Source organism: Giraffa tippelskirchi, chromosome 8 (genome assembly GCF_054371585.1).
Source record: "Giraffa tippelskirchi isolate mGirTip1 chromosome 8, T2T-mGirTip1v1.2.pri, whole genome shotgun sequence".
Classification (NCBI taxonomy): Eukaryota; Metazoa; Chordata; class Mammalia; order Artiodactyla; family Giraffidae; genus Giraffa; species Giraffa tippelskirchi.
This window is the reverse complement of record NC_137282.1, coordinates 3,487,436-3,559,524: the sequence shown is the minus strand read 5'-3', so window position 1 is coordinate 3,559,524 and position 72,089 is coordinate 3,487,436. Positions and strand designations below refer to the sequence as shown.

The window sequence follows — 72,089 nt, the reverse complement described above, 5'->3', positions numbered from 1 at the left end:
ACAGCACGCCAGGCCTCCCTGTCCATCACCAACTCCCAAAGTTTACCAAATTCATGTCCATCAAGTCGGTGATGCCATCCAGCCATCTCATCCTCTGTTGTCCCCTTCTCCTCCTGCCCCCAATCCTTCCCACCATCATCTTTTCCAATGAGTCAACTCTTTGCATGAGGTGGCCAAAGTATTGGGTTTCAGCTTCAACATCAGTCCTTCCAATGAACACCCAGGACTGATCTCCTTTAGGATGGACTGGTTGGATCTCCTTGCAGTCCAAGGGACTCTCAAGAGTCTTCTCCAACACCACAGTTCAAAAGCATCAATTCTGCGGTGCTCAGATTTCTTCACCGTCCAACTCTCACATCCATACATGACTACTGGTAAAACCGTAGCCTTGACTAGACGGACCTTTGTTGACAAAGTAATGTCTCTGCTTTTTAATATGCTATATAGGTTGGTCATAACTTTCCTTCCAAGGAGTAAGCATCTTTTAACATCATGGCTGCAATCACCACCTGCGGTGACTTTGGAGCCCAAAAAAATAAAGTCTGACACTATTTCCACTGTTTCCCCATCTATTTGCCACGAAGTGATGGGACCGGATGCCATGATCTTTGTTTTCTGAATGTTGCCAACTTTTTCACTCTCCTCTTTCACTTTCATCAAGAGGCTTTTTATTTCCTCTTCACTTTCTGCCATAAGGGTGGTGTCATCTGCATATCTGAGGTTATTGATATTTCTCCCGGCAATCTTGATTCCAGCTTGTGTTTCTTCCAGCCCAGCGTTTCTCATAATGTACTCTGCATATAAGTTAAATAAGCAGGGTGACAATATACAGCCTTGACGTACTCCTTTTCCTATTTGGAACCAGTCTGTTGTTCCATGTCCAGTTCTAACTGTTGCTTCCTGACCTGCATACAGGTTTCTCAAGAGGCAGGTCAGGTGGTCTGTTATTCCCATCTCTTGAAGAATTTTCCGCAGTTTATTGTGATCCACACAGTCAAAGGCTTTGGCATAGTCAATAAAGCAGAAATAGATGTTTTTCTGGAACTCTCTTGCTTTTTCAATGATCCAGCGGATGTTGGCAATGTGATCTCTGGTTCCTCTGCCTTTTCAAAAACCAACTTGAACATCTAGAAGTTCATGGTTCATGTATTTCTGAAGCCTGGCTTGGAGAATTTTGAGTATTACTTTACTAGTGTGTGAGTTGAGTGCAATTGTGCGGTAGTTTGAGCATTCTTTGGCATTGCCTTTCTTTTAGGACCATTTTAGCAGTCAGTTTCTGAAACCCAGATGTACAGCGTCTATGACTCACACAGAGTCAGGGAACACCATCAAACTGACCGATTTTCATCTCAAAATTTTTATTCTCATTGACATAAGGAAGGATTTATTATCAGCTTCTGCAAGAAGCAGACAATGAGTCAGCCTTAGTGGTCTGAACTAGAAATGGATAAATATGGCCAGAGTCTGGGTTCATCTGATGTCAGGAGTGGTTGAGAGCTTTAAAATTCTTTTTAACTAATATTATACATTTTTTAAAAACCCGAACATATTTTCTTAGGAGTTTTCTCCTTTATTTCTAAATCCAAGTGCCTTATCAAGCAATATGGAACCCACATGCTGTTGAATGTATTTAAACCTGTTTGTTACAGGTATTGCATTATATGACACTGACATTCTCTTCTGTAGGAGTTATTTCAAGGCTCAAGTAATTCTGAGGCTCAAATGTTAGAGAACTTTCTTCTCCTGGTCCCTCAAAGAGTCCCAGAATTTGTAAACCATACTCTTGACTCCTTATTGCACACCAGGTTCTTTTATGATTGCTATAATTGAAATATAGTTGATTTACAATGTTGTGCTGATTTCCGCTGTACAGCAAAGTGATTCAGTTATACATATATATACATTCTTTGTTATATTATTTTCCTTCATGGTTATCCCACAACATTGAATATAGCTCCCTGTGCTATATAGTTGGACCTTGCTGTTTCTCATTCTATATATATTAATTTGCATCTGCTAATCCCAACTCTGGATCCACTCCTCCCCCAGATCCCTCCCCCTTGGCAACCACAAGGAACTTCCAGTTCTTAAATTTTTGTCCAAGTTTGATATTCATCTGATGGAAGGATTTCCCAATTAGTAAAACCAGTCCTTCCCCCTTCTTTTTTGTCCTTTGTCCTTGCTTCTAAGACAAAGATTATGTTAGTAAAACCAGTCCTTCCCCCTCTCTCCTTGTCCTTTGTCCTTGATTCTAGCTGCTTTGGATAGAGAATGAAATGGCTTATCTATGAGGCAGTAGAGAGTACAATCTTTCAACTCTCTCCGCTACTGAATGGAACACGATGACATTGGAGAATTCCATAGTAAGGAAAGAAAAGGCACCATGTGAGTGCAAGGTGCCACTGGACTCTTCACAAAGCCCCTTTCAAAATATTGCCTCCTATTATTACAGCTTCTTCAGAGGGCAGCTGGGGGACTGCTAATGGTACCACTGGAAACACCTGCCAATGTGCACCTCTGGCTTCCACAGCCTTCTCCGAGAAGGGACAGGCTGTGCCCCAAAAGGTGCTATGTAAGCATTATTCCACTTACTATTACGGCATCACAAAGTACTTCAAATGTCAACATATAAAACAATAATCATTTTATTTTGCTCCCAGCTTCCGTAGGTCAGGAATTCGAGCAGAGCTTGCCCGGGACATTTCTACTGGGGGTCCCACAAGAGGCTGCAGTCAGATACTGGCTGAAACTGCAGATATCTGCAGGTACAACAGGGATACACGGCCGAGGTGGTCCACCCACACGGCCAGCAGCTGACACTGACCGTCAGATCAGAGGGGCACTTAGAGGGGCACTCAGTGGGGACTGTTGACCGAAGAGCTTCCCCACAGCCCCTCCATCGCAGTGGCCCCAGGACAGCTGGGCTGCTTACATAGATCACCGCCCCAAGTGCAAGCACCCTCACAGCCAAGGTGGAGGCCGCATGGCTTTGGATGATGTAATCCTGGAAGTGACAGAGATTGTGACCGAGCAGGCCCTATGGGGACTTCCCAGAATAGATCCCTCTCTCCACCCATGTCCTCCACTTGCCTTTTGTCTGCAGGAAAGCTTCAGTCAAAGAATAATCAGAGAAGTGAGAAAATGCAGAAAGAAAGGCAAACAGTCAAACAAGACAAGTTAATACTTAGGGAGCTTCTCTGGTGGCTCAGATGGTAAAGAAACTGCCTGTGATTCAGGAGACCTGGGTTCGATCGCTGGATCAAGAAGATTCCCCTGGAGAGGGAAATGGCAACCCACTTCAGTATTCTTGCCTGGAAAACTCCTTGGACAGAGGAGCCTTGACGGGCTGCAGTCCACGGGGTCACAAAGAGTCAGACATGACTGGGTGACTAACACTAACGTTGAGGAGCTTTAGCTCTTCCCCAAGAACTACATAATATTCCGAGCCACGTCCTTTGAGCTGTTCTTTAGACACCCCAGGGGCAGCAGTTCACTGTGTGCTGCTCGCAAGCACAGAGACCCCAGACGGGTCGGAACCAGAAGGCTGATGCTGCTGACTCCCGAGGGCATCATCACCAGCCAATCAGAACAGCATCCACGAGATGACTACACCCTGCTCCTTGAATACCGTGACTCTCCACTACCCCCTCTAGGGTTGGGACGCTTAGTTTTGAGGGCGTTGGCCTACTGTGGCCCCCTCTGCCTGACAAAGCAATAAAGCTATTTCTTCCTACTTCACCCCAAACTGTTTCTATTTGGCACCGGTGAACAGAGGCCAAGTTTTGGCAACAAGTTCACTGACGAAAGCAGTCACGAGCCTGCCTGGATTCTGGGGAAAGAATTCAGGGATGCCAAGAATTTGCAAAGGAAACTAAAACCACCCCCAAGAACTCCGGATACCAATCTGTTCTGTGACTGAAAGTCACCCTGGAGGCCAACACTGATGCTGCTCTTCCCGCGGCCCCTTCCGGCTCCAGAGGGTAGGCGGATCGGGGGGTTGCTGGCCATGGCCCTCCGTGGGGGCTCAGGCCGCTCTGTCTCACAACCTGAGGGCTTTCCCTGGGGTGGGGGAAGGAGCTCTGTCCTACGGGGCAACCCCCTACCAACAGAGATGGCGTCAGGGGGTAAATCTCCACCTTCGGCCCCTTGAGGGGACAGCGCTATAGCTCTGTCAGGAGGTCCCGCCGTGACGCGTGGGGGCGGCAGCTCCTGAGCACAGCCTCTCCGGCTCTTCCTCGTCACTTCTGCTTCCTGACATCGCTTCCCAGCACCCAAAGTCCTGTCCTCAGCTTTTGGTCTAGTCTCTGAGTCCTGTCTAACTCTTACGTGACCCCATGGACTGTAGCCCTCCAGGCTCCTCTGTCCCTGGGATTTCCCAGGCAAGAATACTGGAGTGGGCTGCCATTTCCTCCTCCAGGCAATCCTCCCGACCCAGGGATTGAACCCATGTCTCCTGCATTGGCAGGCAGATTCTTTACCGCTGAGCTACCTGGGAAGCCCGTCCTCAGCTTTTAGAAGGATGCAAACTCAAACACCCACTGCACGTGTCCTGGCGAGAGAAAGCCCTGAGCACTGTTGCAGCAGGTGGTCTCAAAGCCCTTCCCCAGGCTGAGTTCCTGCTGTCCTCATCATTCATTTCATGAACGGGGCCAGCAGAGGAGGTCTGAGATCACCCTGCATTCTCAAAGAAATCACAGGTAAAGCCAAAATTTCCCCATTGCGGGGGGTGTCGGGGGGACAAGTCAAGGTTCCCTTAGTGGTTCCCACTTATCCCATGAAATTAAAAGCACTGCGTGCACCCTAAACCCCCTCCTCCCAGAAAGCAGCCATAAAAGTCAGCACTGAACAATGGTGTGAAGCCTGAAAAGAAATGAAGCCAGACTGACAGCCAAAACATCCCAGTAAAATCTAAACTCCCATAGCCAGCAACCCTCGGGCAACCACAATTTCTACAGAGAAGGGTGGGATTTAGGAATGGATGTTGTTTTATTCTTTCATTCTTCATCCTCCCCTCCTGGAATTCGCTAATCAGATGATTCAGTCTCCCCTTGGCTCTCAGGATCTCTTATAATTAGCTTTGTGATAACACATGTGACTGTGGGCAAAGCTCAGAAGAGTGAAAAATCTATTTAGAGCAGTTGCCAGAAGTCCCAGTGTTTTCTCAAGCCTAGCTGGCTAATTCCGTTTCCTGGCATAGCCGAGAATGGGTCCCTAGATCTACCAGGCTGGTCTGGCTCTCCTGAGTGTGAATATGTCTTGAGAACTCTTCTTTTGCTTCCCTGGATCCTTTTTTTATGTCCTACCTGAATGAAAGAAGTGTGGTCACAGAAGTAACAGTGTATCATGTGTCCAGCCTTGGACTGGGGCTGCAGTTTAATACATCCACGCCAGCCACCCCCAAAACTCCTTAGCTCCCACATAGTATCTACCAACAGAGGTAACAGACCTGCCTGGAGACAGCAAACTGGTTGTTTTCTTGAAAGAACTCCAAAGACCAAATTATACACTTTCTAACACTGGGCTGTTCAGGGGCCTGGGAAACACGGAAATCACAAGAGGGAAGGGAAGGGAAGGAGAGGCGGGCACAGGGCAGGACGGCTGCCCTGATCCCACATTCGCCCGGCTCTGCTCCGCTTTACGACAGTGTCCACTCTACGGAATAACACAAGTGTGCTGTCTGTGTCTTTTAGACACAGGCGGTTTGGGCAACGGATAGGTTACCATGGCAACCTATAATTTTGCTGTCGACTAAATGAAAAGCAACAACAGAAAATCCCTAGCAAATAAGTGTGCTACCTCTCAGCGACAGTTCTCTGTTTATTACCGACTGGCTTTGAGTGCTGAAAAATAAAAACATCTAGAATCCTTTGCCATGTGTGAATGAAGCAGGGCTATTTTTTTTTTCTTTTTTCTTTCAAAAGCTCTCAGAAAAGAAGAAAACACACAAGTTTTTGAGAGAGTTTAGATGTCACGCCTCTGTGATGGCCCCAGAAGAAGGCTCCCACTGTATACACACACATACTGCACAAAAGCGAGCGGGGTTAGGCAATTCAGAGACCCGTGTCCACAGGAAGAGGTCAGACCTCACCCAACGGGTGCCTTCAGGAGGAGACCTTGAAAAAAGTCTAAGACCCGACGAAGCTTCGACGTGTGTGCTCTGCACACCAAGAAGTGCTTTTTTAAGATTATAATCCCAATAAAACATCTAAAAGCTCCTCCACCAATAGTCAATCAATTTAAACAACCCTTATTTAAAGACTGTTGGGGCATTTTGTGAGACACTAGAGCTGTAAGAGGGCTTCCCTGGTGGCTCAGTTGGTAAAGAATCTGTCTGCCATGCAGGAGACCCCAGTTCAGTTCTTGGGTCGGGAGGGTCCCCTGGAGGAGGGAATGGCGACCCACTCCAGTTACTCTTGTCTGGAGAACCCCCAGGACAGAGGCACCTGGGGTGCTGCAGTCCGTGGGCTGCAGAGTCGGACGTGACTGAGTGACCAGGCACAGCACAGCTCAGAGCTGTAAGAACGGGAAGGGCTTCCCTGGCGGTCTGGTGGTTAACACGCTGCACTTCCACGGGACAGGATGTGGGTTTGATCCCCGGTTGGGGAACTAGGATCCTGTATATCACGTGGTAGGGCCAAAAAATAAAAACGCAAAAGACAAAGCCCGTCTCTGACCTCTATGAGCTATGCGTGTTTAGTTGCTCGGTCGTGTCCAACTCTTTGTGGCTCCCTGGACTGTAGCCCACCAGGCTTCTCTGTCCATGGAATTCTCCAGGCAAGAATACTGCAGGGGGCTGCCATTTCCTCCTCCAGGGGGTCTTTCAGACCCAGGGATCAAACCTGCATCTCTTGTGTCTTCTGCACTGGCAGGCAGGTTCTTTACCACTAGCACCACCTGGGAAGCCCTCTGACCTCTGCAAGCTCACATTTGGGGGATGGGGGGGTGGGGGTGGGGGGGATAGATACATAAATGATGTGACCAGGTTTCCCAAGTGCTGTGGGATGAATCATGTCCCCTGAAAAATCCATCTGTTAAGTCCTAATCCTCAGTACCTCTGAATGTAACCGTATTTGAAGATAGGATCCTTAAAGATGAAATGAAATGGAAGCAAAGTCATTAGGGTAGAGCCTAATCCAATCTGACTGGTATGTTTACATGAAGGAGAAACTTCAGACACAGCCAAGTACAGAGGGAAGCTGGCCTGAAGACACAGGGAGAGGACGGCCGTCCAGAGTCCTCAGGAGAGGCTGGTCAGGTCCTCCCCTCACGGCCCACGGAGGGAACCTAGCCTGCAGACACTTGGATCTTGGACTTGCCTCCTGAACCGTGGAAAGGAAACTTCTGTGGGTTTACCACCCAGTCTGTCAGGCTCGGTTTCAGCAGCCCTGCAAACTAATGCACCAGCCTGTGTTCTAGAGCTCTGTGCTATGTCATTTCAGTGGTGTCCGACTCTGTGTGACCCCAAGGACTGTAGCCCGCCAGGCTCCTCCGTCCGTGGGGTTCTCCAGGCAGGAAGACTGGAGTGAGCTGCCGAGCAGCAGCACTCAAACATCAACTGCTGCCGAGTCGCCCGGAGGATTTCTTAACGCAGACTGGCAGGCCCCAGCTAGAGTTTCTGGTCCAGGAGATCTAGGGGAGACTCTAGAACCTACCTTTCTTTTTTTCCTTTTTGGCTGTACTATGCCACCCTGCGGGATTTTAGTTCCCCAACCAGGGATGGAACCCGAGCCCTGGGCAGTGAACGTGCAGAGTCCTAGCCACTGGACTGCCAGGGAACTCCCTGGAACCTGAATTTCTAACACGTTCTCAGGTGATGCTGGTGCTGCCAGTTTGAGGGCTGCGTCCGAAGAACCACTGTCTTGGGGTACAAATTCAAGGTTAAGGCTATCTCTAGTCAGGCAGAATCATGATAGGAGGCCTCTTGCTCCCTCCCCCCGAGTCTAAAATAGGAAGTTTTCAAACCTGAGCTTCACTCGGGTGCAGTAACAGGAGGTGAGCTGCCTGGGTGTGCTCGTCCCAGGGGCGGTCACCGTCACAAAGTTTCAGCAGTCTCAATCCTGAGGACACGGGAGCCATGTCCATTACTACAACCCGGCCATGAATGAGTCTTGGTTCTGATTAGTTAGGACCAGCAGTCCTCCCTGCATTGACAAGGTCATCGGGAGGGTAGATGGGGGCTGAGCTCAGTCCTCCCCGTGTCACCGAACTCCAGTTCACGTGCCCAACACACAGCAAGGCCAAACTAACCAAAACGGCGGAGTTCAGAGCAGAGAAAGGTTTATCGCAGGAACGTGCAAGGAGACAGAGAGCTCAGGCCCCCCAAAATCCCGAACTCCCCAAAGGGGTTCAGCAAAGCATTTTTAAAAGCAAGGTGAGGATGGGGCATGGTTGGTTCCTACAAATTTCTTTGTGCAGGAATCCTTTGTTCTTACGGCTGTCCATGTAGGGCTGGCCACGATGTTCCTGTAAACCTCCAACAAGACAAGTGTTATTCTCCATTGTGAAATTTTTCATTGCTATACAAATGGAAAAGTGTTATCCCCTTAAAGGTCAGAGCCTTGAGAATGGGCTGTCCTGTCTATTTCAGGCTCTAGGCAACATTCTTAACCTAAAGCAAAAGCAATAGAATACAAAGGTTAGATGAGTGGATAAAGGTGTGGTGTACACACACACACACACACACACACAGAGGAATATTACTGAGCCATAAAAAGGGATGAAACTGTGCCACTTGTAGAGATGTGGATGGACCTCGAGTCTGTCATACAGAGTGATTTAAGTCAGAAACAGAAAAACAAATACTGTATATTAACACATGTATGTGGAATCTAGAAAAATGGTACAGATGAAGCTATTTTCAGGGCAGGAATAGAGTGTGGATGTAGAGAATGGATGTGTGGACACAGGGAGGGGGCAGAGGAATTGGGAGATTGGAAGTGACACATATACACAGCTATATGTAAGACAGACAGCTAGCGGGAACCTGCTGTAAAGCAGAGCAAGCTCAGCTCGGTGCCCAGTGATGACCTAGAGGGGTGGGTAGGGCGTGGAGGGGAGGCTCAAGAGGGAGGGGATATATGTGTACGTACAGCTGATTCACTTTGCTGTACAGCAGAAACTAACACAACATTGTAAAGCAATTATACTCCAATAACAAAGAGAGAAGCAGAGCTCATGTGGACTCAGAGTTGTTCCTTCCTATTATTACACCGGCTTGGGACGGTCATCAGGAGGTGTTGCCCCACCCAGCCAGAGACAGGGACTGGAGGGAGGGGACAGAAGGATCGCCCTCTCTTGACCTCCCTACAGCCCGGGCAACTCTGGGCCCTGCCCCCGAGTCACACTTCAGAAGGCCCAATCCTGTCCCTCCTCTGGCCCCTCACCCCTGCCAAGGGCGCCCACTTCTAGATCAGCTCCAGATCTGAGCCCCCTGCCCGAGTGGCCTGGACTGCTTCCAGGACCTGCACAAGCCTCTTTCCTTGCCTGTCACAGTCGAACCACAAGGCCAGGATCTAGAGCTCTGAGCAGTGCATTGCTACCTGGGGTGGAAGGAGCCCTAATCTGTATTACTGTATTACTGTAATACAGTAATTATTACAGTGTTACTGGTTTCCACAGTATCAACACTCCCGCTGGGACCAATTTCAAGACACCAGTGTGAAGTCAGCAGGGTAACAAAATTCCTTTTAAAAAAAATAGCTTCTCTTGCTATGGAATAAAGGCAGAGGTGCGGAAAACGAGGAACAGGCTAGCAGCCTTCATTTGAACTTTTGCCTCAGTCCTGTGTTTATTAGCAGTAAGCCAAGAGCACCATCCTAGACAGAGTATTGAAAAAGCAGAGACATCACTTTGCTGACAAAGGTCTGCCTAGTCAAAGCTACAGTTTTTCCAGTGGTCATGTATGGATATGAGAGTTGGACTATAAAGAAGGCTGAGTGCTGAAGAACTGATGCTTTTGAACTGTGGTGTTGGAGGAGACTCTTGAGAGTCCCTTGGAATGCAAGGAGATCCAACCAGTCCATCCTAAAGGAGATCAGTCCTGAATACTCATTGGAAGGACCGATGCTGAAGCTGAAGCTCCAATACTTTGGCCACCTGATGCGAAGAGCAGACGCATTGGAAAAGACCCTGATGCTGGGAAAGACTGAAGGCAAGGGGCAGCAGAGGATGAGATTGTTAGATAGCATCATTGACTCGATGGACATGAACCCGAGCAAACTCCAGGAGATAGTGAAGGACAGGAGAGCCTGGTGTGCTGCAGTCCATGAGGTCACAAAGAGTTGGACATGACTTAGCAACCGAACAACAACAACAAAAGAGCATGCTTTCTGCATCAACAGGGAGGCTGGTCTGGTCACGACCGGTCGTTGCTGTCATTGATGAGTTCACAAAGGAGGGCCTTCCGCCCTAATAGCCTCCATATTAACAGAAGACAATACCGTTGCTTTCCTACCTCACAGCCGTCCTCCAACCCCTGGTACCTTCCAGGAGAGCCTGATGCTCTCTACAGAGAGTTAAAGACAGTATATGTTTGTTTTCCAGGTTCTCTTGCCAAATGAGACCCAACTGGCCAGTGGCAGCTGAAACATGTAGTCTGTCAGAACCTCCTTCTGAAAAAAATGTCCCCAATACAGATGAGGAAGGTCTTTCCTCTTCTCCTCCAGACACAGTAATTCTGCCGTGATGCCTGACAAGGTGCCCACTTGCAATGTTACAAACATGCACAAGATGACAAAGAAACTTCTGTTGTTGTTTTGTTTTTATTAATTGTGATAAAATACATATATCATAAAATTAATCATTTTCAAGTATATAGTTCCATAGTGTTAAGTGCAATCACATCATTGTGCAAGCAGTCTCCAGAATTGTTTTCTCATCCGTTTTTTGAAGTGTACCTGCTTCACAATGTCGTGTTAATTTCTGCTGTACAGCAAAGTGACTCAGTTATAAAGACATACATTCTTTTTCATATTCTTTTCCACTGTGGTTTACCTCCGCGTACTGGATATAGCGCCCTGTGCTCTGCCGTGGGACAGCAGAGGAGAGTCCCTCCTGTATAAGTAGCTCACATCTGCTGACCCCTGCCTCCCTCTCCAGCCCTCCCCCGCCCCGCTTTGGCAACACCAGTCCATTCTCTACATCTGTGAGAATATTTCTGTGTCATAGATAGGTTCATTTGTGTCATACTTGAGAATCCACATATAAGGGATATTATATGGTGTTTGTCTTTCTCTGACTTCACTTAGTATGATAATGTCCGAGTCCATCCACGTTGCTGCACGTGGCATCATTTCGTTCTTTTTTTTGGATGAGCAATATTCCATTGTACATGTGTACCACATCTTTATCCGCTCAACTGCCAGTGGACCTTCAGGTGATTTCCATGTTGATTATGAAGAGTGCTGCTATGATCACAGGGGTGCGTGGGTCTTTCTCAATTAGGATTTTGTCTCCAGAATTTTTCTCATCTAGCAAAACTGAAGCTCTGAAATACCACCATCCTGCCCCACCCTGACCCTTCATTCCCAAGAAAAAACTATTCTACTTCCTACTTTCTGTCTCTGTGAATGTGACCACTCCAAGTACTTCATATAAGTGGGATTATTTAGTATTTTTCCTTTTATAACTGGCTTATTTCACTTGGCATAAGGTTCATCCTAGTTGTGGGATGTGTCAGAAGTTTTCTTTTTTAAGACTGAATAGTATTCCCATCACATACATTTGTGTTTTATAATTTTATAAAAATTATATAACATTATATAAAATTATAATCGTTATAATATAATAGTATTCCCATCACATACATTTGTGTTTTATAATTTTATAAAAATTATATAAAATTATAATTGTTATAATATAATAGTATTCCCATCACATACATTTGTGTTTTATAATTTTATAAAAATTATATAAAATTATAATCGTTATAATATAATAGTATCCCCATCACATACATATAAACCATGTGCTGTGCATCCATTCAGACGTCAGTGAACACTTAGGCTGCTTCCATCCTTTGGCTACCATGAATAAGGTTGCTATAATCTGGATGTACAACTACTTTTTCAAGATGCTGCTTTCAATTCTTCCGGGGTATAGTCCCAGAACTGGCACTGCTGGATCATACGGTAATTCTATGTTAAAAGTTTTAAGGACTGCCACACCATTTCTACAGCAGCTGCACCACTTAATACCCACAGCGCACAGTGGTTCTGAAGCTTCACATCTTCACCAACACGCATTTTCTTTTTCTGTTTTTCTGTTTGTCTGATAAACAACAACCATCTAATGGGTGTGAGGGGTACTCTTGAGTTCTTGATGGCACTTGGAGCCACTGAATGAGCCTGGAATTGCCCTGCCTCCAGAGATCTTGTGCAGGAAATAAGTAACAGATATCCTTATTGCTTTCATCCCTTTTAGGTAAGTCTTAAGCATCTTCTAATTGATGCACTGCTCTTTCCATGAGACCCCAAACAGAAAGGACTAATTCAGGATTTAAATCTGTTTCTTATATAGGAAGTCCTTTAGATAAGGAACCTTCAAGTTTCGAATTTTCAAAGATGTGAACATGCATTCGCATGTCCAATCACTTCTTAGTTCTTGTGTCTGGTGTACATTGTCACATGTGTGCGTCTGCTACAAGTGGCTGTGTTTTTGTGTACTTTGCTGTACAGTGTTGTCCAGAGTATAGCAGCACAGTATCTTTATTTCAAGCCCAGGATGTCCAGAAGCAAATGTAAAAGCAGCAGTAATAGCTGACTGTGGTAGCTGGGTACCTAGGCTAACTCTGTTGGCCTTAGGAACAGATTGGACTTATGGATGTGCTCTCGGAATGGAGCACGTTCATACGTAGGAGGCTTACTGCATTTTCCACTATGTGCTGCTTCCTGTACTCTTGGAACCTAACTCGAATTCTACCCTGGGATCAAGTCGTTCTGTAGAGCTATGCAAATACGAAGGAGTGCTCATAACCAGCTTTATCCATAATAACCCCAAACTGGAAACAGCCCAGATATTCATCAATAGAAAAATAAACTGGTACACCCCTACAAAGGGATACTATGCAGCAACATACGGATCAGAGCAATAGTTATTGTCTCCTGGAAAGCGGTACAAGGAGACTTTGGGGGTGACGGTAATGTTCTCTGTCTCACCTGGGTTTGGGGTTGCATGGGCAGAATGCCTGTCACGCAGAGTGGAGACTATACCCAAAGATGTGTGCATTTCCTTGTAAACTTTACATCAAAGGAACAAACTGAAAAATTAATATTCAACTCTAGCAAACTGTATGCAAGCTGAAAATCTTAGGGGGCAGTTTTCTGATGACTGCAGCTAACTTTATTAAAGTATTTTTTTTTAAACCCCAGATGAGGCTTCCCAGGTGACTCAGTGGGTAAAGAATCTGCGTGCCAATGCAGGAGACATGGGATCACAATCCCTGATCCAGGAAGATCCCACATGCCGTGGAGCTGCTAAGCCCATGCGTCCTAACCACCGAGCCGGTGCTCTAGAGCCTGGGGGCCCCAACTGCTGAAGCCCCCAAGCCCCAGAGCCTGTGCTTCTCAGCAAGGCAGGCCACAGCACCGAGAAGCCCACGCACTGCAACTGGAGAGGAGCCCCCACCCTCTGCAACCAGAGAAAAGCCCTCACAGCAACCAAGAGCCAGCACCGCCAAAAACAAATAAATAAATAAATAAAATGATCTTTAAAAAACCAAGATGGATGGATGGATGGAAGGGTGGACAGACGTGTAAGAAGCACAGAATGACGATGGTAAGATACGGGTTGTAGGCATCTGGGTGTTCCCTGTAAGATTCTTGTGACATTACCAGCAAGAGTGTTGGAAAATGACAGTAGCTGGAAGTTTTGGTTTTACACGGTAAAAAATTTCTCTGAATTCCTTGAGGGCTGGAGTAAAATTAAAAGGATGTAGGTGAGGCGATGAGAGAATCAACTGCAAAAATTTTACACTCTTTTACACTCCTACTACAAAAACTTGCTCTTTGGGCGCTCCTGACATCTCTCCTGCCCGGGGCCTCCTCCGGCTTCTCGAAGGGGGGGAATGAACCTTGGGGGAATGAAACTCCTTGGCACAATGCCCAGGCCCTGCACACCTCTGTCCCCGAGCCTCGAGAGGTGGCTTGGAGCTACAGGCAGGGAGGGAGGCCCGTGGACAGACGGCCGGCAGGGCGCAACGTCCCCCCGGCGTCACCCTTTAGCGGTGCTCTCTGCCCACGCCGCCCCCAGCACAGTCTCCACTCCGGCGGTTCTTCTGTGTTGTTTCCAGATTATCGCGTCACAAAGGTCAGCCCTGGAAGCGACGCTGGAGGGCACAGGGTTCAACGCCCTCGACTCCTCGAAGAGCCAAACTGTGACAAGAAAGGTGTCCTCCAACCTCCAACCTCAGTAAACGTTGAGAACATTCGAAACTAAAAGACACGGAATGCTTCCCTTTGAGGATACGGAAGTTGTCTGTACCGTCAAGAAGCCTGAAGCCAACGATTGCAGCCTCTGCGGTAGAAGTCCACACTGGGCAAGGCCAGCGCCGACCTGAAGACTGAGGACCCTCCCTGAGGGGCAGGTGGCAAGATACGGACCTGGTCATCCTCTGTCCCTTGTTTCAGATGCTCCTGAGGAAGTTACTGGAAATCGGCCGTGTGCAAAGGCTGAGGTCCTCACTGAGTCAGTCCTTCATGACAGCGCAGTTTCCAGCTGAGAAGGTGTAAACCAGGAGCCACTCGCTCAGCGCCCGTCTCCTCACTCCAGCCCGAGGGCTTGTGAGATACCCGCCGCCCAGGCTGAGGCCCCCAAGCCTCCTCCCTGGGGCTTGTGAGAGACCCGCCCCCCAAGCCTCCTCCCTGGTGCTTGTGAGAGACCCACCCCCCGGGCTGAGCCCCGAGAGAGCCTCCCAAGCCTCCTCCCTGAGAGCTTGTGAGAGACCCAACCCCCGGGCTGAGCCCCGAGAGAGCCCCCCAAGCCTCCTCCCTGGGGCTTATGAGAGACCCACCCCCCCGGGCTGAGCCCCGAGAGAGGTCCCCAAGCCTCCTCCCTGAGAGCTTGTGAGAGACCCAACCCCCGGGCTGAGCCCCGAGAGAGCCCCCCAAGCCTCCTCCCTGGGGCTTGTGAGAGACCCACCCCCCCGGGCTGAGCCCCGAGAGAGCCCCCCAAGCCTCCTCCCTGAGAGCTTGTGAGAGACCCACCCCCCCGGGCTGAGCCCCGAGAGAGCCCCCCAAGCCTCCTCCCTGGGGCTTGTGAGAGACCCACCCCCCCGGGCTGAGCCCCGAGAGAGCCCCCCAAGCCTCCTCCCTGGGGCTTGTGAGAGACCCACCCCCCCGGGCTGAGCCCCGAGAGAGCCCCCCAAGCCTCCTCCCTGGGGCTTGTGAGAGACCCACCCCCCCGGGCTGAGCCCCGAGAGAGCCCCCCAAGCCTCCTCCCTGAGAGCTTGTGAGAGACCCACCCCCCCCCCCGGGCTGAGCCCCGAGAGAGCCCCCCAAGCCTCCTCCCTGGGGCTTGTGAGAGACCCACCCCCCGGGCTGAGCCCCCCAAGCCTCTTCCCCTGGGGCTTGTAAGAAACCCGCCCCCCGGGGTTAAGCCCCGAGAGAGCCCCCCAAGCCTCCTCCCTGGGGGCTTGTGAGAGACCCGCCCCCCCGGGGCTGAGCCCCCCAAGCCTCCTCCCCGAGGGCTTGTGAGAGACCCGCCCCCCGGGCTGAGCCCGAGAGAGCCCCCTAAGCCTCCTCTCTGGGGCTTGTCAGAGACCCGCCCCCGGGCTGAGCCCGAGAGAGCCCCCCAAGCCTCCTCCCCTGGGGCCCACCCCTCTCTCCTCCTTCTGCTGATGGGCAGTGACCTCATGTCTGAATAGGCTTCACTGTTGGCCAAGATTTTACTACCTCTCATTTAGTCTCGCAACCACTCCCTCCTTCTACAGATGAGAGAACGTTTTACTGAGGGGCTGGGGGTTAACATTAGACTATTACATGTTGAGTCCTTGCCTAAGAGCTTCCCCTTTCAACAGCCCGCATCTGCACAGAGCCAAGCAGACTTACTAAAAACCACTCCCACCCCAGGCCTGGGCCTCTCTGTCACACAAAGCACGTGAGAGCAGACTCCAAGGCCCAGACATCTTAGGTTTGCAATCCAACTCTCCACTCAGTAGCTGTGCGAACTTGAACAAGTTAAACTCTGAGTCTAGGTTTCTTCATCTAGAAAAACAGAATTACCTCTTGGGGTTAAGCAACAGTGGTGTGCTGGTAGTGTTTCACAGCTAGCTCCCTGAGGAGGAGTATCATACGTATGAGTGCATATCTATTGTTCTTATTGAAAGGCTATATAGCACACAATATATAAAGTGTACAATCCTCTTTACTGTAAATTCCATAGAAACGATTCTCACAGAATGCATGCTTTTATTTTTGCCAAAGTTGCAACTGACAAACATAGTTCTGGCAAGCTGATTGATATTTTAAATATATTAATACAATAATTGTGTGCATGCTCCGTCACTTCAGTCATGTCTGACTCTTTCCAACCCCATGGACTGTAGCCCGCCAGGGGCCTCTGTCCATGGGATTCTCCAGGCCAGAATACTGGAGTGGGTTGCCATGCTCTCCTCCAATACAATAAAACAAACAATAAAAACGACATCAGAACTTGACTTATCAATGATGTGAGAAATTTCTTTGCTGAACCAGGTAATACTTTTCAACTACTGGACTATTTCTTCATTTTTCTATGCTATTTGCAATGGTTAACGGCAGAAGACGTGAGACACTTCTAAGTTTAATCTGTATCCTTAACATTTTCTCCATCACTTTCTCAAGCCTAGAAAATCAACAAAACAATAAATCAAGCCCTGATTCAGAGCATGTGCAGATTTTCATGGTATAGAGAATCCCTTGGCAGGGAGATAGGAAGGTGTGCAGAAACACGCTGACATAAAGGATTCCCACCATGCACTTAACCCACCGTACACACACATAAAGCATTAATAATAAATTAATTAGGGAGAGATGAGCTTTGAGTATTACCCCTTCAAATATAACTCAATTGTAAACTTACATAACTTAATTTTTAATAATGGTTGTGTTTCTACCAACCAGGTCCCTAAATCCCTGACCAGGTCACACCAGACCTCAGAGCCCCCGAGCTGGCCCGTGCACAGCAGGGTGAGGGCAGCAGCTGCAGGACTCGGCTGCTGTGACTAGCGACCACCTGCTCCACAGGCACACGCCTTCACAACACTGTCTGGATTGGTGCCCTGGATTTTCATGGAACCTCACTTTGCATTAAAAAATAAAAAATCCTGAGACAACAGACGTCCAGTAAATGTAAGTAATGAAGAAATAAACCATCAGTTTATTCCTCAAAAGTCCTGTCCGACAAAATAACTTTGAAAAAGAGCAGCCGCTGTAATGGTGGGGGGTGGGGCGGGGGGGCAAACACAGAAAGACGGTCAAGACAGAACGCAAGTGTGGGTGCTTTCCAGCCTGGAAACTACCCTACTTGTGTTTAACTGCAGAGTCTGCACAGGAAATGAAGTATCTCTTGCAGGAGGGAAAAACAGATGAAAATGTACAAGCAAAGCAACAAAGCAATGGGGCGGGGGGGAACCGCTGAGGTTAAGGATAAGGAGAGTTCAGAGAAAAACGAAGCAACAGATGAGAAGACAGCTTACCTCACAGACCTTAGAAGGTCATATTCAGTTCTATGTGCCAGCTTCGCTGGTGGTTCAGGCAGTAAAGAGTTTGCCTACAACATAGGAAACCCAGGTTCAATCCCTGGGTCAGGAAGATCCCCTGGAGGAGGGCAAGCAACCCACTCCAGTATTCTTGCCTGGAGAACTCCATGGACAGAGAAGCCTGTCAGGCTATAGTCCATGGTGTCACAGAGTCGGACACAATCAAGCGACTAAGAACACGGTCGTCCTGGGTTTGTATTGGAGTCTTTAACACTGGGCTCACTCTCTTTGAGTTATCTGTGTTAAAATGCAGGGGCAATGCTCATCCTGAGATCACGTTCACCTTCTGGGGAATGTGCCCCGCATAAAGGGCTCTGGAGAGGTTCTGAGCTTCCTCCCAGTCTGCACTCATGGCTCCTACACACACTGGATTCAAAGTGTTCTAAGTGGATCTACTACTCTGGTGTCTGAAAATCACCCCAAGGCCAGCAACTTTCCCACTTGTGAAGGGCAACTCTGACAAGGCTCCTAGAACACAGGCCATAGTTGTTCCTCAACTTCTAGAAGAAAGAAAGTGAAGTCACTCAGTCGTGTCTGACTCTTTGCGACCCCATGGACTGTAGCCCACCAGGCTCCTCTGTCCATGGGATTCTCCAGGTAAGAATACTGGAGTGGGTTGCCATTTTCTTCTCCAGCGGATCTTCCTGACTCAGGGATTGAACCCAGGTCTCCAGCACTGCAGGCAGACTCTTTACCGTCTGAGCTACCAGGGAAGCCCCCAAACTAAGAATTAAGAAAAGCAAATGTAATAAGTTTTAATAGGCCTGAGTGAATGTTAAAGTTAACACCAGATCCATGAATTGGCTGTTTTTACTCAGTTAGCAGCAGTATTTCCAAAACTTGCAAGGATTTCCATCTGTTTTGCTTTCCATCAACCACACGTTTATTTCAAGTTCATTGTTTCTCATCTTCTGCAAAAAAGGGGCAAAACCCAATGCAAATTTGTACAGTACTCAACAGAATATGATCAACATCCTGATCAAAACTTGAAGTGGGTTACCAGGGACTTTTCTCCTGAAAGCACACTTTCCAAAGAGCCGTAGAAGAGCTCAGCACAGAAAAAATGGGGTGTAGGGGGGTGTATATCTGGTGGAGAACGTTTGCGGAAAAATGTGCATCCCCCTAAACCCTTCCTTAAAGGACAGATGCACATTTGCTCATCAGAGAACACGAATGCCATAAAGACATCTCAGTAACCTTGGTTAACCCAGTATTTCCACCTTCATTTCATCAAGAAGCGCATGTCTCCCACCTGACATCAATTAACATTTACAGGAAAGTAGGGGATAATTACTGATCTTGGAACAACTGCGGGAAACGCTGGTTTAAGCAGCCCGCATGGCCACAACGCCTAGTTAAGGCGAGAGGAGGCGGTGGTAGCGCGGAGGCTCCCGACCCAGTTCATGGTCACAGCCGAGCCCTGTCTACACCAGGTCCTCCACCCAGCCTCTCTCCATCCCCTAACCAGGAAGACCACCTCATCTCACACAGCAAACCTCTATTCAGCTGGCATCACAGAAAACTAACAGTCTTTGCTGGAATCTCTAAACAAACTCTGAAGTCTCCTTTTTTAACAAGTCCTGCATATTTATACCTCCCCCCATGCTGAATCAGAGATCTACATAAAAGAGACCCTGCTCTGCTCAAGGAAAAGCAGTAAGGTAATTATAGATGGTCTTACAAAAAACTCGGGATAGGAAAATACCAAAAACCACACCTGGTTAGAAATAATATTTATTATTCCCTCCCCCCATGTACAGATTACTTTTCAGAAACATGAACGTATTATCCATGTCTTCATCAATAACAGTTTGTAGAAAATAAACTTAATTCATATCTTGTCAACAATATAGTTCTATTTTCTTTTAAACAATAGCCATTTTATTTTTCCATTTTAGTTCAAGAATAGCTTCAAGTTTTGCATTTCAGATCAAACCAAGACAATCTTTGTTTCTAGATAATTACCTGACAGACCCCCCCAACCCCTAAAAAATTCTATACCCTAAGTGATAAACTCTTCTTGTACATTCAGCAAACTTTATATTGGAAAAGAAAATGAATAATTGAGATAGGGACTTACTCTCGTGCAGTAATAAATCTAGCTGAGCGGCTACTCCTTGCTTTGCAATGATGTTTACATAAAATAAATCGTATCTTATCAAGTTACAATGATAATTTCTTGAAATGTGTTTACAGAAGCTATACACTTAATCCACTGAAATTTCCTTCTGATTTTTGAATCTGTAATTAAACCATCGCCATAAGGAAAAGCTTCATCCCAAGATGTTTCCCCTTTTCCTCAGCTATTTCTCTCTAAAAGCTTGAAACATCTCTCAGATCATGTAAGGAGATACATTAAAAGCACAAGAAAAAATGTTTTAGCTTGCTGACATAATGCCCTTAAGTTTGCTGACATAATGCCCATGTCTTAACTTTAAAATGTAAAATCAGAGTTAAAGCATCACTTAACTCATACAGTACATTGTTAATTAATCGACAGTGTCCCACCAACTCAGAAGTTCCCCAAACTGGTTGTCTTCTCCGCATTTAAAAAGTTTATAACCAATGACTCGATCAAAGAATGTGCTTGTAATAGGCTGCTGGTTTAACTTTAGAATTACAAGTTTCAATTGTGGGCTATTTTCAAATATAGAAACGCTAAGAGTGGCATATGAACTATTAAATTTGTTTCCCATTACCTACAGGAAGAATTTGTTCAAATAAAATTTTACAAGACAAAATGCAAATCTCTATACCTATATATAGATGTATACATGTATATATTGAACCTAACTAAAGTTTTATAAGCAATACTAACATAGTTCTGGTTACACATTCCTAAAGACTTAGTAACTGCTTTAAAGATATATGTTATAAAGAGGCTTATGCAAAAGGCAAAAATTAAGAAACAACATGATCTTTGAGGTTTTCAGTATTACGTCAAAAAGCTGTTTCTATTTCCCATAGAAGAAAACTATGCATTTATCTTCGGAAAAAAATTATAAAAAGATAATGCTATCATGTCAAGAATTCACAAAAACTATACTGTATATCCCATAAAAGTCATACCTATTTAAGGTAAATCACAATTATGGTTTACACTGTACTACAGACATCACCATCACCTTTCCTCTTTACTAAAGAGAGGGTTTAACTCTTTTTTAACTTACTTAACTAGTGCCACAGAAATTCAAGTCCTAGTAGCAACAAGTTAAACAAGGTTACAAAATAAGGCATTCTGATCACATGTCATTAAAGTAACAGGCTGTGACAGTTAAGGGGACCTTTTCATTTTTGTAATTTTATATAATCTAAAAATTATACAGAAGGCAATCTTCACCCAAAAAATCCAATTAGCTGCTATATTCCAGGGCAACAGAAAAACATACATAAAATCCTCAACTTTCTGGTGATTTTCTCCAACTGCCATAAAAAGGCCAATCTTACCTATTTAATAAAGCCCAAGAACAGAAATAAGGATGAAATGTGTTTGACTATACTATTCCTAAGCCTGTAGGTCACACACTAAATGATTTTTCAAATTATAGATTAAATCTAATTTGACAAAATCCCTGTAGTGTTATTTAGGGGGAAAAAAACAAAACAAGTGGCTTCAGAACACACTTGTACATCTACATTCACACACAGGCACACATCAACATGTGAAACTGGTTTCTTAAACATTGGTTCTCCAGAAAGAATCAAAATGTTTATCATCAAGCTGCAGCATGTATATTAAGGGGCAGCAATGAAATCTTTTTAGCACAAGGTAAGAATCTCAATGAACCTTTAAATGACCAGTACCTGAACCAAAATATTTTACTAAAGATGAACTCTAAAATACGTATTTTTTGAAAATCTGGACTCAACTGCCTGTTGCAGTTTTACATTAAGTGTTGCTTAAATAAACAAAAATAGAGCATAAATTCAGTACTCTACTCTCTAAACAATTAAAGCAATGGTTATGTTATCAACAGGTAAAATGCACCTAATTTGGGTCTTTTGACACCTCTTGTTTTAAGTTTATTGTATGATAAAGTTCTTCACAGTTTAAAATATTGTGAAGAGATATATTTATGTATAACTATATTCACATAGATATTATGTACACATACTATGTATTTAATGTACCCATAATCTTTGAATATGTGTGTGCCAGAGGATACCCCACACATATGCAGGAACCCTGAATAGCAGATTGGTGTGGACTGAAATGATTTCTCAGAAAAGAGTAGAAGTTAAAACAAAAAAAAGGTAATTATTATGAATAATTATAACAAAAATTTTACCGTATTTACATAGTGCCTATCTCCCAAGAGGTAAAGATGCTTTACAGATGTTGGTTAGGATGTGTGAGGTGGGCCTGGGGGAAGGACTGGCTCTCATTTCCACAAGCAGGGAGCGTCCCAGGACCGAGCAGGCTCACGGTGACAGGGGCACCCACACCGAGGTCTCCTAGCTCGCAGGGCCTCAACCAGCAGATTAGAGTCCTGTGGTGAAATCAAGCTTCCATCTGACAGGAGAACTTCCACCACAGAGGGGTAACTTTAGGTCCTCAGATACTTGTGATGACGCATTACATTTATGTCACAGGGAGATCAAAATGGTTTTTGGTTTTGGCAGATGAGAAAGTCTAACATTCAGTGTGACTGTAATTCAGTGTAGCTTCTCCAGTTAAGCGCCGCACAGCTGACGGGTCTCTCGGGAAGGGCGGCCGGCCTCTAGCCAGGGCTGAGGCAATCTCTGTCGGATGGCTGCGCCCGAGGGCGGAGACAGCCTGCGGGCTCTTCCACCTCCGCGGACGGCACGCGTTTCAGCACAAAATGTACAGTTAGCCTGGGTCGGTTCGTGTCTACATCAGCGAAGGCCTTAGGGGTGAACTTTAAAGGCCAGGAGCTCCTCAGAGTGCATGTTGTTTAAGGAGCGAAGATCTGGCAACTTTAGGAGAAGTTTTGTAAAAATAGAGGCCTCGTTTGGGTGGTTTTTCATTATTAAGGTCCTTAGTGCGCGGATGAGCGTTTCCTGCAAAGCCTCCACGGAGTTGACGTTCTCTATCCCCGATCGATCTGCGAGAGCGAGGAACAGAGGGGGAGGCGGAGACGACACTGTTACTAACGATAAACAGACGTAACTCGCACTTGTCAGTCTCATTAATGAACTCAACGCAAAGCTTTACACATGGGAACAAAGGCAAAAGATATCTGACAGTTTTTTAAATCCCAATGGCAAATGTTTATAGCTATTAATCATATTATAAAATATATATCACATAGTACACCTGATAAAATTGTTTATACTGCTTAGGTATCTTTGCTCACAAAAATCTAGAGATTCTGATTTTTTAAATTTGATGCCACCTAATTCCAACTGCTTCTAATGAGCAAAACGAGATGAGTCGTGTGGTTTGGAAGTGTATTTTCACCTCCTATCGAACATTCCACATCTGCATGTTACCACGGGCGGCAGGCACCCGGGACCCATGAGTGGACCCCTCTCCCTGTGAGTGGGCCAGACTCACTACTGAATAAAGTATCACAGGAAAAACCACGGCTTCCACCTCAGACAATCTCTCACTGCTCGCTCTGAGGAAAGCCAGATGCCATGTGAGGTGCCCTAAGACGTGGCCCAAGTGCTCAGGAATTGAGGGCTGTCTCCAGCCGACAGCAGCCAGCGACCAAGACACCTAGTGGGACAACTCGCAAAGAACCGACTCCTGCCAACGATACGTGAATAAGCCTGGAGGTCGATCTTGCCCGAGTGAAGCCTTCATATGGACTGCCAACAGCTTGAATACAACCTTCTCAGAAACTCTGAGCCAGAGGCACCCATAGCCCAACCCTCAGAAATTGAGAGAGAATAAATGTACGCATTTTTAAGCCAGGGAATCTCAAGGTAACTTGTTATGCAGTAGTAGTTATCTAACACAGCATGCAACTTTATTATCTATTCAGTTCAGTCGCTCAGTTGTGTCTGACTCTTTGCGACCCCATGGACTGTAGCACGCGCCAGGCCTCCCTGTCCATCACCAACTCCCTACTAATAGTTGTATTAAGTTGCATTTACTTTCATTTAGCATACTGTGTTTATTAAATTCATCATACAAAAATGTTAAAAAGTTAGTGATTTAATATAAACCAGCAATAAAGAAAACTACCTTTAAAAGAACCAAACCATGGGCTTTTTTCATTAGCAAGGGCTATTTCTTCCCTTTACAACAAGAGACAGTTGTACACAAGAAATATTCAATGGCTCCAAGAAGAGGGGGTTGTAATTAGCAAGAAAAAAACTTCTCCGAGGAAACAAAATTCTCTGGCCATTTACACCCTTGTTTCACTTTTTTACAAGGATATCCGGGAGGTCTTCCATTGTAACTGGTAGCTGAAAAAGGCTACTTGGAATGGGAACACTCAAAACAAGGACGACAATTTAATAGTAAAAGACAGGAGATTGATTAACTCAATGCAGGAAAAAAATGATGAAAATAGTTTCGTATTACATTTAATAAAATTTGGATTATTGCTACAACTGTGCTAATTATTAAAGAAACAAAAACAAATAGAATGTTGACTACTGGTTGGGGGTGGCAGGGAGGGAAATCAACTTATAACACAAAATTGTAAGATGGACAAAAGATCTCTTCTCTCGACACTTGACTTTGGCCATACAATCATAAGGATCATCTCTGCAAAACTATTTAACGCTTTCAATAATGCTTCCAAGACTCTCCCTTGCCTTTAATGTTCAAGCAGTTGCTTTCTTTAACAGCTTTGCAATTCACTAATTCATTCACCAAACACTTTTGAGTGAGTGTGGTTACTGGTATGTGTGTGTGTAGTCGCTCAGTCGTGTCCAACTCTTACGACCCCATAGACCAGAGCCCACCGGGCTCCTCTGTCCTGGGGATTTTCCAGGCAAGAACACCAGAGTGGACGGCCATTTCCTTCTCCAGGTTACTGGTATGGTGCTAGGGAATAAGCAGTGACCATGACAAACTGAAAGTCCTCGTTAGAGCCTGTATTTTGACAGAAGAAAATAACTGGTTTATACTACATCATCTGTAATTTACAGTAACAACAACTGGGAAAAAATGACAAGGATCCCAAAAAACAAAACACTATAGATGGCAGTAGTACCAAGGACATTTGAGTTAAGTTTTATATGTGGTTGATCCTCCAGTGATTATCTTGACTTTGAGTGGCCTATGCCTCTCTAGTCAACTCCCTTCACTGTACCTAAGAATGTTAATCATAAAAAACCATGGTTTCACGATTTCGAGGCCAGAGGACCTAACTACAAACACAGCTGATCATAGACAACAATCCTCTAGCAACTGCAACACTACAGGCACAGACTGAAATGGAAACTCATCTTCCAAACGGTGCGCTATGAGCTGTACCTGCTGGTCAGGACACAGCTTTTTGCGTCCTTCACCATTTCGCGAGAACTCCTCCTTGACTGTCGTCCTATAGATGGACATGAAATCCCCTCCACAAGCCCCCCATGGGGACAACTGACACCCGCAGGCCAGTCTGACCTCCACCTGGACGCGACGCTGCCCTTCACACAACCTGAAAAAGAACTAACCTTCCGGGCGCAGCTGCTCTTCTCACGTATCAAGATTCTCCCCATCTCTCAGGCAAGGAAGAGTATGAGACTTCTCTCTCCCTCAGCAGCTAGAGCTGTTCTGTTAACAAGCAGTACAGGGGGTAGGCTTCTGAAGCTAGACTAGTAGGAGTTCAAATGCCTGACCAGCCAACTGTTAAAAATGTGACCCCAGACAAATTATTTGAGCCCCCACCCCTGCCGTTCCTCAAACTCCTCGCCTGTGTAACTGAGGATAGCATGTCCTCGCTCACACGCAGGGTCTGTCGTGAAGACAAAACTGTATAATGAGACCATTAACTAGCATGTAGTCTGATGACAACCAAAACAAAACAAAAACCAGAAGGCAAGGGCAGATCCCAAGAAAAACAAAAGCTATTTTGAATATAAAGCAAACCATAATGTTGCTTAGTTCTAAGAAGTTAGCAGAAAATACAGAAAAACAACCCGTTTGTTACCTGACACTGGAACGTTCCCTTCAGGAAGCACAGGTTGAGGGGAGAGTCTATGCTCCCTTTCAGCCCCACTGAGGGAACATTATGCGCACGATTCCCATAATCATAACACTATAAACGCGGATGCTTTACTGCTCAATTTTTAGAATCAACTGATAAATAAAGCATGGAAGATGGTCACATCTCTAGAACAGAATGTAAACGTTTTCATTCTCGAAGCCACAGAAGAAACGTTAGGGCAAAAGAAGTCAGGCTGCGGAGAAAGTAGGATGACAGTGAGGACACGCGAGCTGAACTCCTGAGAGGTTACGGACAAGTGAAGGAGCCGAGTGTGGGCATATCACATTCATTAAATAACTAAAGTAATCGGGGGGGGGACATAAAAACTGAGAGGGGAAAAATGAGAGGGTGCTTTCATTTATCAGTTGAAAAATGAGTCACTCAGTCATGTCCAACTCGTTGCAACCTGATGGACTCTACAGAATACTTGAGTGGGGAGCCTTTCCCTTCTCCAGGGGATCTTCCTAACCCAGGAATCGAACCAGGGTCTCCTGATTGCAGGCAGATTCTTTACCAGATGAACTATCACTTATCAGTTACATCTACTAAATAAAAAGGCATAAGGATAGTATTTCGAGTTGGATCAGCAATCATCAGAACACGCCTGAAGAACAGGCTAGCAAGAGAATAAAGAGACTTTCCATTTTATACCCTTCCACCGTTACTGGATTTTATTTTCCTGCTTTAAAAATAACAACAGTTGGTCCTTTTTAAGTGACAACGATTTAAATATGATATGAATATTATCATAAAGTGGAACAATGTATCATTTTAAGATGCAGATATTTTTGTGTTGCTTGTATATCTTCATGTATAGACAACAAAAATAAGAAGTCCGTATCTTCTACAATTCCTCTTTCTCCTTGAGTACTATACATCCACAAGCAGGCAAATGGACAAATGGGTTGGTGGGTAAATGGCTAGAGAGGGACTCCGAACGTTAATGGTGTTCTTTTTTGGTAGTGATATTATCACCGCTTATTTTGATCTTAATATTGACAGTCTAATTTCTCAAAGAACCTGCATCATTCTTATAATCAGAAGACAAAACAAGGCTTTCTCAAAGTTAAAATCTGAAACAACAGAGAAATCACATTCCTGGTGGAAACTACGAAGGAGCACGGTGCCTGGTGAGCGCCCCTGAGCCCCGGGCCGTGTCCCCCCTGACCTGCCCTGGGAACGCCGCCCCCCCGCCCCCGGCTGTGTCCCCCCTGACCTGCCCTGGGAGCGCCCCTCCCCGGCAGTGCCCCCCCAACCTGCCCTGGGAGCGACCCCCCACCCCAGCCGTGTCCCCCCTGACCTGCTCCGGGAGCATCCCCCCACCCCAGGCCGTGTCCCCCCTGACCTGCCCCGGGAGCGCCCCCCTCCGGCTGTGTCCCCCCTGACCTGCCCTGGGAGCGACCCCCCACCCCAGCCGTGTCCCCTCCTGACCTGCTCCGGGAGCATCCCCCCACCCCGGCCGTGTCCCACCCTGACCTGCCCCGGGAGAGGGGGGCCGCCGTCCTTACCCCCCGACCTGCTCCGGGAGCGCCCCACCCCGGCCGTGTCCCCCCTGACCTGCCCCGGGAGAGGGGGGCCGCCGTCCTTACCCCCCGACCTGCTCCGGGAGCGCCCCACCCCAGCCGTGTCCCCCCTGACCTGCCCCGGGAGAGGGGGGCCGCCGTCCTTACCCCCCCACCTGCTCCGGGAGCGCCCCTCCACCCCGGCCGTGTCCCCCCCCCGACCTGCCCCGGGAGCGCCCCACCCCGGGCCGTGTCCCCCCCGACCTGCTCCGGGAGCGCCCCCCCCACCCCGGCCGTGTCCCCCCTGACCTGCCCTGGGAGCGGGGGGCTGTTGTCCTCCCCTGACCTGCCCTGGGAGCGTCCCTGCACCCCGAGCCGTGTCCCCCGACCTGGCCCAGGAGCAGGGAGCCGCTGTCCTTACCCCCTGACCTGCCCTGGGAGCGCCCCCCCACCCCGGCCGTGTCCCCCCTGACCTGCCCCGGGAGCGGGGGGCTGTCGTCCCCCCCTGACCTGCCCCAGGAGCGCAGCCCCTACTCCCCGCTGCCTCCTCACCCCTGCAGTCACCCGCACAGCCTCTGGAGCTGCCCCTCCCCACCGCGGAGCCACACTGCTGCCAGGCCCCGATCTCACAACACTCTGCGTGGGCTCTCACGGCGGTCACTCAGTCCCGGGCTCCCGAACCCCGCCTCCCGCCCCTTGGCCCCGGGCGTCCTCACCTTCTGCTGGGGAGACCTGACACTCCACCCTCACGGTCCGCTCCACCACCATGCTGCCTGCAAAGCCTTCTTCCTTCCCAAGATGCCCATCTACCTCAGGCAGAACCTCACGGGTTAGAACACAAAGCTTTCTGTGTTGGTTCTGTCTCTCCAAATGGAACGTACAGCGTGTGCCTTCAACCTTGTTCTGTCACCTCCAAGCCTCTTGCACTTCAGGCACATTCACTAGATAAAGAAGTTAACGAGTATGGATCACCTGTAGTTTCACAATTGTACATTTAGTAACCTGATGCCAACTCAAACCATTACTAATTACTTATCAAGAGACTCTGCAAAACGGTGGGTTATGTGCAAGAGGCTTCCCAGGTGGCGCTAGTGGTCAAGAACCCACCTGCCAATGCAGGACATGCGAGAGACAAAGGGTTGATCCCCGGGTCAGGACGATTCCCAGGTGGAGGAAATGGCAACCCACTCCAGTATTCCTGCCTGGAGAATCCCACGGACAGGAGTCCACAGGGTCGCAAAGAGTCCAACACGACGAGTGACTGAACACACACATGAGCAAGAGGCATTGAAAAGTTACTAAGAAACCAGGCCTCCCTCGTTGGCACGGTCCATCATATTATCCATAAGTGCAGGCACAGCAGGTCAGAAAAGGTGATCAACCAATGCTCACAAATGGCCTGAGTCTTCACCACAGACGCGCAACGGGCCCTTCAAGACACACAAAGAACTTACCTTCTCCAGGGATTACTGGTCTAAGAGTCACTGACTGACAGCTCAACCCATAACCAGGGCCCATACTCAGATTACACAACCCTCCCCGTGCTCAGCACAAGGTCTTTTACACCGTAGGAAGTAAACGGGAAACTTAAAGTAAGTCATGTCAAAATACTGTCTAATTCTCCACAAGTGGTTTAAAATAAAGTCAGGGATACCTGAAAATGGCTGGCACTTTTTTACATGTTCCTAAGGAAGTCACTGTCTCAGTTCCCGATTTCTTACTGGGGGTAACCCCTGTCTTACTGTCTGAGCTGAGCTACGCTGGTCAGAAACAACCGCAGTGTAAGACAAGGTGGCAGGGGAACTGGGAGACACCGTGGGAGCCTCACGAGCATCAGGAAACGCTGGGACACAGCAGCCGTGTCACTTGCTCACGCAGAGGCTCGCGTCTGCCCCGTGCCGGCGGCTCGTGAGGCTCCCACGCACAATCGCTTCCCTCCCGGGACGAGGAAACCGAGACCCAGAGAGAGACGAGTACTTACCAAGCCACACAGAGAACTCGGGAGCAAAGCTGAGTGAGAGCCTACAACTCATAATTCTCTGATTTTTGTAACAGAAGACAGTAATATCATACATCTTGATATTTACAACACTTTCAAGTAACCCACACGGTATTTTTAATTAAAACTTAGATTTGGATTACCACCACCTACCTGGAGATATACAATGCTCCAAAAAATAAATCCATGAGATATTAAGACTTGTAAAAAAAATATGAACACAAGCTAAAGATTAAGAGAGGTAGACATGAGGCCAGATCTCAACATCCATTTATCACTATACAGCACTTTTGATTTTAACTGTCATGGGAAAAAAAAAATTCATCATGCAAAAACAACAGACCCCTAGTTCAGCATCTTCCCTAAGGCCTTAGTCCCTCTGTGACCTGCCAGAACAGAGTCAACTGCAGCCTTCTCCCCAGGCTGCACACTACATTCCAGGTGTGGCATGATTGTGAACCGGCTTCCTTACCTGCAGAGACCAGGACAACTGCTGTAAACAGACTCATCTCTTCGTCACTAAGTTGGAGGGCATTTAGCTTCTCACTAAATTCAAACATAGAGTTTAGCAGATCCCCTGCTCCCATTGAGTGTAAATCATCCACACTATACTTCTTTCCACTTAAAAAGGTGACAGTACGTTCCTTTGCATCAAACAATGACGCAAACCGTACCATTAAAACCTGGAAAAAGAAAAAGACTTAAATGTATATGGGGAAGTTCAATTGTAATACGAGAAAATAACTCAGTATTCAAGTCAGTTAAGAGAGATCCTACATATTTTAAAAAGTTGTAGAAGAAAACCTGAGTTTATTTTTACCCAGAACCATTTGCTTAAGGCAAATTCTCCATCAAAGCAATACTCTAGGAAGAGCATCAAAAAAAAAAAAAAATTCCAGCCACCAGTGGCAAAATAGTCCATGCCTATGGTGCTCTGAAGCTATTAACAGAGATTCTGAAATGCAGATTCAAAATTAAAGCAGGCAAAAAAAACCCAAATTAAAGCAGGCAATAATTCTAAGAAGTCTGAAACTGGGCCTTGGTCAATAGTATTAAAGAAACTCTTTTAAGCTATCAAGTACATCACATGGTCTCTAAGCCCGAAGTAAAAAGAGCAGTATTTCAATGCAACAACACTTGGAAACATCCAAACACCAAATGTAGACAAGCAAAGATGAACTCTAGTTAGTCTATTTCAAGAAACGGTAACCCAAAGAGACATAAACTATTAGAGCGTGTGCTCCAGATATCAAGTTATAATGGAAATCCAAACCAAGAGTCACTGCGGACCTGCAGGGCTCCTCCACCACAGTCACTGCTAACGACTATGTCCCTTATTTCTTGCATAACCAGAAGAACGAGAACTAACAGCTGCCCTTTGCAGAGCTCCCAAGCCAAGACTTGCTTCACCTAAGACCGCCCGAGAGAGAGGAGCCTTCTAAGAAGACAGCGCTGGCCCCACAGCCAGCCGTCTCCAGACAGATCACAAGGGGAACAGCACACAAGTCCCCTGGACTGAGATCTGCGCTCTAGTCCTGACTGTCTTGAATTTCCTGGTAACCCAGGAAAGAAAAGTCCCTTCACCTCTCTGGGCTATAGTTCAACAGCCTCATTAAGTGGGTGAACCGAACTTGATCTCTGACAGCCCTTCTGACTTTAAATCTGATGCTCCATTGGTCAAGAGTCTGTCTTCCAATGCAGGGGACACGGGTTCAATGCCTGGTCAGGGAAGTATGATCCGACATGCCCCGACTAGAGGGGCCCACGCCCTGCAGCAAAGGCCCAGCACAGCCAAAGACCCTTAGTCTAATGCTTACCTTGAAACTGAAAATTCTAACCAGTAGGTGTTTCTTTGGAATTATATCACAGCTATTGTATTTATGAAAACATCTCTTCTCTATTCTAGTCCAAGTGCCCCAGAAAACAGAGCCAAAGGCAAGGGGTTTTGTGGGGGGTGCATGTGTGAAAACAGGCCTGAGGAAGAAGGAAATGCAATGAAAGGCAAGTCAGCAGCAGAGGACGTGTTACCAAGCTGGACACCACCTGACATCAAGCAGAACCGAGAGCTGGGCCACGGGGGGCCATCCAGGGACATGAAGCTCCCCCCTAACTTCCTCTGCTGATCAAAAGACTGGGGCTGCCCAACATCAGCTCCCCACCCGCCGCTGCATTTCAGGACAATGTCCACATGAGCTCCAGGCCAGGCCTGCGCCTTCACCCGCCTCGGCTGCAGCAGGGAAGGCCTGGGCCGACAGATGGGAGGCACCTAGCCCAGCCTAGGGGGAGGCTCTGTCTGCATCCTACTCAAGTTGGCAACAAGAGCTGCCCCAGGCCCAGGAGACAGCATCACAGAAAGAGAAGCTGGACTCAAAAAAGCAGCCAAGGATTCTGACGAGGCCAAGAGGATTGTGGTAGTACATATGAAACGTCTGCTACATCGACCAAATATTTCACCATCTCTTAAGAGACAAAAACCCCGATCTGTTTGCCCTTTGGTCCGGTACTGAACCCAGGAAATGCTGGGCTAGGCTTTCGGTAGGTGTCTAACTCTGGAGAACCTGCCAGGTTCACACCTGGAGGCGGTTCCAGAACTTGGAGTTTCTGCGCTGCGAACCCAGCACGTTTGTGTTTCAAGTCTTGAGTAATGCAGGGTTTACCTTGTCTCTCCCCAAGATCCTGGGATGGTCATGCTTTTGTTGGTAGTTTCAGCCTCTGGACTACAAATACTTGTTGAGAAAAGAATGAAAATAAAATACTACCCTGCCCTGTATCAACATTCAAGATAGACAAAAACCTACCTCAAAAGTCCCAGCCTTTAAAAGGTTGACCTGGTCGTGCTGCGAGAGATCTCTGAATCCAGGAATGCGCTTTGCAAACTCCACCACTTCCTTCACTGCTGGGGTGAAGCTCATGGAAAACTCTTCCCAGATTTCATGCCCCGATTTATGAGGATCTACATACGGAGACTTGCTCATTGGACAAACCTAATGTGCAAAAAACAGAAGAAATCTTCGATTATGAGAGGTGGGAAAGAAATTTCAAAGGTAGCGAATCAGTCAGTGGAAACCCTAACAGGAAAAGACTCTCCGACACCACAGAATCTACTGATATTAGTTAGCACTTTCTCTACTGGCTGTTCCCCTTGTGACAGAAAGGCTCAGAGCAGCCTAATTTAAACACCACTTAACTTATCCTAAAAGAAATAGCCTAAGCAAAAAGTTAATCTATTACAAACTGGTTCAAAAACCTGGTGCACAATCTATAGAAACATAAACTAGCCGAGTGGTTGTGGGGTTGGGACTGGGAGCAGGGACTGTTTGCAAACAGGCACAAGGGATGTTTTGGGGGGTAATGGGGATGTTTTAACACTGGATTATGGCAATGGTGCATAACTAAAATTACTTAAAAGTGCCGAGATCGTACACTTGCCTGTTGCACCGGTTTGAGAGTGTACTTTGTAACACTGCTGTCGTCTACACTGGTTTTATGATTGCCAAGCAAACTCACACACGTGCACTTGACTCTCAGTCCTTAGTTATGGCAGACATATAATTACCATCTCTTAGATAAGGAAATGAGACTTTAAGGGGGTTAGTGATTTATGCAAATATAGCTAGAAGACAAGGCCTAGAGCCCAACCCCACACTTAGTATTTCAAAACTCACTGTTTCCTAAATAGGCAAAATTACATTGCTGTAATTTCAAAGAAGAAAAGATCTGAGGTGCTTCATTTTCTTAAAAGAGGTCCCTGACCACTTATTTCATATACTATGGTGTGACCACTGGCCTCCACTTGTTCAGTGAGGACACAATGGCTGGACACACAAGGCGCACCTTCTAAACGAGGGTGGGGAGGCAAGAAGAGGAGGCCAGAGGAGGGAGCGGCACGCCACGAAGACACGAGACACGCACTGTGCACGCTAATAAAATCAGCCTTCACGGGCCGACTAAACCCGAAATCCAGAAATGGGACAGCTCCATCACCATGGAGAACATCACAAATTGGAACCTAAACACTTACAGATGTTTCCCTCCTTAAGGCAGTCACTAAGCCTAAGAAAAATAAGGTTACCTTCCAGATTCATGGAATCAAATAACTTCAAGGGACCAAAAAATAAAAAAATAAAACCTAACATTAGGATTAGGGTATAGACAACTATTTTGAAAATGAAAAAAGAAGATCTGAATTACCCAGCTGCAGAAAACACCAAACACTATCAAAGGACCTCATGGTATAAACAGCGCCATGGCACGGGACTGAGCTCCGGATGAAATTCTGGCTGAGCATAAACAACGTGCTTTCATGCAGACTACTGTATTTGATGAAACACTTAAATGATGTAACACTGACTCATCACACAGGATGAAGTCTGAGAAAATTCTTAGAAACCAGCCGATTATCTTAAACTGTTCCCAAGTCTTCAAACCATGAAACACCCACGCTCTACATCCAGAGACCTCTTTATATCATGATGGTTAAAGAAGACACTTTCCATCCAAATCATGGACTTACTGCCCGTGGAAAGCTAAAGGATCAGTCCCTTGAGGAAATCCCAACGTTAGGTAAGGCCAAGACTAATTTGAATGCCTACATTTTGAAAGAGTTTTCTAAGAATTAAAGAATCAATTCTTCATAACCCATATTTTACATGAAATCCTAATTCCAATCATAGTGTCAATCAAATCACATGCTTGTGTACCTAGCTCTGTGTGAAATCAGGTCATTCCACAAATGCTGTTAATTCAAAATATTTGATCTAAAATACCATGCAAAAGGGATTCTAATAAATCTCCTAGCTTTTCTGATCCTCACTCCCTGCCTCTGAAACTGGAATGTCCTCCGAATAAAAGCAGGCCTTCAAAGCTTTCCTCGACACAAAGTGAGCAAAACACATGACTTCACTATACCAGGTGCATCCTCCCGCCAGTGTTGCACAGGAGACCGTTCTTGTTCTCATTCTGAGAAAAGCCATCTAGGGAAACGCGATCACACACTCTTTGAGCGTAAGCGCCGGAGAAGCTCACGCAGTGTCCGCCCGCGACACAGACGCCGTGCCCGCCGGGGTAGTGCACGCCGCTCCTGCCTTTGTACTGTCCGCTGAGATGCGGCGCGTGGCCGGCACAGGGGAAGCGGCCGAGCAGCCCGCCGCCGCAGGTCTCGTGGTTCACGTTGAACTGCTCCGGGTTCTTAGGGAGCCGCTCTCGCGGCAGCGCCGCGCTCTCCGCCGAGCTCTCGCGCGGCTCCTGATTATACAGAAAGGTGTCCTTGTGCGCTCTGGTCACCATGCCGATCACTTCCTCCTTCGCAAAATCGGAGGAGGTGGGAGAAGAGCTTTTGCCGTTGTCTGGCTCCAGCTGGGGTTTGGGTCGCGGTTGTTCCTGAGCTGGCAACACGATCTGCTCATGGTGGTCTACTAAAGGGTCACTGTGCAGACGGCCGCTGAGCTGGCTGTCCATCATGGTCCTCATCGCGCTCTGCATCTCAATCAGCATCCGCTGTTTCTCACGCTTAGGAATGCGCCCAAATCGAACAGCTATTGCAGAAAAAGATATTCAACATCTACATGTTAAATACGACCTGTTTATTCCAAAGAGGAACACAAAATTGGCTCTGACAGCTATAGCTTCTGATCACACAAGAATGCCCACTTGAGTCTGGCCAAAAATCATTCTAAACTTGCCAGTTATGTTTTTGAGGTACCACAGGAAGTGGGAGTGGGGAGAGAAATTTTTCACTTTTCTCTCAAAGTAGAGCTAAAGAGAAGACTTCTTGGGTATTTTACAAGCAAAGTCTAAGAAAGAAATTTCGGATTAACGACTGAAAATCAGTTTGAAACAAACCAGCATTGCTACACAGCACCTTACTAACATGGCTGAAGGCTGTGTTCTCAGGAAGGCATTCCGCCACCCACATCCATCGGCGCTGGATGGATGGTCACAATCACTTCCTGACCTTTGTCTCTTCATTTCTGTAACCTCATCCTCAAGACCCAACTATTAAGTGATCACCTTTTCCAACTTCTTAAGAGAAAAGCTTAAAAAAAAGAAAAGAAAGAAAAAAATCACAGTCGACAGAAAGGTGGTTATTGGAAAATAAACTGGCTGGATTTTAATTAAAATCAGTGAAACAAAAATAGAAGCATTCATTTGCACTATCTTAGAGGCTAGTCTTAGAATGAGCCCTGTCTCCAACATTCCTAGCCCTGAGGGAAAGAAAAGCTTCTTTCTATTCTAGTATTTATCTACAGATAATAAAAATTCAATATATCCACCCAGCAAGGAAGTCTCACTGCTCTAACTGCAGCCTCTTACATGTGGCAGCTGCAGACCTAACAACTTTATCATTTTGCACACTCTACCTTTGCTCCTCTCTGCATGACTGATGGCCATTTTACTCTTGTGGAAATCACAATATCCATCAAGTTTGGATTAGTATTTCTAGAGCCATAAAAAAAATTTTTTTTAAGCAACTGAAAACATAGAACATCAATTGTTGAAACCTGTCATTCAAGAACCTACTTATTACAACACTGTATTTCCGTGTCAGCAGATACTAGCTAGAGTAACCTAAGGGACTGCTTAAATCACCCTTCCCTAGATAAACACAAGGCTCATTTTTAGCAGTTCTCAATTAACTCCTAGCCTGACCCCTCCGAAAGCCTCGCAGTCCTCCGTTATGTTACTTGGAACAGAAGGAGACTACCCAAACATGACTCCCCAAGCACTACAGAAGAGTCAAATCTCCCAGTGAGGTCATCCACAAACGACACTAAAGGTCCCGCAAATTACCACAACTTTTGTTTTCCACAGGAGTGGAGCATGCCAGGATGGAGCAACCACCTCCACACCAGACCGCGTGTCTTTCGATTTTGCGTCACCTTTGAAAGTACTCACAATCGGTGTCATCTCAGGACTGAGAAGTCACAGAGCTAATTCAAAATGGGTTCCTCAGAACTGCTAAGAAAGAAATCGGGGGGAAAGCCAAGCACTCCTAGAAAAACTACACTTTTTTTTTTTTAAAAGAAAAAGTATTCAAATCACACAGAGGAAAAATGGGTCTTTTCACAGGCAAGAAAGTGAGTCAAAAGCTGTTTCTGAGGTGATGATGCTAAAATTTGACTTTAATCAATTTGGCATCCTATAAGACAACAAAATGTGTTTTCGAAAATCCATTTCACGCTGAGCACGAGGGGGCCATTGGTGATTGACTTATGGCTCTGGTTCATGCTGAGGAATAAAGCCAAGCCCCAGACGCTTTAAGAAGAGCACTCTTTAAACTGGGGACATACCATCTCTTGACATTCCAACAGACAGACACTTTTTGAAGCGACACTGCTGGCATCTGTTCCTATTCATTCTCATTATAGAGCAGTTTTCATTCTTCAGGCACTTCTTGTACTGAATGTTTTGCTGAATGCTTCTCCGGAAAAAACCCTAAGAACAAAGGAAGATGTAGGGATCCAATTAAAGACATCCAGGGGAACTCCTTCTAAGCATCCCCCACACCTAATTAGCCAGTTCGTTAGCGGGGCCCCGAGAAGTCATTCTGGCTTAGAACAGAGGGAGACACGGCACTGACACACAGGCCGTCACTGAGCTCTCGGCGGTGCCGCGAGCGCCCGCCAGCCACGCGGAACTCTGGACTCAGTGCCGCCAACCTCCGAGTCCCACACTCCGTTCACGCTGTTAGCAGCCGCGCCTGCAGCCACGCTTTCCAGCTCAAATTGGAATCACATACAAAGTCCAAAACTCTTGCAATATGAAGGACATCTTCAACAAGGTGACAGAGAACGGTGTTCCATGCCGTAGTTCCCTCGCTAGATCTAAGGATCACGTTAGGAGAACTTGGTCTTTCCTGGATTCTCACCTGCTGACACCAGCAAGGCCCCCTTACACATTCCCGATGTTCCGGGTTACTTATCAGCTACAGGTAGCTGTCACACAACACACCCACAGCTCCCAGCTGGATGACTACACACAGCTGCCTGCATTTACTACACACAATTCAAGTTCATGCTCGGCGAGTGGTCTTCAAAGACCTCCACTTGACTTTTTCAGGAAAATCAAAATTTTCAAAATTATTTTAAACTGCAGTTTCCTTGACTGTCATAACTAACTACATTATTGGATGAATCTACATTAGTGATTGTGGGATATGACATGTTTATACTTTGTTACTGTAATACCATACTTGGGCTCTATGATATCTGAGTTAGATCTTTCAGAGCACTTACGTGTGGCATTTATCAAGAATGCACTGATGTTCATTTGCTTGTGCTTTTGTTTCTCTAGCTATAAACATAGTTATTTCATATCTTTTGAAGAAAGAAAAGAAAAAGCAAAACTACAGAATTTTAAAACAATGAAAAAGTGCTATTTCTGAATAAAACATAGTAGTCTGTGAAGTGATCGAGCCATTAAGAGCTACAAAACTCACAGCTCATTCAGAGGCACCCTAGAAAGTATTTTCCCCTCATCGTGTATATTCATTGTTTTGCTCATCCACCATCCTGCCACACTGGATTCCTGCTTCTGGCTTTCAGTCAGAGAACAGCGCAAGCACAAGTCCTGGTCCTGGCCGTGTTAATTTTAGACGCTCAGGAGGAAGGACTGTGCCAGATGAGAAGAGAGATTCCCTAGATGTAAGTAGGAAGTACAGACTTCTCACTTGGAATTACCTGATCCAGGAATATTCAACTCAACTTACAAATGAGCTTACCTACGGCTCAATTTATACTTGAGACTCTTTCACTTACTTGGCATCGCTTCTGAAGGTACCACATTTTTACAAGCATCTAGGAATTGCTCCCAATTCCCAGCACCTGACAGGTCAGAGTGTCAAAGGACCAGATGAGATCTGTTCCAAGTCTGGTTTAATCTAAGTCCCGTGAAGGCAACAGCCTCGTCCACCTGCTCCCTGCCGTCCACTGCCACCCAGGACAGTGTCTGACACGTCAGTGAGTGAACACTTCACACCATATTCAAGTTTGAGATAACAAATTGGTTTTGATCAAAATCTTAAAGGAAAAAGAAATACTAAATATATTTAAAATGTAGTTTTAAAATATACTTTTCAAAATGAGTTATGTTTGTACACTACATAAAATGCTTAAAACTTTTAGGAGCAGCTGACTTTTCTCCTCTTCCCGGATTATCGACCACGTAATTTCTTTAATCCCAGAATCAGCAGCTTAAACAAACGAAAGCACGCATTACCTTACAGCCTTCACAAGCATGAACTCCGTAGTGGAATCCTGAGGCCACATCCCCACAGACTTTACACAGGAGAACCATGCCACTGAATTCTGAAGCACAAATAGACACAAAAGTGAAAAGCTGGAAGAAAAACTAAAACTGTTTCTTTGCAATGGAGTATTGTATTTTGTTCAACTCATAAATAGTTTAAAAAATATACAAATATACTTTTATAATGTCAGAGAGAAATCTTTACACCAAATTGACGAATCAAAAGAAATCACACCTTATGGCACTGCCAAAACTCTCTCAGAGAGCTGAAGATCCTGGACATACACTGTAATTTTGTAAATCTAGAGTTACTCTATATCAGATATGCAACCAGAACTGAGAAAACAATTCTGCTGGGTAAGAGTCAAGAAATCAGCGCCAGGGGTGTCAACCAACAAAAGGTGCGAAGTGGGGTCTCCACAGGCCGCTGTGCAAATAGTCCCACTCACCTGCGGGCAGAGCCAGGTGCCACCCTTTCCTGACCCCGCCCTGAACCAGCCCGTGACCTCTGCACTCACTCACGGATCCACACTCACACTACTCTGCTGGATATTCCAGTCCTTCAAACGTTCCTAGTACCAGCTTCATGCAAGCAAACTCCTTTCCATGAGTGAGTGCTCCATTCTAGAAACCAGCTTCGGCACTAGGAGTGCAGAAGAAAGACAGCTGTGGAGGGTAAGAGGGCGCCCGAGAGGAGACTCGGGCAGATAGACCACCGCACCACAGGGAACCGGTTAAGACAGGCCCTAGGCTGAAACTTTTAATTAAGGTCATCGCTGACTTCTTAATAATTACTGAACTATAACTACCCAGAAGGGGGTGAAAAGTATACCCAGAAATAAAACGGTCCCACCAATGACCAGGTGATACAGTGAGCCCCACCTGCAGGTAGCGGCACCGACTGTCAGAAAACCGGACAACTCACTTGTCACTCCGCTGTGACTCTTTGTCAGCCCAGGGGCGCTCGATTTGCTGGTTTTCATACAACAATCTATTCGATCGTTCTTCAGGATGCCTTCAATATTGGAGAGGTCACCATTTTGGGGACTCCCGTTGCTATCAGAGTGAGTGCTGTTTGGAGAAGACGGGACGGAAGACGAGGCGGACTGGAAACTATTCTCAGAGCCCTCACTGTGACATGAGGCAGGGCTGGGCGCGGAGCTGGAGGAACTGATGTAGGCAATCACACCTCCTGGAAAAGAGGGGAAATCAGGTAATTAGACACAGGATAACGCATAGTTTCTATTTTCACAAATCTCAACAGTAAAGGCACTAACTCTGTAAAACAGGTTAATGATCAAAATTACCGCAAAAGGGGAAAGGAGCTTATTTTCTTCCCTATTTCCTACTATTCTTGCTTCCACAAAGTTCAAAGCTGTAAAATTCCCACTGGTTTAAAAAGCGAGCAGGCTCTGTCATTCTGAGCACGTGCAGATCCAAATTTTTCATTTTCCAAACTACTTCTAAAGGGGGACGAAGACCTTCCCGCGTGACAACAAAGCCAGTCATCATGTTGCTTGGGCCCTGAGGAAATCCCCTCTCTGCTTTCTTCACTATCCCTTTACATGACACAGTCCCAGAACAACGGGCTCATCCCTTACCCACCCCACCTCCCAGCGTCTGGCTAAAACACAGGTCAATCAAGCACAGATGTAACATTTGGAACTCCGGATAAAGGAACCTATCTGGAAACACAAAGCCTTTCACAGCTGTTGCTCTCAGTCTTTCTGTCCTGATGCTCCCCAAAGACTCCACGACTACCCACCGAACCCCAGTTCCGCATCTGCCTTCTCCGCCTACTCCTGCCATCGGACTTGCAGACACACTCATCTCCAAGCAGCTCCTGAGAAACCCAGATGCACCGCTTGTTCTGACCGCTGTTTACAGTGAGTGTCAAAGAGGCTGGGAGGAGGAACGCATGCTGTAAGTTACCTCCCCCTTCACAGAGCTACTCTCAGAACACTCTTCACCACTTCATTAGGATAAACTCCACAACTCTCCCTGAAACTGGCAGTGACCTCTTACGAGACTGCAAACCTTCCAGCTTAAGAAACAGCACTTATGTACCCCAATGTTCATCGCAGCACTGTTTACAATAGCCAGGACATGGAAGCAACCTAGGTGTCCATCAGCAGACGAATGGATAAGGAAGCTGTGGTACATATACACAATGGAATATTACTCAGCCATTAAAAAAAAATACATTTGAATCGGTTCTACTGAGATGGATGAAACTGGAGCCCATTATACAGAGTGAAGTAAGCCAGAAAGAAAAACAACAATACAGTATACTAATGCATATATATGGAATTTGAAAGATGGTAACGATTACCCTATATGCGAGACAGAATAAGAGACACAGCATGGAACAATTTTATGGACTCTGAGGGAGAAGGTGAGGGTGGGACGTTCTGGGAGAATAGCATTGAAACATGTATATTATCATATGTGAAACAGAACACCATTCCATGTTCGATGCATGAGACAAGGGCTCAGGGCCGGGGCAATGGGATGATCCAGAGGGATGGGATGGGGAGGGAGGTGGGTGGGGGGTCCAGGAAGGGGAACACATGTAAACCCATGGCTGATTCATGTCAATGTATGGCAAAAACTATTACAATATTGTAAAGTAATTAGCCCCCAACTAAAATAAATAAATTTATAAAAAAAAAAAAAAAAGAAACAGCACTTAAAATGACTCTTAGGGTATACTTTCAAACTTCTTCCCTGAAAGTGATAAAATGCTGCAAGAGTAACCTCATGACCAAAAGTATTATTTTTCTAAATCCCAGGCCAAACAAGTAATTTTCATCTTCTCTGCCAAGGCCTCCTGGGGTTTCTTTTCTTCTCCATCATCAGCCAACATTTATTGGCTTTTTCAATGTGTATCCCATACAAACGTTAATTATCTCTCTTCCATCGCTGTCCTGAACTCTTATTCAAACCTGCTATTTACCTGTTTCCATCTACTTCTCAACAAGAGATTACAAGCACCTAGGTGCCAAGTGTCTTTTAAGTCTCTATACGTGCTTTACAGATAGAAGTCTGACATAAATTTTTTCTTTCTGCTTTTGGCTGTGCCCTGTGGCATGTGGGATATTAGTTCCCAGACCAGGGATCAAACTGGTGCCCCCTGCAGTGGAAGCATGGAGTCCTAACCACTGGACCACCAGGGAATTTCCAAGACATAAATTATTTCTAATATCTACTTTTCTGCCTTTGTAAAGCCCACATCTAATATCACGAACAGATCCGAAACAGTATAAAATATTACTGTTGCTGTTGTTGTTGAGTTGCTAACTCACATTTGATTCTTTTGAGACCCCATGGCAGTAACAAGTAAAACAGACATTTCTGAGAACAACCTGAGATGACTATTCTGAAGTGGAGGATTTTACAGGTTCCCAAAGTAACAACTGCAATTTAAGCATTCACTCTGAAATAAACGCTTTGTCTGCTAAAGGGAAAAGACTCCCCAGTCTTTTTTTAAATAACAGCCAGACTTTATAGGTCATTCAAGTGTATACACATAGCAAAATGCTAAGGCCAAGTCAACTCCAAAGAACAGAAAGTCATTTCCATTTACAGAGAAGGAAAAAAAAGGCAGAGGGATAAGTCACTTCTAGTCTGTCACGATGACATTAGGAACCAGACATGTATTTAAGTACCAATTACATAAATTCAGACTCGGAAGCCCCTAGGAAGTAGAGCCACAACCACAGTGCTCTGGTTATAACCAAGAAAAGAAGTGAGAACAGGTGCCAACTGTGCCCAGAGAAACACAACAGTGTTCATCATACACAAACTTAAAATGCACAATGCAGCTAAATGCACTTGAGTCTTTTTAATTGTCTTGCTCGTACATCTTTGAAATTTATTTTTTATTGCATATAGCTGATTTACAATGTTGTGTTAATTTCTGCTATACAGCAAAGTGACTCAGTTACACACACACACTCTTTTTCAAATTCTTTTCCATTATGGTTTACCCCAGGATATTGAATATAGTTCCCTGTGCTATACAGGAGGACCTTGTTGTTCATCTGCACTCGAGTCTTAAAAAGACAAAAAATACAACGTGGACAATTCCATCCACTTTTCCATTCCGGAAGCATACGCCTGACATCGACACTGAAGCTGGAGGTGTGAATCCGCTTTTCCTAAAGTCTGACCCACTTCCAAATGCCCTTAACCTGTGCTTCCCACCTGCCCAGAGTGAAGCCAGAGCTTTCGGATTAATACCTGCCCTGCAACCTGGCCCCTACCCATACACACCAGTCGCTCTCAAGGCGTGGTCCTGCACCGGTGGCTTTGGCATCACCTGGAACTCGGTTAGGAACGCAAGTTCTCAGGCCTCACTCTTCCGATGCACAGTGAAGTCTGAGAATCACTGTCACAAGTCAATGACTTCATCTGTGCTCAATGGGAGAAAAAGCAACCGAGGGTAATCTTAGTAACAATAACTTTATCTAACCACTGATTTTAAAATCTAAAGACTCTTCAATACTCCAAACACAAGAAAGAGTCCTAACTTTGAGTTTATTCTCACTATCCAAAGAGATTATGCAAAATATGCATCATCAGAACCGCCCCTAGTGTTTTTCTCAAAATTCACATTTCCAAGACCCTGCCCGACGGAGAAGGCACCCTCAGGAATGCACTTTTGTTCGGCTGTGCTGGGTCTTCGGTGCTGCACTCAAGCTTTCTCTAGTTGCGGCGAGCAGGGTGTACTCTTGGTTGCAGCATGTGGGTTTCTCATTTCGGTGGCTTTTCTTGCTGCAAAGCACAGGCTCAAGGGCACCTGGGCTCAGAACACAGGCTCAGCAGTTGCAGCTCATGGGCTCAGTTGCTCTGTGGCAAGGCAAATTCTTAACCACTGGACCACCCAGGAAGTCCAGGAATGAGCATTTAGAACAAGCTCTCAAGGCAAGTCTTTGCAGGCAAAAGTTTAAAAATGGCTACAAATAGTAAATTCAAGCACAAATTGGCCCATAATTTTCAAGGCTGATCTTCTCACTAACTGCCTGAATATCCCTAACATACTGTGAATCCAAAGAAAAACGATTTCAACCTTGAAGTCTCTCAAATGTCATGTTGCTAGGTAAAATCACCACTGTTGTCATAAAATTTTAGAGATTTGAAGATCACTTTAGAAATCCCAGGTGGTAGCAACTGATATTTTTTTCATGTTTATCTCCACTGAGAATAGGATACAAAGAAAAAGATTATCCTTAGTCCTCAATAAATCCCCAAAGGAAGTTCTCACAGCTGTTTATCTTTTCTAAAGGACTACCCTAGGTAGTGGGAGACTTCCCTAGTGGCTCAGGGGTAAAGAATCTGCCTGTCAATGCAGGAGACATGTGTTCAATCCCTGGGTCAGGAAGATCCCCTGGAGAAGGAAATGGCAACCCACTCCAGTATTCTTGCCTGGGAAATCCCATGGACAGGGGAACCTGATGAGTTACAGTCCCTGCGATCGCAAAAGAGTCAGACATGACTTAGAGACTAAACTACTACTTTAGGTAGTAAATTCACTAACATCTCAAGAGGATAAAAGGTCAGGAAGTTAGACCTTTCCAGGGCCGGGATTTCAGTCAGCTATTTACATCCACAAGTTCTTCTGCGTGGAGATCCGAGCTATTCTGATGGCTTGAGAACTGTTTTAAAGCTGACTGGGCAGTGAAAGGTATTAATTACTCAAAACACACCTTCCTTTGCAAAAGTTCCAAAATCAAACCCAAGAAAAATTACTGCGCTATTATCAATTCAGTTAAGATCCAACTCCTGTCTTTTAGGGAATCAATAATCATTTACAACCAGCAATTGTACCAGGAACCATGGAACCAAAGATGACCCATCAAGGAGCAGCTACATTCTCTAAGCAAGACCTTCAACACTGACGTAGTTGTCTTAGCATCAACCAGACATCGTGCTACCAACCTGATGATTAGCAACCCAAGAAGGTTAAAATTTAATTTCCTAGAAGGTAAGATGTACATCTAGCAGTTCCTCAACCCAATGAAGAAAGGAAGTGAAGACTACAAGTCAGCAAGAATGCTGAAAATAAGGAATTCCCTGGAAGTCCAGTAGTTGAGAATCCACCTGCCAATTCAGGGGATACGGGTTCTATCCCCAGTCCGGGAAGAATCTACTTGTCACAGAGTAACAAAGCCCATGCACCGCAACAAGAGAAGCCACCACAATGAGAAGTTCAAGCACCACAATCAACAGTAACTCCCACTTGCCACAGCTGGCAAAAGTCCATGCCAAAGCAAGAAAAACATGGCCTGGCCAAAAATAAATAAAATGTCGAGAATAAAATGACACAATTTCACACCATGTTTAATCCTCATAAGAACCCTATAAAATTAACTTCCATTTATTCCATTCTACAGAAGAGGAGCTTAGAGAGGTTAATACAGGTACCAAGTGGCAGGGCCAGGGCTGAATGTCAATTCCAGAGCACAGACTATTATCTCTTACTGAGAAGTCCTCGGCAAGCAAGTCACTTTCAATCCTTCTAAACCTGAGTCATCTTCTATTAATATAAAATGCGAATATCTGCCAGAGTTAGCATAAGATTGAAATGAAATGATGTTCGTAAAAGGGAACTATTAAAATAAGTGCCTTTTTACAGAGAGAGTTTTTAACGAAAATGCAAGAAAGGTAAAATCCCTGAACCAGCAAGTCCCAACACCTCCAAAAACAGGCAGAGTATACTTCTCAGATGCCTCAAGCTAAAATTAGCTGAGGCTGAGTTGTCTCTATTTTTAGTTGAAAAGTATCCTGGAGTTGGGCCAGGTTCCCAGGCGAGGGCTTACCCAGTGGTCAGTTTCAGACAATCCAGAAGTCAACATCCAACTCTGCACCGCTGGGAAGCACTCACTGTCCTCACACAGCCTGGGCTTTTCTCACCCAGATTTCAGGCTGGCCCATCACCACCACCATCCCACTCCCTCTGCCCACCATCCTGGAAAATACAAGCTTGAGATCGAGTCATGACTGGACTTTTTTGCCTTGTGACTTAGAACAAAACATTTTTACTCAAGCAGCTTTATGAGTTTTCTCATTTTAAAAGCAGGTTTTCAGTAACTTCTACTCACAGTATGACAGAGTGGACCTAACGAAGGACTAAACTTCCGGTTGGGTCCCACTGTCAGGGCTCCGGAGAGCAAGATGGTCCCCTCCCTAGCACGTCACAGACCACTGGGGAGACAGCTCTGTAAACCTTTCATTCCAACACAACGCGAGCCACACTTCACACAAAGTACCGAGAGTACAAGGGCACGAAAGAAGCCAAGGATCACGAGCTAAGGTAACAGACAATATGCGGAGTTTTAAAGAATATGAAAGTGATTAAATGATGTACCCATAAGAGACTATTTAAGAAAACAAAAACAAATAGGTCTTATTTTGAAAAACACAGTTCTTGCCTCCAAGTAAATTGCTGGAAAGGTGGGGAGGGGACAAGGGGGACAAGAGTCATCTAGGGCCTGGGGGACGAACCCTATGGACCTGCAACAAGTTTAAAACAGAGGGATGATGAAACTGGGAGGCTCTGCTGACCCTTATACCACGCAAACTGCGGGGATCTACTCAGTGTCCCCTCACCCCCAAAGAGGCAGCACCCCCAAGCCTCGAGTACACCTTTAGGAGTGACACGGGCTTCAACCCCAACCGTGACTACAGCACAGCCGGTAGTTTGTGCTCCCTAAGGGTAAGTTATTCACTTCACGGAACTTAGACCCTCGCCTTCAACAGTGACAACAGCACCTTCCTTGACAGCATTAAGGGGAGGCATAAAGTAGTAACACATGTACAGGGCCCATATATAACACATAAATGCTTCACAGATACTGGTGGTTATTATTTTACCATCACTAGCCTGGGAGAGTTGGACCCCAATAGTTCAAACAAATCTAACCCTCCCTATCCATTCTGTCCTTCAATTCTGAGTATGTCACGTGGACGCAGATTTCTCTGCAGGTTATTCCAGGCCACCTTCTGAATTCCTCAACTCCATTGTCTAGTCAGGCAACTTCCTTCTTCACTTCAAATTCTTCCCATTATCTTACTGTTTCTCTCTCCAAGTGAGAAACAGAATAGTATGCAGTTACTTTTAAAGTAAAAACATCAAGTAGAATGGTATTTAAAGAACTTCAATCAAAATCTGTGACAAAAATGCATCGAGTCAATTTCCACAGCTTCACTATTTCTCCTCTGTATTTGTCACAGAAAGGGTCACACAATGAGTCATGATATATAGGGCAGTTACACCAAATGGTCACTGGGTGAATATGTATTGACTAATAAAATGATATCAACCCAAAGGGAGGGGCCAGAGGCCTGCCACCAGCACTGAATTTGGCCCCACCCTGGGCAAGTTAAATGTGAAGGAAATGAAAGGAAATGCTTATTTAAGTTCCCTCAGACAGAGGGATGGCAGAAACACTAACACTGGATAACAGCTTGAACTTGGAGCCAAATGGAAAAAGAGAACATTTAAGAAAGATAATTGCAAGTTTCTACAGTTCAGGTCAAACAATTATCTACACAAGGGATGAAACTTAACTTCAAAACAGTTCACATGAAAAGGGTCTAGCTGCCTGCAAGGCTACTGTGAGTCAGCCAAGCAGTATGCCACAAAAGCCCAACCTGCCAGACAACTCATATACAGCAGTCATTAACCGTTCAACGACTTCCACGTCTGGATGCCACCTCCCAAAGGGCAACAGGGATGATGATCAGGGGGAAAAAAAAAAAACAACCCACTGAGCAAGGACCAAGGGATGTGAACTGGATACGGAAGGGGGTTGGGGGAGTCAGCAATTATCCCAAGAAAACGTTACAGTTTGTAATCACATCGTAAAATCAAAATTAAGATCAGTGATCCTGTTCCAGGAAGGTTCAAATCTGAGAAAAACTTTCTAACCTTATCAGATCACAAAACTAGAAGAATTCATTCACGCTGAGGTAGAGGAGGATGAATTTCGTAATCTCGAAATCCCTAGCAAGTGTAAGTTTTATTCCATAACAGAGTTAACTCAAATTCTTAAACTATCCTCAAGGTTATGTAGGCCCACAGGTAATTAAAAGACAAGAAAATGACTTTATTATTTACTGTTGGTGGCAAGTTCACAATTTGTTACCAGGGGCATGGTTTTTCGAACACAATCACTGGCTGCTTCTGCAGCCTCACTGCATTCAAGCAAAGGGCTCTGCTTGGGGGGGGCGGAGGCAGACAAAAGGGCAGAAGGGACCCTAATATTGCTCCCTAGTGGGGAAGCAACAGGAAATGGGACAAGAAAGGGATTAATAAGGTCCTATCTGTTATGGGAATTCCCAGGCTGTCCAGCGGTTAGGGCTCTCACTGCTCGGGTTCCAACCCTGGTTGAAAAACTAAGATCCCCAGCCCTCGGGGGTGGATCTGTTATCGGATTCAGGACAGATCAACAACCTGGGGGTCACTGGGGGTCACCGGGCGGGGCCGGCCAGGGTGAGGCTCCCGGCCCGCAGGCGCCGCGGGCGTATTCATCATGGAAGGTGTTTTACAAGGTCGACCGCGTCACCGAGGAGGTCGTTGAAACGGTGAGGGTTCTTCTTTGTCGTGGAGACGAGGCAGCGCCACCCTCGGCGAGCCGTCCCCAGGCGACCCTGCAGGGTCTCGCGTCGGGGAAACCCCGCGCCGGCCCCGCGGCGCCCGCCTTCTCTGCTCCCCCCCGGCCGAGGGCACTGCGGCGTCCGCGCCCTCCCGGCCGCCGGGCCGCGGGTCCCCGGGGCGCGCACGCGCGGCCTCCTCTCAGCAAGCGACCCCGCGGGGGAGGGGCGGCCACGTCAGAGCCCATGGGCGCGGGGGCGGGGCCTCCCGCGGGGCGGGGCCTCCCGCCGGCGCGCGCCCGCCCCCAGGGGCCCCAGCGGCCCGCGAATGTGGGTCACGGAGCCGCGCGGCCTCACGTGTCCCCGCCCGCCGCCGCCGCCCCGGCGTCCATTATGTAATGCCGCGTCACGCGCCCGCCCAGCCAACCGGCGGCCGCGCGCCGCCGAACGTAAACACAGCGCGCACGTGGCTCGCGCGGCCGGGCCATGTGAGGGGGGGCCGGGCCGCCGCGCTGCGGCGCTGCGGGCGGCCGGGAGGGCGGCCCGGGGGGCGCCGAGCGCCGGGCTCCGGGCGGGCTCCCCCGCGCCGCCGCCCGCGAGGGGCCCCCCCCGATCCCCGCCGGCCCCGCGCGCCCGCCGCCGCGCCCCCCGCCCTGTCGGCTCTTACCCGCATTCACCTCCATGGTGCCCTCGGGGAGGCCCGAGGCCGTCCGTCCGCAGAGCGGGCAGCGCCCCCGCCGCCGCCTCAGCGCTGCGCCGCCCCGGGCCGCCGCCGGCGGTGGTCGCGGGGCGCCCTCATGGGCGGGGCGCGCGGGGGCCCGCAGCCGGGCCCCGGGGCCGGAGAGCGGGCTCGGGGAGAGCGCGCGGCGGCGGGCGGCGCTCCTCGCCGGCCCCGACAACAAAGCGGCGGCGCGGCGGCTTCCTGCAGCCAGCGCACCGCGGCGGCGAGGGCGGCTGACGGGAGGGCAGCAGCGACCATGTGACCCGCGCACACACCCTCCCCCGCCCGCGGCCGGCCGCTGCGGCGACTCCGCCCTCCCGCCCGCCCCGCCCGCAGCCGGCGCCCGCGGCCACCGCGCCTCCGGGTTTCCCGCCCGGCCCGGGGTGCCCAGCCCTGCCCCCCGTCCCTCGGTGACACCTCGGGTCACCCCCCATGGTGACCTAGACCTCCCCCGCCACCTGGTGACACCTCGGGTCACCCCCCATGGTGACCTAGCACCCCCTCCCCCTATCTAGTGACACCTCGGGTCGCCTCTGATGGTTACCTAGCACCCCCTCCCCCACCACCTAGTGACACCCTGGGTCACCTTCGATGGTTACCTAGCACCCCCCTCGCCGCCACTTAGTGACACCCTGGGTCTTCTCTGATGATCACCTAGGACCGCCAGGTGGTGTGGAGCAGACCCGCTTTTCAGGACCCAGGCTGGGCAGACTGCTGACCGCCCCAGGGGTCGGCGCTCACGCTGATAGCTCTGCCCGAATCTCTTTCCTCTGCAGCGCTCCGTGACTTCATCCAGTCCAAGAGCTCAGACACGGTTGTGTTTTGAATCTGAGCTCCCGGCGCCTGCATCCAGTAGCCCGTTTCATTATGCCACCTTGATGTCCTTTGGGCAGCTCAAATTTGAGCTGTAGGCAGGCGCCGGTCAAAAGAAAGAAACTGGAAATAAATGACATGTGTGCTGAGGTATGAAGAGGGAAGTGCGCTGATGTCTGCAATTGAAGTGAACTGCGAAAGTAAGGAACTCCCTGGCGATCCAGTGGCTGAGACTCTGGGCTACCAATGTAGGGAGTCCAGGTTCATCCCTGATCAGGGAGATAAATCTGGTATGGTACAGCTAAAGATCCCATGTGCTGCAACTAAGACCCAGGGCAGCCTAAAAAAATTAATATTTTTAATAAAAAATAAAATGTTTTTAAAGTAAGATGGGCTGAATAATGTGGATAGAAATGCAGTAACATGGCACTCGTAGATGTCATATGTGGGTATTCACAACTGGTAAAAGTCTTCCCCAGTTGCTCTTTGAAAATGTTCTGTGTACAGTGTTGAGGAAACAGTGATGTGTGAGACATCCCTTCTCCCTCCACCACCCCATGAGCACACACACCACCCCATCTTAATTTTCACATTTTGGTAAATTTCCCAGTCCCTGAAGCCAACAAGTCAAGTTTCTCTTTTCCCTCCTTGTCCCTCGGTCCATTTCTCTTACTGCCTTTTATACCCCCATTCAGTCCATTAAGAGATCTGAGCTATTCTGTTGCCATTGCTGTTTAATCGATAAATCATGTCGTTCAGTCATGTCCGACTCTTTGCAACCCCATAGACTGTAGCCCACCATGCTCCTCTGTCTATGGGATTCTCCGGGTCAGAATACCAGAGTAGGTTGCCATTCCCTCCTCCAGGGGATCTTCCCTACCCAGGGATCGAATTCCTGTCTCCTGCATTGGCAGGCGGATTCATTACCAGTAAACCACCTGGGAAGCCCTCTGTGGTATTCTACCTTCAGTTTTAATACTTCTCACCATCAGCATAGATATTACTCTGCATCAAACCACCATTATCTCTTGCCTGGGCTACTGTAATAGTTTCCTAACAGAGGAATGACTCCTGTATCCACCTACAACCACTTCTCCCCAGTTAGAGTGTTATTTTTTTATGTAAATGAGATCTAAGTACTCTGCTCAGAACCCTTCAATAGCTTCCTATTGCTTTTTTTTTTTAATCCAGTGCCTTAAGCGGCCCTGCAAAGCCCTGCACAAACTCTGAGCCCCCTCCCTAGCACTCTACACAGCTCTCTACACAAGGGGGTCCTCTTTCCTTCCCTACCTCAGGGCTTTATCACCCTCTGTGATGCTGGAGCAAGACTTCTCCAGGCTACACTTTGTAGCTTGCTTTTTCATTTTCTGAATCAACCACCATCTGCTTCTGCATGGGTAAAATTAAGCTGACACAAACAGTGCAGAAGGCAGAAATCACAAAGAGGACACCACTCTGACAGGTCCTGCTGGATGTTCCCTCAGTGTCCTCAGGACATCAGCTCCAGAACCTCTGTTGTTTTTGTTTCCCTAAGTCGTGTCTGCCTCTGTGACCCCATGGACTGTAGCCCGCCAGGCTCCTCTGTCCATGGGATTCTCCAGGCAAGAATACTGGAGCGGGTTGTCATGCCCCCCTCCAGGGGATCTTCCTGACCCAGGGACTGAACCCGCATCCCTTATGTCTCCTGCATTGGCAGGTGGAATCTTCACCTCCAGTGGGAACCCTAATATAAGCTGTGGACTTCGGATGTGTCGATATAGGTTCGCCAGTGGTAACAAATGTACCCCTGTGCTGTGGGATGTTGATAGTGGGGGAGGATGTGGGTGTGTCGGGGGACAGAACGTCTACGGGAACTCTGTACTCGTCATTCAACGTTGCTGTGAACCTGCAACTGCTCTAAACAGTAGAGTATATTTTAAAGAGAGAGGGATGAATGGAGAAAGCAGCGGTGACATCCATACACTATCATGTGTTGAATAGATAGCTGGTGAGAAGTTGCTATGCAACAGGGAGCCCCGCCTGATGCTCTGTGGTGACCAGAGGGGCGGGGTGCAGGAGGGGAGGGAAGCTCTACAGGGAGGATGGCTGATTGTGGTTGTTGTAGGCAGAAACCAACATAACATTGTAAAGCAATTTTCTTCCAGTTTAAAAAAAACAATAATAAAGAAGATGCTACCAGTTAAGTTGGAAAAGAATGGAAATAGGCCCTCTCTTCCACGATAATGCCTATGAAATAACATCTGTATCTTCAAGCCTACCATCTCTTAAAGGCCGCCTCCATCCTGAGCGGCTTGGTGGTTAACTGTCAGGGACTGCAAAGCTATAGATAGCCCTGGTGGGTCACAGCCACACCACTGGCCCCTGGAATCGCGTGGGGCTCCTCAGAGCCAGAGGAGGGACGGAGCAGCGCCCCGGGTGATGGTCCCCAGAGTTCCAGAGCTGCCTCGGATATCGCCTTTTGCTGCTGTGGTTCTAAGGAGCCTCCGTGCTTAACCCTATGGAGCCTGTGACTCAGTCCACAGGAATTCCCAGACTGTTAAGAGTGGGCTTCTACCTACTCCTCCTTTCTCTTTCCTCTGACAAAAATAATCACTTTCTTGAACGAAGTGACTGTGTCTTCAAACGTCATCTGTTAAAAGACGCAGATTTCCTGAGAAAATCACCTCATCAACCCTTATATTCCACTGACACCGAGGCCCTGGGAAACTGCACACAGGACCGTTCAGTCTGGATGCAGATGAAGGAGAGGGGGCCTAAATCGGCTTCCCTGGAGGCTCCGAGGCAAAGAACCCACCTGCCAAAGCTGAAGAGGCAGGTTCGACTGGGAAGATCCCCTGGAGAAGGAAATGGCAGCCCCTCCAGTATTCTTGCCTGGAGAATCCCATGGGCAGAGGAGCCTGGTGGGCTACAGTCCATGGGGTCACAAAAGAGTCAGTCTCGACTTAGTGACTAAATAGCAACAAGCCTAACGTTGGAGTCCTCTAACCCCAAACTCAGCACGACAGGCCAAGGAGGGCCCTTCTGTGAGGACCTGGGGGCAGGAGAGACATGAGGAGACAGGGGAAGGAAACAAGATGAAGTTTCCTAACCGTTAAGGCCAGTTAGAAACGTCTGATGTTCTTCCTCATTTTCAACTGTTCTAATGAACGCTGCTGGTTCCCAACACCTCAGTGACTTTCCACTGTGGCTTTGCCTGCCCTGTGCCCTCGACCAGCGGTTCTCAAACATTTTCATCTCAGAATCCCTTAGTGTGTGTTAGTGGCTCAGTCATGTCCGACTCTTTGTGACCTGTGGACTGTGCCCCACCAGGATCCTTGTCCACGGGATCCTCCAGGCAAGCACACTGGAGTGGGTTGCCATTTCCTCTACACTCTTAAATTATTGAAAACAACAGAGCACTTTTTCACGGACTATACTTGTCCATCCACCTATTAGAAATGAAAACAGAGAAATGTTTAAAACCCAAGCACACAGCACATAAGTCACAGAACAGCGACATCATTACATGTCAACAGACAACTTTGGCGGTTTCCTCTGCTCACAGCAAATTGCAGTTGCTATTCAACCTCACGATAGCTGTAATGTAATTTCTTGAGGCTTTTTTTTTTCTTTACTGCTCTCGTCACAGCACTAGCTTCTAGAATCATCGCCCAATCATGCCTCTATTGTAAACAAAAATTTTTGTATACTTATTTTTTAACTAGAAGCATAATTTAATTATACATAAATAATAAATATTTCAGCTTAATGACCAATGATGACTTACATAGGTATCAGTTCAGTTCAATTGCTCAGTTGTGTCCGACTCTTTGCGACCCCATGGACTGCAGCACACCAGGCTTCCCTGTCCATCACCAACTCCCGGAGTTTACTCAAACTCAAGTCCATTGAGTCAGTGATGCCATCCAACCATCTCATTCTCTGTCGTCCCCTTCTCCTCCTGCCTTCAATCTTTCCCAGCATCAGGGTCTTTTCAAATGAGTCAGCTCTTCACATCAGCTGGCCAAAGTATTGGAGTTTCGGCTTCAGCATCAGTCCTTCCAATGAACATTCAGGACTGATTTCCTTTAAGATGGACTGTTAGGATCTCCTTGCAGTCCAAGGGACTCTCAAGAGTCTTCTCCAACACCACAGTTCAAAAGCACCAATTCTTCTGCACTCAGCTTTCTTTATAGTCCAACTCTCACATCCATACATGACCACTGGAAAAACCATAGCCTTGACTAGAACAGACCTTTGTTGGCAAAGTAATCCCTCTGCTTTTTAATATGCTGTCTAGGTTGGTCATAACCTTTTCTTCCAAGGAGTAAGTGTCTTTTAATTTCATGGCTGCAGTCACCTGGAGCCCAAAAAAGTAAAGTCAGCCACTGTTTCCACTGTTTCCCCATCTATCTGCCATGAAGTGACAGGACCGGATGCCATGATCTTTGTTTTCTGAATGTTGAGCTTGAAGCCAACTTTTTCACTCTCCTCTTTCACTCTCATCAAGAGGCTCTTTAGTTCTTCTTCACTTTCTGCCATAAGGGTGGTGTCATATGCATATCTGAGGTTATTGATATTTCTCCCAGCAATCTTGATTCCAGCTTGTGCTTCCTCCAGCCCAGCATTTCTCATAATGTACTCTGCATATAAGTTAAATAAACAGGGTGACAATATACAACCTTGACGTACTCCTTTTCCAATTTGGAACCAGTCTGTTGTTCCATGTCCAGTTCTAACTGTTGCTTCCTGACCTGCATACAGGTTTCTCAAGAGGCAGGTCAAGGTGGTCTAGTATTCCCATCTCTTTCAGAATTTTCCACAGTTTATTGTGATCCACGCAGTCAAAGGCTTTGGCATAGTCAATAAAGCAGAAATAGATGTTTTTCTGGAACTCTCTTGCTTTTTCGGTGATCCAGCAGATATTGGCAATTTGATCTCTGGTTCCTCTGCCTTTTCTAAAACCAGCTTGAACATCTGGAAGTTCACAGTTCACGTATTGTTGAAGCCTGGCTTGGAGAATTTTGAGCATTACTAGGTATCATCACTATGTAAATCATGTCTTCTCATTTTATATCTCCATGAAATATTCAGTTAAACACATTACAATATTCCATCTGTGCATAGAAAAAAATCACTCAAGCTGAATTAATCCATTGACACCAAGATGAGTGAAGTGTTTATGCACAATCCTAAAAAAGAGGTGCACACCCAACACCGTCCAATGCAGTAACGATATCTTATGAGATGCAATAAAGCAAAATACAGTCAAGTATTTGACTAACAAAACAGTCAAGTTTGTGTTGAACAGAAAGGTACTCTATGCTGTTCCAGTGTCTAAATTTAAGTTAGTTAAAATAAAATATAAAATTCAGTCCCTTGGTGTCACTAGCTATGTTTCGAGGGTCAAAAGCCACATGTAATTCATGGTAACCATATCCATCATTACAGTTTTAGAGACTTTCTTATTCTTCCTGAGTCACTGTGAGGAATTATTATTCTAGGAATTTGTCTATGATGTCTGTTTTCAAATTTATTTAAATTTATTTGTTTTCAAATTTAAAGTTGTTCAATTATTTATCTTTTAATCCTCCATCATTTTGTAGGTTCTCATTCCTAATTTTGTGTATTTGTGCTCCCCCCCCCATTAGTCCTACTCGAAGCGTATCTCCTTAACGGGCTTTTTCAAAGGCTCAATTTGGGGCTTTATTGATTCACTATATGGTGTTTGTCTTCCATTCTACTCTGATTTCTGCTCTTTGTTTTGGTCGCCCTCCTTCTGTTCTATTGTCATCTGCTTTTTCTAACTTCTTAGTTTGGACCTGTATCTTGTTAGAGGCTTCCCAGATGGCTCCATGAGTAAAGAGTGCCCCTGCAATTCAGGAGATTCAGGAGACGCTGGTTTGATTCCTGGGTCAGAAGATCCCCTGGAGCAGGGCATGCATCTTGTTAAGTTTGCTTTGCTTGGCCAGAGCCTGTCTTGTTAGTGGCTAAGGACCTCTCCCCCCCCGCCCCCCCACTGATAATGCTTTAATTCATCCTTTCCTCCTCCAGGGAGTATTCTGATTACTACCGCAGTGCAAGAAAGCCCCTCAGAACCTAGTGGTTTTAAACCGAGCAATCACTTCATGACCTTGGATGGTTCCTGTGGGTCAGGACTTGCGGGGAGGGCCTCCTGGCTGGGCGTTTCCGGCTCAGGGTCAGTCATTCGTGAGGATCAGACAGTGGGCAGGGCCTGAGGAGCCGGCCCCCTGCGGCCCAGCCCAGCCTCTCTCTCCGGGGTTACTGGGCTCTGGCACAAGTGCTTCAGGGGACAGGGCAAAAGGTACATCACCTGTTCTGTCCAAGCCTCAGAAGTCAGGCAGCACCAATTTTGCTGCATTTTTAGTGACAAAGTCAGGAGCACACCCAGATTTGAAGGACCAGCACACACACTCCACCTCTTCATAAGGGGACCGTCAGGTCCTGGTGTGAGCAGCAGGTGGGATGGAAACTATTGTGCAGCTGTCGCTGTTCAAACAGAGCAGGGACACACACAGTCCGCCCTGACTCGAGGACCGTGTGCCAAGCGCCGTCTTGAAGACACTGTGCTTCCCAAGGCGAACGCATCCACAGCCTCCGCCTGGCAGCACTGTCTAAGGCTCAGTATCAAGAGAAAGAAGTGAATCAGGTAACACGTGGGCATGGAAAGGCTCCCACTGCAAATAATGGCTCCGTTTTTGAGGTTAGATCCCACAGGACCCAACGAAGACCCCGTAGGCCACAACTGAGACCTGACACATTTATTTGTACTTATTTACAAATAAATAAATAAATATTTAACAAAATAATGTCTGATGGCATTGGAATGGGAGAGCTCCCTCAGGGAAGACCCTAGTAGGAAAAAAACGCAACCTACACATAATGGGTCTAATCTATCCAACGTCACAGACAAATCCAAGCCCATCCTCAACAGCAGCCATCTGGCCAGGAGGCCTCACTGAATCCAGTCAGAAAATATCTGTGTCATCAAGACACCCTAGTTGTGTTTTGTTAAGCACTCCACTGATTTAATAACACACGAAACAGATTTTTAAAAAATAAGAAAAAGTTGCATGACAGTTCAATAAATAAAAATGCCCAATCATCTTCAATACTATCATAGCTTGAAAAGAAAAAAACTACAGTGAGGGAGTGGGGGAGGAATGGATTGGGCGTTCAGGGTTAGTAGATATGAACTATTACATATAGAATGGATAAACAACAAGGTATAGTACACGGAACTGTGTTCAATATCATAATGGAAGAGAGTATAAAAAATGTATATATGCATAAAACTGAGTCACTTTGCCGTACAGCAGACATGAGCACGACATTGTCAATCAACTATACTTCGGTAAAAAATAAAAAATAACAGAAAAATAACCTACAATAATTTTTTCTGGGGTGGGGGTGAAGAAAGCAAAAACATCAGGTACAAAATATATCTCTAGGGCTTCCGTGGTGGCTCGGTGGTGAAGAATCCACCTGCTAATGCAGGAGACACGGGTTTGCTCCCTGATCTGGGAAGAGCTCACATGCCGCAGAGCAACTAAACCCATGCGCCGCAACTACTGAGCCTGCGCTCTAGCGCCCGGGAACTACCACTGAGCCCGCCTGGCAACCAGGAAGAAGGGCAGCACCCCAGCCCCTCTCCAGTTACTGGATCGGGGGCCACCTGCTAACAACGGCTCCCGGTGACTCGCGCGCTCAGTGAAGCTGGGGAAGCCAGCCGTCTGCTACAGGAAGCAGACTTCGCAGCAGAAGCGCTCTCTGTAGGGACGGGGTCGACAGCCTTCTAAGTCCCCGGTGATCCCCGCCTCCTGGTATTTACCCCCTTGTGTAAGCCAACCTCCCCGTCCAGTAGTGTGAACTGGTCGGAGTGACTTGCTTCTAAAAATAGAATACGGCGGGAATTCCCTGGAGGTCCAGTGGTTAAGCCTTCTTCCAATGCAGGGGGTGCGGGTCTAATCCTTGGTTGGAGAGCTAAGATCCTACATTCCTCACGCCCCAAAAAACTGAAACATGACATGGAAACAAGATTGCAACAAATTTAATAAGGCCTTTTAAAATGGTCCATATTAAAAAAAAAATCTTAAAAATAAAAATAGAATACGGAGGAGGGATAAGTTGGGAATTTGGGGTTAACATACAAACACTACTATATAGAAAATAGATAGCCAACCTACTATATATAGCACAAGGAACTCTGCTCAATAATCTGTAATAACAAAAATGGGAAAAGAAACTTAAAAAAAACAGGAGACACATGTGTATGTGTAACTGAATCACTTTGTTGTACGCCCGACACGAACACGGCATTGTAAATCAACTGAACTTCACCATAAAATAACAATAAAAAGCAAGAATAGAATATGACAAAGCGATGGATGCCGCTGCTGAGGTTCTGTTATACAGGACTGAGTCGTACCTTTCTCACACTCTCTCCAGCTCTTCTTACCTGCTCACCCCAGTCAATGGTTAGCTATGTTAGGAGCTGCCCTGTGGAGAGACTCCTGTGGTCAAGAACTTGCTGGCGGAACAACAGCCAACAAGGACTGGATCCTGCCAACGAGCCGTGTGTGAGGTCAGAGCGGATCTCTCCCCCAGCTGTGCCTGGAGTTGGCTTCAGCCACACCCAGCACCTTGATTCCAGCCCGTGGAGACCCTGAGGAAGAGAACCCTGCTAAGCTGCATGCAGATGTCTGACCTGCAGAAATGGGAGATAATAAATGTTGTCATTTAAGCTGGTAAGTCTTGTGGTAATTGGTGACTCAGCAGTTGATGACTATGACTAATAAAGGGGGCAATCAGCAGATCAGGACACTGAAAATTCATACATGTCCAAATTCCCCTGACGTCACAGGGACCTAAGAGATCGATAGATAAACACACTCCTCCCAGTAGAGCCAACAGGCTTCCCTGGTGGCGCTAGTGGTAAAGAACCTGCCCGCCAATCCAGGAGATGTAAGAGACAGTGGTCCCATCCCTGGGTCGGGAAGATCCCCCAGAGAAGGGAACGGCAGCCCACTCCAGTATTCTCGCCTGGAGAAGCCCATGGACGGGGGATCCTGGAGGGCTACAGTCCGCGGGGTGGCAAAGAGGCGGACCCGACTGGACGCACACAGTGTGAGCACAGAGCCAACAGCTGGGAATTTCCAAAGGAGACCTTGGCGTCCACGGTGAGTGTGAAACTAGAAACAGTGGGGCTGCTTCAGCATTTGCAGGAGGGAAGCAGTAGGTCCCACTCAGGTCCCAGCCTCCAGTGCCGCTCCCGAGAGCTTCCCAGCACGCACGCACGCACGCACACACACACACACACACACACACACCCCTCCAATCAGCTTTCTAATGCTTCACTCAGATATAAACAGAGAACAGTGCATCACTAGACTTTTGAGGGAAGAGGCTATCATATGGAAAGGAAATAGAAACTAAGACCAATACAAGAAACAAGAAAGGTCCTTTTTATTATAGGAGAGATAAGAGAAGATAGAGCATGCGTGAACTAGGATGCTACAAAAAGGGAGCACAGAGAAAGCAAGAATTCTTGAGTGTTAAAGACAATATACAAAATAAAAATTTATTGGAAAAATTAGAAAGCAAAGAAACAATTACGCAGAACAGAAACACAAAAAATGGACGTTACAAGCAGTTTTTTGTAAAAAAAAATCCTTAAAGATTAATCCCGGAGGAACTTCTCTGACTGTCCAGTGGTTGAGACTTCACTTTCCAGGGCAAGAGTTTTGTCCCTGGGTGGGGAGCCAAGATCCCAAATGCCTCACAGCCAAAAAACCAAAACATGAATCAGAGCAATATTGTAATAAATTAAATAAAGACTTTAAAATAGTCCACATCATTTGGCAGAAACCAACACAATATTGTAAAGGAATTATCCTTCAATTAAAAAAAAAATCTTAAAAAAAAGATTAATCCAGGAGATGTAGTAGGAGTTCTGGAAAGAAAAGGATCAAAGAAATAATTCCAGAGAATTTTCCTGGGATTAAATGAAAGAGTTTCCAGATTAGAATACTCACAGATGATGCTGCCCAGGTAATGAAAAAAAAATTAACTTCAAGGCACCTCATGGTGAAATTTCAAAACATCAGGGACAAAAAAAGAATAACAAAAAACATCCAGAAAGATCAGATCACGTGCAATATGATCACATAGGAATCAGACTGTCATGAGACTTCTCAGCAGTGGCGCCAAACGCCTGAGGAATGCCTTCCAATTTTTGAAATAAAAATGCATTACCCCAAAACTCAACTGAACCATCAGTCAAGTGCAAGGATAGGGTAAAGATAATTTAAGACAGGCAAACTTTCCAAAAACTTCCCTTTGATACATCTTCTCTAGAAGGTTACTAAGGAGATGTAACATAGATTAGGAGGATGGAGGGAAGAGAAGTGTATTGTGTGTGTGTTGGGGGGTGGGGGGAATAGACCCAGACATCTCAGGGAACAGGAGGAAGAAATGTGTGTGATAGAGAAGTGTTATTGATTTAAATCTCATCTTTACAGAAAAAAAAAAAAACTGTACAAACTTTGTGGCCAACTGAATAGAAAGTCAATAGATAATGCCTAAAACTTGTGAGTAAAAGAAATAGCATTATAAGGATACCATTTAGAAATACTAACCCTAACCCTAACCCTAACCCTAAGCTAGAAAGAAAAACACCAATACAGTATACTAATGCATATATATGGAATTTGAAAGATGGTAACGATAACCCTATATGCGAGACAGAATAAGAGACACAGATGCATAGAACAGTCTTATGGACTCTGATGGAGAAGGTGAGGGTGGGACGTTCTGGGAGAATAGCATTGAAACATGTATATTATCATATGTGAAACAGAACACCATTCCATGTTCGATGCATGAGACAAGGGCTCAGGGCCGGGGCAATGGGATGACCCAGAGGGATGGGATGGGGAGGGAGGTGGGAGGGGGGTTCAGGATGGGGAACACATGTAAACCCATAGCTGATTCATGTCAGTGTATGGCAAAAACCACTACAATATTGTAAAGTAATTAGCCCCCAACTAAAATAAAAAATAAAAAAAAAGAAAAGAAATACTAAAGGAGATACTGAAAGGCTGAAAGCTGGGGACTGAAGGATGGGGAGGATATGGCAGGGTACTCCTGTTATTTATCATAAGCCAGGTAGGGCCATGTGATTTCTTAAACTAGGTGAATTCATTAGTTTGATGAAAACAAAGGTTTTTTTAAAAACAACTTTCATTAGCAGATGTAAACTATTATATACAGAGTGTGAACGACAGGTCCCACTGAATAGCGCAGGGAACTCTGTTCAGTATCTTATGATGGACCGTAATGGAGAAGAAAAAAAAAAAAAAGATGTCTTTTTCATTATAGGGGACTGGAACGCAAAAGTAGGAAGTCAAGAAACACCTGGCGTAACAGGCAAGTTTGGCCTTGGAGTACAGAATGAAGAAGGGCAAAGGCTAATAGAGTTTTGCCATGAGAACACACTGGTAATAGCAAACACCCTATTCCAACAACACAAGAGAAGACTCTACACGTGGACATCACCAGATGGTCAACACCGAAATCAGACTGATTATATTCTTTGCAGCCAAAGATGGAGAGGCTCTATACAGTCAGCAAAAACAAGACTGGGAGCAGACTGTGGCTCGGATCATGAACTGCTTATTGCCAAATTCAGACTTAAATTGAAGAAAGTAGGGAAAACCACTAGACCATTCAGATATGACCTAGGTCAAATCCCTTATGAGTATACAGTGGAAGTGACAAACAGATTTAAGGGACTAGAGCTGATAGACAGAGTGCCTGATGAACTATGGACAGAGGTTCGTGACATTGTACAGGAGACAGGGATCAACAAAATCCCCATGGAAAAGAAATGCAAAAAAGCAAAATGGCTGTCTGAGGAGGCCTTACAGATAGCTTGGAAGAGAAGAGAAGGGAAAAGCAAAGGAGAAAAGGAAAGATATTCCCATCTGAATGCAGAGTTCCAAAGAATAGCAAGGAGAGATAAGAAAGCCTTCCTCAGCGATCAGTGCAAAGAAATAGAGGAAAACAACAGATTGGGAAAGACTAGAGACCTCTTCAAGAAAATTAGAGATACCAATGGAACATTTCATGCAAAGATGGGCTCGATAAAGGACAGAAATGGTATGGACCTAACAGAAGCAGAAGATATTAAGAAGAGGTGGCAAGAATACACAGAAGAACTGTACAAAAAAGATTTTCACGACCCAGATAATCATGATGGTGTGATCACTCACCTAGAGCCAGACATCCTGGAATGTGAAGTCAAGTGGGCCTTAGAAAGCATCACTACGAACAAAGCTAGTGGAGGTGATGGAATTCCAGTTGAGCTATTTCAAATCCTTAAAGGTGATGCTGTGAAAGTGCTGCACTCAATATGCCAGCAAATTTGGAAAACTCAGCAGTGGCCACAGGACTGGAAAAGGTCAGTCTTTGTTCCAATCCCAAAGAAAAGCAATGCCAAAGAATGCTCAAACTACCGCACAATTGCACTCATCTCACATGCTAGTAAAGTAATGCTCAAAATTCTCCAAGCCAGGCTTCAGCAATACGTGAACCGTGAACTTCCAGATGTTTAAGCTGGTTTTAGAAAAGGTAGAGGAACCAGAGATCAAATTGCCAATATCCGCTGGATCATCGAAAAAGCAAGAGAGTTCCAGAAAAACATCTATTTCTGCTTTATTGACTATGCCAAAGCCTTTGACTGTGTGGATCACAATAAACTGTGGAAAATTCTGAAAGAGATGGGCATACCAGACCATCTGACCTGTCTCTTGAGAAACCTGTATGCAGGTCAGGAAGCAACAGTTAGAACTGGACATGGAACAACAGACTGGTTCCAAATAGGAAAAGGAGTACGTCAAGGCTGTATATTGTCACCCTGCTTATTTAACTTCTATGCAGAGTACATCATGAGAAACGCTGGGCTGGAAGAAACACAAGCTGGAATCAAGATTGCCGGGAGAAATATCAATAACCTCAGATATGCGGATGACACCACCCTTATGGCAGAAAGTGAAGAAGAACTAAAGAGCCTCTTGATGAAGGTGAAAGAGGAGAGTGAAAAAGTTGGCTTAAAGCTCAACGTTCAGAAAACTAAGATCATGGCATCTGGTCCCATCACTTCATGGGAAATAGATGGGGAAACAGTGGAAACAGTGTCAGACTTAATTTTTGGGGGCTCCAAAATCACTGCTGATGGTGACTGCAGCCATGAAATTAAAAGACGCTTACTCCTTGGAAGGAAGGTTATGACCAACCTAGATAGCATATTTAAAAGCAGAGACATTACTTTGCCAACAAAAGTACGTCTAGTCAAGGCTATGGTTTTTCCAGTGGTCATGTATGGATGTGAGAGTTGGACGGTGAAGAAAGCTGAGCGCCGAAGAATTGGTGCTTTTGAACTGTGGTGTTGGAGAAGACTCTTGAGAGTCCCTTGGACTGCAAGGAGATCCAATCAATCCATCCTAAAAGAGATCAATCCTGGGTGTTCATTGGAAGGTCTGATGTTGAAGCTGAAACTCCAATACCTTGGGCACCTCATGCGAAGGGTTTACTCATTGGAAAAGACCCTAATGCTGGGTAGGATTGGGGGCGGGAGGAGAAGGGGATGACAGAGGATGAGATGGTTGGATGGCATCACCGACTCGATGGACATGGGTTTGGGTAGACTCCGGGAGTTGGTGATGGACAGAGAGGCCTGGCGTGCTGCAATTCATGGGGTCGCAAAGAGTCGGACACCACTGAGTGACTGAACTGAACTGAATGGAGAAGAGTATGAAAAAGGATGAATATGTGTGTATGACTGAGTCACTTTGCTGTACAGCAGTAATTAATACAACACTGTGAATCAACTACACCACTTAAAACAAACTGACAAAAAATTGTCCAATTCCCCTTCCAAGATCTTGGAAGATTGTGGTGTTTAAGGGGAATTGGACAATTTTTTGAGTTGCTTTCTCTCTGTTTCCATTTGTGGTCAGGGTATCACTGGTGAAAATCAGTCTCTGTCTTCCAAATTGAAAGAATAAAGAATCCTTGGCCCTAAACTCCATTTCTGGCACTCAATCCTAGGGAAATTATTCTAAAAACAGAAAAATCTTTTATTACTATATATTACTATTTATATTACTATGTTATATAGTATATGATATATATATACTATTTAGTATATATGAAATAATATATTACTATATAATAATGCCGACAAATGTCCATATAGTCAAAGCTATGGCTTTCCCAATAGTCATGTATGGATGTGACAGCTGGACTATAAAGAAAGCTGAGCACCAAAGAACTGATGCTTTTGAACTGTGGTGTTGGAGAAGACTCTTGAGAGTCCCCTGGACTGCAAGGAGATCCAACCAGTCCATCCTAAAGGAGATCAGTCCTGGGTGTTCATTGGAAGGACTGATGCTGAAGCTGAAACTCCAATACTTTGGCCACCTGATGAGAAGAGCCAGCTCATTTGAAAAGACCCTGATGCTGGGAAAGATTGAAGTCAGGAGGAGAAGGGGACGACAGAGGATGAGATGGTTGGATGGCATCACCGACTCAATGGACTTGAATTTGAGTAAACTCCGGGAGTTGGTGATGGACAGGGAGGCCTGGCGTGCTGCGGTTCATGGGGTCACAGAGAGTCAGACATGACTGAGCGACTGAACTGAACTGAACATAAAAAAGATTGGGAGAATATATCAAAAGATTTACAATAGTTTTGTTTCAATGATGATATTATGGACAATTTTTTCTTTTTACTTTGTATATTTTCAAAAATGTTTCAAAATTTGTATTAGTACTATAACAAAAAATATTTGAAAATATAAATTAAAATCAATTTTTATATTTTTAAAACTTTGGAGCTTACCATTTTGATTTTTCCAGGTTAGCCTTAAAACCTATGGGAGTTAAAAAAAATTCATTGAAGTACAGTTGATTTGCAATGTTGTGTTCGTTTCAGGTGTACAGCAAAGTGTTTCAGTTATACATACACATGTATCCATTCTTTTTAAGATTCTTTTCCCATATAGGTCATTACAGAGTATTGAGTAGAGTTCACTGTGCTCTACAGGAAGTCATTTTTAGTTGTCTGCTTTATTTATAGTACTAAAACCTATGGGGTTTTAAAAAAGTTTTCTTGGAGTATAGTTGATTCACTATGTTGTATTAGTTCCAGGTGTACAGAAAATGATTCAGTTATACATATACATATATCCACTCTTAAGGAATTACTTTCCCATATAGGCCATAAGTGAGTAATGAGTAGAATTCCCTGTACTACACAGCAGATTCCTATTAGTTATCTATCTTATATATAGCAGTGTGTATATGTCCATCCCAATCTGCCAAGTCATCCCTCCATCCTTGCCCCCTCTCCTTTGGGAACCATAAGTTTGTCTGCATGTCTATGAGTCTGTCCGTGTTCTGTAAATAAGTTCATCTGTATCATTTACTTTAGATTCCACATAAGAGCAACATTTTCCTCTGTGTGACTCACTTCACCCAGCACGATCCATAGGATTTCTTAATGGCAGTCACTTCAAACCCATAGAGAGCTGATTCCTTGACAAGCTTATGAATACATTGTAGTCAAAATTATCCTGACACTGATAAATTTTCAGCAGGAAAGTATTAACTGGAGAAATCTATTAGGCCAACTTGATTTGAATAATTTATTGCTGAACTAATCAATAATTGACCAGTTTTGTGTATGGTGAAGTTAAGCTATTTCAAATAGTTCCCATTTTCACTTTGGTTTGCTGGAACTGTTTTCATAAAAATCAAATTTCTCCCTCAAAATCTTAAAAGAGGTGATTCATTGATTATTTTTTTTCCCAATCAGAGCTTCAACTATTAAGATGTCTATCGATGACTTATTTTGCCCATCTGCCTTATCAAATTTTGCAGATTTTCAATTTGCCAAGATTTAATTCCGTTATTTTTGAGTCAACGACAAATCTAGTTTAGTTTTAGCCGTTGTCAGTTTTATTTTATAGTCATCATGAATTTTTTTTTAGCCTATTGGTTTGTATTTTTTAAAATTCTAGGGAATTCCCTGGCAGTCCAGTGGTTAGGACTCCTTGCTTCCACTGCAGGGGGCAAGGGTTTGATCCCTGGCCAGGAAACTAAGATCCCATATGCCATGGAGCATGGCCAAAATGTTAAAAATAAAAATTAAAAAAATACCTCGCCTTCCCCTCTCTCTGACTTCCGGCTTCCCTGGCCCCCTTTCCTCATCGCCAACCTCCCAAGCTCATTCCCAACTCAGGGCATTTACACCTGCTGTTCCTTCTGCCTGGAATACCTGTCCCTCAGATCATCATAAGCTGACGCCTGTCCTCCACTGGGTATCTCAACGTCCTCTCCTGGAGAAAGGCCCGATTTCTATTTAATTCCACCCTTGCTGCACAATTCTTGTCACTGTGAAACTATTTCTCTTAGTAGTGAGAGTGTTAGTCACTCAATCATGTCCGACTCTGTGCGACCCCATGGATGTAGCCCGCCAGGCTCCTCTGTCCATGGGATTCTCCAGGCAAGAATACTGGAGTGGATTGCCATTCCCTTCTCCAGAGGATCTTTCCGGCCCAGGGATCGAACCTAGGTCTCCTGCATTGCAGGCAGATTCTTTACTGTCTGAGCTACAGGGAAGATCCATTTCTCTTATTTACCTGTGTATTATCTCCACTACTGAAATACGGAATACACGGGAGCAGGGACTTATCCATCTTGTTCACTGGTGCATTTCATTCTTCTGACACATGTGTATTCCTCAATACATTTTTTTTTCGTAATAAATACTTGTGGAATGGACAAATGAATGGTGTATAGAAAGACCAGTAACGGAAGGAGGAACAAATGTCATGGAAGAGTCAGAAATGCCATCACTAAAGAGGTGTCTTGTCATTGAAGGATGAGGAGAAATTTAGAAGGTGGGGACAGGCAGTTCAGAAGGAGACCTAGTGCGTGAACAGAGATGAGAGAAAGGAACACGAGATCTGGGAAGGTAAAGTCTGTGCAGATGCGTCTAAACGAGAAAGAAGGGAGAGCTTTACTGAGCATTGAGACAGCCATATGGTTGAAGCTTAAATGGTTTCATTACTGCCTGATAGAGACACGGCAGCAAGCAGAACAATGCACCCAAAGGCACGCTGAACTGTGCCGTGATTCCCCAGAAACTGTGAGCATCTTACAGCTCACGATAGCGGCAATTAAGCTTGCAGATGGCATTCAAGTTGCATATCAGCTGACCTTAAACCTAAGAGGTTAGCCTGGGTTATTATGCAGGTGGGCCAGTGTAATCACCAGGATTCTTTAAATGAGGAATTACCGGGCAGGCTGAGAGAGACCTGGCTGGCCATTGCTGGCTTTGAAGATGGAAGAGAACCACCGATGAGGAATGGGGGCAATCTCTGGAAGCTGGAAAGGACAAAAAAATTCTTCCCCTAGATGCTCCGGAAAGAAACGCAGCCTTGCCAATACCTGGATTTTCACCTCTCAAGACCCTCTCTGGACTTCTGACCTCTGAAACTAGAAGATCATAAATTTGTGTTGTGTTATGACATTCATTGTGGTTCCTTGCTATAGAAGCAAGAGAACAAATACAGACACCAAACAGTCGCTTCATCACTGCAGTCAGATGAGGAAGGGAAAAGCGATGCTCACGGCTCATTTGAGCCTACATTCTGGTGGATGCAAAGTCTTCAGTAGCAACAGAGAAGCAGAATTCCACTACTGGAATGCTGACTTTACCCAGTTCATCTGTGCTTGCATAACCTGCAAGAACAACCTAACGGACCTGGAAATCTCAGATCACCTTTCAAGGGTCAAAAGAAAAAGTGAATGAAGAGACTGGGTGGGGTCCTTGGGGGCCGTCAGCACCGTTTAACCTTACAGTTTCCCCAAGATTTAGAAATCACCTATTACCTGCATCCCTTAAGCAATCTTTTATCAATTTTTGTCTATAAAATCTATCAACATTAGATAGTAAGTCTTCTGATAGTCTGAGGTTTTTTTTTTCTTTTAAACAAGAGAACAAGAGTGGATGCTTTCATTGAAAGAAGAGGGAGGGATACAATCTCTGAAAAGTGTTTTATTCTCTCAGGAAGATGGGCAAACTGTGACTGATCACCATTTTGCACTGATTCTTGCAGAGTTGGTCTTTATAGATCAGCCGGATCCCTCTCTTTTGCTTTGTAAATTGGGCTGAATTGTTCCTGCTGACAGGAGAGTGCTGGCTGCCTGCCCAGAAGGGTCCCCGCTGCAGGCTCTGTATAACCAGGCAACACACACAGCTGACCTCAGCATAAATAAAAGTTCAAGCTGGGACCTAAATTTTTAGCACATTTGCAGTATGAAAGCCAAGTAGCCAGAGGAACTGCAGCAGAATGACACCATTTTAACAACTCAAGTGACCCTTCAGTCCTTCAGAGAACCAGTATCACAAGCGTCGCTCCACGCTTGTGAATGACAGCACGGGCCACGGCTGCGGGAGGGGCAGGCGTCCTTCTCACTGCAGACCCAGGACAGAACGCAAGGATGCAATGACGCTTGCTGTTTGCTTCTCGTCTGTTGGAGTGGCTTGTCTGGAGGTGAGGAAAGGTAAAAAGATGTTTCATTTCTCTTCGTGAAAAAAGGTTTCTGCACATGAATGTGGCAGGAAGAAAGCATAGATGATACACGTGTTCCGAGTCCAAGCCCGCACTGCTTGCTGCACGACAGGCCTAATCGAGAGACAAATTATTGGGGCAGGGAAGAGCGACTTACATATGTCTTTATCTTTGTTTATTTATTTGACTGCGCCGTCTTAGTTGTGGCACTCAGAATCTTTGATCTTCATTGCAACATGCAGGGTCTCTGGTCGCAGCATGCGAACTCTTAGTTGCAGCATGTGGGGCCTAGTTCCCTGACCAGGGATCGAACCCTGGCCCCCTGCATTGGGAGCTTGGAGTCTTAGCCACTGGACCACCAGGGAAATCCCCGAGGGATAGTGACTTTATTCGGAAAGCCAGCCGACAGAGAAGATGGTAGACTCATGCCCACAAAGAACCATCTTTCCTGAGTTAGAATTCAGGGTCCTTCTATACTAAAAGGGAAGCGAGTAAAGTCAAACATTTCCTGGTTCTATCAGCCTCTAGAGGGAACGTGTTAAATTTTTCTGCCCTACAGTCATTCACAGATGGGCCTGGTTAGGATGTTTCCTGTGAGTTAAACAAAGGTATTCTAGCTTTGTGCTCATTGCCTGGGAGGCAGGATTCCCAGAGAGGGGCCTCCATGTATAATTTAACTTTATAAGCAGCACCTCTTTAGTGATTAACTTGTAGCGAAAGCAGTGGAAAGGTTCAAGGAAAAGAAATGGTCCAATACGGAGTCATATTTGTGCGTCCTTTTTGCACACACACAAATACAAACCCTCCGCATTTCTTCTGGGCTAATAGAAAGTTCTGGTCATTACTTTACCTTTTCTTGAACTAATTTTAAAAACCTCTCTTAACCTCTGTCCGTTCAACTATTGATGTCACTGAAAAAAAAGAAGGAAACCTCTCTTAAGCATGTTAATAAATATTATATAAATAGGTAAAATTTGAAGTATTGCTTAACAGAAAACAAGAGTATTTTGTGGTGTGAAACTGAAAATATTCTATTTTAGAATGTCTAGTATTTGTTATTATATTCATTACTGTGGCAGTCTACTAAATTTTCCTTCTTCAAATTAATGACCTGTGCTAGAAGAAGAGGTGAAAAAACAGGAGAAAACATCTTAAATTAGATGTTAGAATTTGAACAGCATGTTTGTATATCTTTATGTCCATTTTTAAAAAATCCATAAGCATACATATTTTAAACAATTTGCTAGCTTGCAAAAACATTTAATCATGTTCTTTGCTACACAATATAGTAACTACTCTTTGAAAGACACTATATTTAAAAAAGGCAAGCCACAGACCAGGAGAAAATATTCATAATACATATTATCTAGGGAAGGACTTGTATCAAGGATATACAAAGAGCTCTTCCAACTCAACAATAAAAAGACAAACAACTCCATAAAAAAAAGGCAAAAGATTTGAGCATTCAAAGACACATGAATGCCAAATGGACTCATTAATATATGCTCAGTAGCATTAAGGAAACAGATGGAAACAGGATGTTCTCCTAGTGCTAAGGGTGAGTCACAGCATCCTCGGGATCTGTTGGAGAAAGAGAGATATCCAAACACATTTGGGGCTCCGTTAGGAAGGAAGAGTCGGGGAAAGGATAAGACCCGGCAGTGTCCCCGTACTTGCCAAGTTCACAGTCTAGTCGGTGGTAAAGTCTACAATCTTACTTCATAATCAGTCACCACCTCCACAAACATGACACCCGACTTCCTCATAAAGAGGTAGACGAAAAGCATGCTATCTTTTTTCTGAACTCCTCTGACTTTTTAGAATGAAATTATCTTTATTATAAGCAGTTATATGGATCGCCTGCTATGTTCCATGTTCTAGGTGGAGGTCCATTTTGCTTGTGCTATGCTCAGTGGCGTCCGACTCTTTGTCATCCCAGGGACTACAGACTGCCAGGCTGCCCTGTTGATGGAATTTTCCAGGCAAGAATACTGGAGTGGGTTGCCGTTTCTTCCTCCAGGGGATCTTCCTGACCCAGGGATCGAACCCCCAGCTCCTGAACTGGCAGGCAGATTCTTTACCCCGGGATACCTGGGAGGCCCATCGGTCCACGCCTCTGTATGTATGGCATGAGCACACACGTAAACTCTGTATCCCCTCTCCTTTTATAACGCGTATTGAGCTTCGTAGTGGACAAAAGAGACAGGACGCCTGAAGACACCAGGCTGAAAGCCTCTGGGGGTGGAGGGTGGCCAGACAGACAATAAATAAGTAAAACAAAGAGGATGTCAGGCATGCATGCTGAGGGGGAGAATAAAGAGAGGAGAGGAAAGGGAAGCCAAGGGGCAGGGTGAGGGGGTTTATACCTAAAGGGCCTCGCTGAGAAGGTGATGAAAAAGCAAAGACCTGGAGAAGGTGAGGGCGAGTCATGTGTGCGTTTGAAGGAGGAGAGTTCCAGGTGAAGAGAAGACTGCACGACCACTGCAAAGACCCTAAGCTGGAGCGTGTGTCATCGAATCTGAGGAGCAGCAAGGAGGCCAGGAGGCTCAGTGGTGAAGAATTTCCACCTGCCAGTGCAGGAGACACAAGAGACATGGGTTCAATCCCTGGGCTGGAAGACCCCCTGAGGAAGGAAATGGCAACCCACTCCAGTATTCTTGCCTGGGAACTTCCATGGACAGAGGAGCCTGGCAGGCTACCCTCCATGGGGTCACAAAAGAGTTGGACACGACTTAGCGACTAAACACACACACACACGAGGAGGCCAGGCCCCAGAACAACACACACACACACACACACACACACACACACACACACATGAGGAGGCCAGGCCCCAGAACAACACACACACACACACACACACACGAGGAGGCCAGGCCCCAGAGGCAGGAGCAAGGGAGAATGCGGTGAGAAATCAGGCCAGGGAGGTGACTGCGCCCCAGGTCACTGTCGGAGCGGCTCTCAAAGAGAGTCGGCCCTCCATCTCAGGGCTGTTTTTTTTTTAGTTAAAAAAATTTCCTGGCCACACCATGTAGCATGCAGTTCCCATGGAATCCCATGGATCCCAACAGGAGCCAAGCCTTGCCCCCTGGAGTGGAAGCCTGGAGTCTCAACCACCAGACCTCCAGGGGAGTCCCATCCCAGGGGCACTTTGAAAATTGGTGGGGCTGTTTCTGACTGTGCCGTGATGACAAAGATGCTCCTGGTATTTTATGCGGAGGGGCCAGGGAAGACAGAAGCCCTGCCGATGTGTGGGACAGTCTCATTCCTCGGGGAACTGTTTTGTGTTTAACACCTTTCAAATATCTTGCTACGTTATTAGAGGGGAAAGACAAATCAATTTTGTTATATTTAAAATTTTTTTATTGGAGTGCAGTTGATTTACAGTGTTGTATACAGCGAAGTGATTCAGTTACGCACACACATACCCACTGGTTCCTAGATCCTTCTCCCACACAGGCCGTTATGGAGCGTTGAGCAGACGTCCCTGTGCCGCACAGTAGGTCTGCATTGGTTATCTGTTGTGTATGTAGTAGTGTGTGCGTGTCAATCCCAGTCTCCCAATTTACCCCTCCCCCGTTTGTCCCCTGGTCACCACGAGATTGTTTTCTACATCTGTGACTCTGTTTCTGTTTTGTAGATAAGTTGAAAAATCTGTTTTATTATATGAGCCTGGAACTTAACTTCATTTCACTTATAAACACAAACCCGCTTTTTGC

At 46.1% G+C, this 72,089-nt stretch overlaps 1 protein-coding gene and 1 long non-coding RNA gene across 4 annotated transcripts; one reads left to right on the top strand and one right to left on the bottom strand.

Moving 5' to 3' along the window:
- Window positions 1–19,452: 19,452 nt before the first annotated feature.
- NR1D2 (nuclear receptor subfamily 1 group D member 2) lies at window positions 19,453–49,133 on the bottom strand. Of its 3 annotated transcripts, none has more exons than XM_081521005.1 (8): window positions 48,863–49,133; window positions 39,524–39,790; window positions 38,569–38,657; window positions 36,642–36,786; window positions 34,261–34,886; window positions 32,151–32,336; window positions 29,825–30,035; window positions 19,453–22,800 (listed from the first exon to the last, which is right to left on the bottom strand). In XM_081521005.1, exons 1-8 carry the CDS (start codon window positions 48,876–48,878, stop codon window positions 22,604–22,606), a joined length of 1,737 nt encoding a protein of 578 aa, XP_081377131.1. In that variant the 5' UTR covers window positions 48,879–49,133; the 3' UTR covers window positions 19,453–22,603. The 3 variants fall into 3 exon arrangements, with proteins under 3 accessions (XP_081377131.1, XP_081377133.1, XP_081377132.1); XM_081521007.1 differs by having other exon boundaries at window positions 48,873–49,133; XM_081521006.1 differs by lacking the exon at window positions 48,863–49,133 and adding an exon at window positions 48,056–48,588.
- Window positions 49,134–57,460: 8,327 nt separating this feature from the next.
- On the top strand, window positions 57,461–58,477 carry LOC145517826 (uncharacterized). The gene is made up of 2 exons (XR_014062363.1): window positions 57,461–57,552; window positions 58,178–58,477. It is a non-coding gene; the product is annotated as an uncharacterized LOC145517826 (long non-coding RNA).
- Window positions 58,478–72,089: the final 13,612 nt, after the last annotated feature.

Excerpts from the sequence above, each read along its gene's own strand:
- NR1D2 (XM_081521005.1), bottom strand. Across the intron at positions 32,337-34,260 it reads CTGGCGGGAGGATGCACCTG|GTTTGTCCAATGAGCAAGTC; the intron begins GTATAGTGAAGT and ends TTTGCACATTAG. Across the intron at positions 22,801-29,824 it reads AGTTGTCCTGGTCTCTGCAG|ATCGATCGGGGATAGAGAAC; the intron begins GTAAGGAAGCCG and ends TCGCTCTCGCAG.